The following is a 60,948-nucleotide window of genomic DNA, read 5'->3' as shown; positions in this document are numbered from 1 at the left end:
ATATATGGTAAAGAATTGAAAAAAAATCCATTTGTTTAATGAATGTTATGAAATGCATTCTGCCAATCGTTCTTGCATTTTCGACTCATTTCCATCATTCTCGAAAAAAGACCCGATCGATTTTTATATTGGAAAGAACAATCTCAAACAGTTGCATTATTGGCAACGGCGTCTTTTGCCGCCGCCGCATTGATAGGGCTGGTGCATATTCCTCTGGGACTAATGCTTTTTTGGCGTCTGAAGTTACTAAATCAGTCTCCCGGTGCAGAAGATAATATGACACTTCAAAAACGGATTGACAAACTCAACTGACTGGAAGCAATGGTCGAATCTATACCTCAGATGGCGATTGCAATGTATGTGATATTATTGTGCAAAAAAGAGGAACATCTATATACCTACGTTCAGCTGTGCGTTTCGTTTTTAGTGGCAACTCACGGTGTCACTAAAATGGATGACGTTTTTAATCAGTACAGTCATTTATTAGATTTTTCGAAACTTTTTAAGTGTAAACTCCCAAAATGGGAAAAATTGGTAACATGTAAATTCGATAATACCAAACTCGAGCAAACTTGGATGCATTACATTTTTTTATTCTGTATTAAGGGATTGTCGCTTGCAGCACGGATACTCATTATAGCATTAGGAGTCCTAGTCCTAGGCTGGGAAATCATATTCCTTCCATTACTTCCATCCGTTACTTTGTTATTTTTCGCAATTTTTTACATGGGTTTTGCCTTCTGTGATTGTAAGACAATTATGCGACTGTTTTATTGGGCTGGCATCTCACTCATTGTTTGCGCCCGATATTTGCGTTTATATGGCTTAGCTTTCGACCGCTGTACACTCTTTTATTTTCGATATTGAACGAATTGGTAAATTTAAGTTACGTATCGTTGGTGTTAAATCCTATAATAAAGAACTCCACTTTCTCAATTTAACCTATGACTTCATGAATGCACCTAACGATACACACTTGAATTCTTCCGCTGATGGAGTCAACAACGGAACATATTGTTTCACGAACGATATTATGAGTGCTCAAAAGGATTTGAAAATTGCGTCAATATTGCTAAGTATTGTCTATTTCATAACTTGGAGAATATTACAAAGAAATAGAACCAGCGCAACTCCATCGCCTGCTTAAAGATGGCTAGTTGTATATATCTGTAATGAAAGAAGTTGCAGCAAAAACACCTTGTTTATGATGAATGTTTCGTATTAATCCTTGTATATTTAATATATTTAATGTAATTCATTGTGTATATATAATATATAAATAAAGCATATTGAGAGTGAAATATTTTGTTTTTGTGCGTTGAATGAGACTCCTTTACAATATGAGATAGAGAGAAAAAATGTTTACTCGCTTTTCACTTTCATGAATTCGTAAGCGATATTTTTTGTGCCTGAAACATCATAACCATAAGCCCAATCACAACCTGATCGGTTTGCATACTTGGAATTAGTTTAGGTCATTTGAAGTTGTTATAATGCCTGAATATATTATAATCAAAGTTTAACATAAAAAACGAATAAGCTATATGCCGTCGATTTCATGCCTCTTCCAAGTTTGAATTTTGCAACGAACCCTATTCCAGAAAAAAAAGTCGTAAAAAGTATGCTTTCCTACGCATATATATATACATATATATGCTTGAATATCGGTCATCAAATTAGTACGAAAAAAAACAGATAGACTATCGAAAAGCAGCAGTGAAGAAAAATAGCGCTTTCCAACAAATATTTGGTATATATATATATAACATATTGGAAAGAGTTCATTCCAAAATATATTCTCTCCGTCAGTAAAAGACCATGTCCACCGCACATCACTTAAAATTAACAATTATTTTGTCGTTCAATTATTATCCGCATGATGTTGGTTGTTTCCAGGCACGTTCCTAATATGCGCAAGCCCGCGTCGCTGGCAATTACCAGCGGACTTACATGTAACATAGCCGTTATAGTTGGGACATATCCATCACGTAAAACAAAAAATATGGCTGCATCATAGTATGACGTCACAAAGTTTCTATTTTCAAATGCTCCCGTTCAAGGAAATTGTGCGTGACGCGCCCCGTTTGTTAAACGTTTTGTGTCTCCAGGTACGTACAACTGAATAATAATAATATCTTTGATCTGTTATTCATTACAATATTTATTTTTTGTATAGCCACTATAAATACTTTAAATTGTTTTCATTTAATCAATGTAGGCCACTTTATTTTGACCCCATAATTATTCTTGTTTTTTAACCATTCCTAAACTATTTAATCGTCGCCAGTTCAGCAGGGAGCATTTAAATAATTAACAAAAGTCTCATTCTCTCGGTACAAAATATAATAACAACAATCATTAAGAATTTTTCTTTTAAATATTCACACACCTTCACATCAAATAATTTTATACAGAAGCAGCCATTGATATACTCGAGAGTACTATTTTAATTAAGATAGTCAAAACGATTAATATTTATCCAATTTATTGTACCGTAGGGGGGAGAGCCATAGTCTTACTCAATTTTTCTCCGTCTGTGGGTGGACACGTATATATTGCAACATAACTTTGAGAGCGACGTAATTGCTTTGAATAGTCAATTAAACTCATAAAATAAATGAATAGTATAATATAAATAGCCGAATAGATAACACACTTTTTTCAGAATAGAAATTAAAATCTAGCGACGTCTTGCGGAGAATACAATCTGGTTAACATGCATAATTGCTTTCTGCTTCTTTAAACGAGTCAAAATGTTTTCTTGCGTGGTTGTTATATGATGAACATGTCTGAAATAATAAAACTTCTAATATAAAGTGGATAACTGTTTCTCGGTTGCCAAATCATTATAATATTCATTGAACACACGTAGATTCCCTTAGATGTAATATCGCTTACGTGGACTCGCTCGATGGCGAATGAAGAAAATCATTTGAAAATTGCCAAAATTAAGTGGATCATGTACTACCTTTGCCGAAACATGTTGCAAAAACTAAGTCTTAATTTGAAACGAAAAACTTTTTTGTCTCGGTCACAAAATACTTGAATAGAAAATTTTGTGTTATGAAAGTGAAGCATGGGTGACATAACTTTTTTCTATCAAATCCCAACTGTTGACAAATCGAGCAGATTGTGTTCGATTAAAACCCCAAAGAAATCCATTATCACTTTAACAGGAAACGCCAAATTGAAAATATACCGATGTTGCCAAAATTTATCGAGGCTCTCGTTTTCAAGAAGCGATGATGCTAATTTGTGACAATTTCGAGTTTTGTTTACCAAGTCTAGGGTGGATCGAATAATTGTTGATTCGAACCTATTCCTAACATTATTTTTATTTTGGGTATTTTGATCATCAATGACGCCACAACATGGATTTGGCAATTGTTCAATATGGTTATTGTGCCCATGTATTCGTCAATTAATCTGAAAACATTGCTATATCCAAATTTTCAACACACATTTATTCATTAAGACTGAAAAAGAGGTTTTGATGAAAGAGACTGAGAACAATTTTATTATTGCTCTAGCCAAAACGATTCACGGCGTCGAGTAACAAGGAATCGTTAGTAGAAAGATGGAACAGAGTTAAAAGCAAACGGCAAGGAAGGCAAGCCGAACAAAAGGTTTAGATGTAGACGTTGCAAACTTCCTTGTTTAAATGCCAGTATATAATACACAATTCACAAAAACTTGCAAAGTTTCAGAATCTTATAACATATATACATGAATTTTTATTATGGATTGAATTTTAAATATTGAAAATATTGATTCGCTGGTAATAATAATAAAAACTAAAACTATTCCAGAATGGGAAACCATAATCAAATAGAACAAAATTTAATTTTCAGACATTTTCCATTGATATTAAAATGAATAGAGCATAAAAATACTAAGCAATTTATGTTTCGATACACCGTAAGCCAAATCAAAAGTTATCGTATATCTGCATAGATTTCCCCCTATTTAAATGATTCAAATTGTATGGGTTGCACTTTGAGCATTGAGTTCATGTATAGATTTGTAGTTGAAAACAATGAAACATCTCCAGGAAGAGAAAATGCAATTAAATAGAAGTGAAATTTGCTTTTTTAACTTTATCTATTGATACAAAGAAACAATGAAAAAACTAAGCATACTTATCAGTCACAAACATTTTAATAGAACAAGGATGTCGAATCACTTTTATAGAAATAGGTCAAAAATTATATTTTTATTGTGGGAAAGAAGATTGTGCGTCATAAATTTCCAATCAAAATTTGATTAATTGAGTAACTGCTGCATTTTTCCGCAAGCCTTATATTCGCTGGTTGGTATTGTTCAGATTTCACTTGGATTTCAGGAAACTTATACTGGACTTCAGGAAATTTATTTTTCATTAATTTTGAAAATTTTAAAACAAGCGTATAAACAAAAAAACTTTTAAAGCATTTATTTATACGAAGGAAAATTGATTGAATATGCACACACATAACACAGAACGTGATCGAAAAAAGACACACAAAAACACTTTTTGTCTTTTTACAAAATCCTTATCAGCTTCGACAAGTCTTAAGATTTTGTATTATGAAAGTGAAGCATGAGTGACTTTTTCTTCCACTAAATCACTACTGTAGACAAACTGAGGCAATTGTGCTTGATCAAATCCCAAAGAAAATTATCGATAAGACAACTTTATAATCACTTGCTTTGACCGCAAACACCAAATTGAAAAAATACCAAAGTTTCTAAAATTAGGGAATTAATACCAAGAATAGTTAAAATGAGGTATCACGGATGTTATGATTATCGTAATATTATATATTTTCAACCAAGTCAAACTTAAAATATAAAAATGACTTGCTAAGTTTCTGAATCTTATAACATTCATACCCTTGTATTATTAGTTGAACTTGGAACATTGAAATATTGATTCGTTGGTAAAAACTGTTCCAGGAAGAGAAACTATATGATTAATAAATAGAACGAAAGTTGCTTTTCAGATATTTCTCTAAAATGAATAGGGCATAAAAACACTGAGCCATTTTTGTTTCGATACTACGTAAGTCAAATCAAAAGTTATTGTATGTCTGTATAGATTTCCTCATGGTTAAATACAGCAAATAATATGGATTGTACCTTGAGCATTGAGTTTATGTAGATCTGTAGGTAAAAACAATGAAACATCTTCAGGAAAAGAAACTACGATTGAATAGAACAGAAATTCGCATTCTAAAATAAAGTTGATCCATTGATACAAAGAAACAATGAAAAAACTAAGAATGTTTTTTCAATCACAAACTTTTCAAAAGTGCAAGGATGGTGAAATTATATTCTTCTTGTGGGAAAGAAGTCTGTGCGTCACGGATATTCAATTGAAGTTTGCATTATTGAGCAATTGTTGTATTTTTTCCGCAAGTATTATAATCTTTTCACTGATAAAAAAAAAATGAAGGGTCTGAGCATACTTCTTCAGTCACAAATCTTTTAAAAATTCAGATGTGGTGAACCGTTTCAAGGAATAGGTAAAAAATTATATTTTATTGTGGGGAAGAAAGTTGCGGGTCACGGATATTCACTGAAATTTGTATTATTGAGAAACTGTTGCATTGTTTCGCAAGTCGTATAATCCTTGGTTCGTATTGTGTAGTTGTGAGTTAGGGCGATCAGTACTAGGGCGATTTCTGCTACTCGATTTTGTGAAATTTAATTGAACGTAACGTATCACAGGAAGAAAGCATGAAAAAAAAATATAAAATAAATTTAAAATATTTCAATATAAACGGTACATTCCATTTGCTTCCCGAATACATTAAATTTTTCTTATGATTTATATTGTAGTACACGATTTTGAGCAGAAAAAGGTGTAAAAATTTCCTGTAAATCATCCACAGAAAATGATGAATCCAAGCAGCTTCATTTGAGCAAGCACGTGGTGTAAATAATTTCTTGTAAACTCGATCCACTTTGAATTTTTGTCCTGAATGAATGACTTCATGATTATATTTCAGCTTACCTTTATTACGTTTTCATTTTTGTTGTTGTACCCAGGTACAACTTGTACAAATATGGGACGTTGTTGTAGATCCATTTACAAATTTCTTTGTCGGGTTTCTGATAAAATAAAAAGGTATCTAGTTTTTCTGGCAATAGCGGATATCATAACAGATGGTATAGCTTTGGACTAGTATTGGAAAGAACAATCTGAAGCAGTTGCAATATTGGCAACGGTGTCTTTTGTAGCATCGGCAATTATAGGGCTGGTGCATATTTATCTGGCGTTTAACCTTCTTTGCCGTCTTGAGTTTTTAAAACAGTCTCCCGTTGCAGAAGACAATATAACACTTCAAAAATGGATTGACAAACTCACCTGTCTGGAAGCAATGGTAGAATCTATACCTCAGATGGCGCTAGCACTGTACGTGACATTATTGTGCAATAAAGAAGAACAAACCTTTTATTACATTCAACTGTTGGTTTCCTTTTTAGCGGCAACCCACGGTGTCACTACAATGGATGACGTTTTTAACCATTTGTTTGATTTTCCAACACTTTTTCGATGTGGATGCTTGAAAGACCGCAGTGATAGCGACGACACCAAACTCAAACAGACTCTGGCGCATTACATTTCCGTATTCTTAATTAAAGGATTGGCGCTCGCAGCGCGAATATTACTTTTTGCGTCAGGAGCCCTACAGAAAGGTTGGGAAATCATATTTCTCCCATTATTGCCATGCATCCTATTGTCAATTTGCACAATTTTATATATGTGCTGTAGCATTGATAAAGATGATGAAGATCGTAAGAACGGTCGGAAAATGTGGCGTTGGACTGGCATCTCGTTTGTTTTTTGCGCAATATTTGCATTCATATGGCTTAGCTTTCGACCACAGTACACCCTTTTATTTTCGTTATTATACGGATTGGTAAATTTATTCTACGCCGGGGTCGTGTTAAATGATGACATATGGAAGGAATGGAAGAAGCTGTTTACTGACATTGGGGCCGCTGCTAATAAATTTGTTTCTGACATAAACGAAGTTAAATTTAACAACACGAACTTTTATCCAGGCTATAACTACGAAGATGACCAACTCGACGGCACATTCTTTTATCCTTCTGATGGCTTCGAAGATGACCTATACAGCGGCACGTTCATGAATCCAAACATCGGATTCGGAAATGACCAAGTCAACGACACGTTTTTTCATCCAACGTATGGCTTCAAAGATGACCAAGTCTACAAACCATACTTTAATTTTACTATTGACCCCATCAATATCATCAATTCAATAAGGCGGATGCTGAATGAAGACGGAATAGGCCTGTACATGAACGATCCAGACTTTATTGAAACCTACAATATATCGAACATCACATATTTCAATTCCACACATAATGCAATGAACAGAACATACTTTAATTCCACATACGATCCCGTGAACAACACATACTTCAATTCTACATACGATGCAGTGAACAACACATACTTCAATCCCCCCCGCCATGAAGTCAACAACGGGACATACTGTTTCACGTACGATCTTTTGACTGTCCAAATGGGTTTGAACTTTGCGTCAATAGCACTTAGCATTATCTATTTCATAGCTTGGAAAACCCTTTAAAGAAAAGATCCATCAGAACTCCATCCTCCGCTTAAACACTGTATATATTTGTAATACGAATATATGGATTGAAGCAAGAAACACCATGTTAATAATGAACGATTCGTACGAATCCTTGTATATATATAGTGTTTTAAAATTCATTGATTTTTACAATATGTAAATAAAGCATAGTTATGTGAAATATTTTTCTTTGTTATTTGCATGTAAAAACAGGTTGTGTTCTGACTTTTTTACACTATGACAGCGGTTCCCAAATTATTTGTTCGTGCGGCGCCAAATTACCAGAACAAAAAATTCACGGCTCAGTTACACTAACAAATTGCTGCTTTCGAATAAAACTCAGTTTTGTGATCGTTAATGTGTACCCTAGTCTCAGTAGGTTTGTAAACATCTACGCCTAGGCGATAGAGGCAAAAAGTCGACTCTTCGTCTTCATCTGTGACTGGTTTTCCTTTGAAATAATAAAAAAGTCAGTTCGCTAAACTTCGGTTCACAAAATAAATAAACTGAATGCAGTTCGCAAACTTGCAGCAAGAAGTGGTGAGAACTGCGACTCCGCCGCTGGTAATTACCAGCGGACTCACATGTCATATAGCAGTTTTAGTAGGGGCATGTCGAACATTTCCATCATGTATCGGACATCTTACATCGTTATATGGAACACGCCGCAGTTCAGGTAGAAGCGTGGAAATAATAAGCAAGTCTTATTCTCTCGGTACAAAATATAATAAAAACAATCATCATGTTCTATTTTTATAAATTTTCACACACTTCCAGATCAAACAAGTCTATACACAAGCAGTCATTGATATACGTGAACCTACTATTTTAAGAAGGTCAAAACGATTTATAATTATTACTTATCAATTTTAATCGGTAAGTGTGTTGATAGGTATTTGTCTGTCTGTTTGTTTTGTCTGTCTGTCTGTTAGATGCACGCGATATCTCACGAAAGCGAGTTTGAATCTTCTCCAGATTTTGCATGTGCATTCATCATATGTCGTACCAGAAGCCTATTGATTTTGGATGAATTATGTCGTATAATTAGTGAGGTATTGATTAATTAGTGATGAGACACAAGGTGTCACTATGGAGTAAGAGCGCTGTTTTGGGGGATTTCCTAACTTTCGATCGATAAGTCTTCGGTCTCTGACCGATATTCTCGTCTAATTGTTGGTACTTCACGTAAAAGAGCCATTATCTTACTCAATTTTTTTCTCTACCTGTGCAACATAGATAACGTAATAGACGAGAATATCGGTCGGAGACCGAAGACTTATCGATCCAAACTGCGGTTTCAATTCATGACTCTATAGTGACACCGCGTGTCCCATCAACCGCGCCTTCGTGAGATATCGCGTGCATCTAACAGACAGACAAATACCTATCAACATACTCACCGATCTGAAGATCGATAAGTAATAGCACCCATTATCCAACATAAAAATGAAAATCTAGCGACATCTTGCAACGAATTAAATTTGGCAATGCTCCTTTGAACGAGTCAAAATTCCAATTTGCTTTGCAATTTGTTACGAATAAGTCTTTAATATTAAAACTTATATTTCAATAGTTGATTATTACCGTACAATGTGATTCATTGATTACACGTGAAATCTCTGTTGCATGAGTGACCTTTTTATTATCAAATATCTACTGTTGACAAACCAAGTCGATTGTGTTTGATTAAACACAAAAAGAAATCACCGATAAGGCAATTACTCACCTTGGCAGGAAACATCAAATTCAATATTAAGAAGAATTAAAATGAAATATTCACAGATTTCATGATTTAATCGATCATTGTGATATATTATATATTTTAACCAAGTCAAACGTAAAATATAAAAATGGCCTTAATCAATAAACTGTGAATATTAGAACCGACAAAAATTTTGACGCTCAGCAGAATAGATCGATTTCTAACATTCGTTAGTTTTGGTTAGCCCTCGCAGTAACAAATTTGATCAGCAATGACGTCACAACATGAATTTGGCGAAATCAATTGTTCAATGCATGGTTATTGTGCCCCGGTATTCGTCAATTAATCTGAAAACATAGCTATATCCAAATTTTCAATACACAATTATTTATTAGGACTGACAAAAAAAGTTTTTGATTCAAGAGACATTGCTCTAGCCAAAACGATTCACGGCGTCGAGGAACAAGGAATTCTGGTAGAAAAAGGGAACGAAGTAAAAGGTAAATGGCAAGGAAGGCAACCCGAATAAAATGTTTAAAACTTCCTTGTTCAGATGCCAGTAGATAATACACAATTCACAAAAACTTGCAACGTTTCAGAATCTTATAACATTCATGAATTTTTATTATAGGTTGAATTCTGAGTATTGAAAATTTTGATTCGTTGGTAAAAACAATAAAAACCAAAACTATTCCGGAATGGGAAACTAGGATCGAATAGAACAAGATTTGCTTTTCAGCCATTTTCCATTGAAAATAAAATGAACGGGGCATAAAAATACAGAAAGTATCAGAAGGTATAACACATATAAATGTGTTTATTGATTCTTATACACAGCATTTAAAATAGAAACCAATGAAATATTTGTAATAAATACAGAATATATTTTAAATATTTTTTCACTTATTAGTTATGTTTAACACAATTCTGTTAATTTTTGGGGCTCTGGGATCCGCAGCACTATGAGAAACAGTGAAAAAACTGTTTACTCGATTTTCACTTTTATTCGCAAGTAGTAGGCACTTCGATTCGTAATCAGTATCAGTTTTTGTAGGATTGAAAACTTTGAATAAAATGTTACGGAACTATTTTACCTATTGTTAAAAATACTGATACGCATATATATATATATATATATATATATATATTGTAAGGGCTGCACGAAACTACGCAGCTGAGAAATTATACCACTATATACCCATGTTCTAAAACATTGTGTAGTTCCTTGTGGTATTATATGACTTTTCACATATTATACTACTACATATTCAAAAAGTAAAATGAATCAAAAGTCGGTCAAATGAGAGATAACAATCAATTGTCGGAAATGACAAACACCCAAAAAAAATCTACCTAATAAAGCTTTCCTGCTGTATATCTGACAGTGATTTCCGCCTTTTGTGGATTTTTATAAGCTGTTCCTGATATCGTAGGCTCGGCATATGTAAGCGTAGATTTTTTTTTATTACAATAAGTAATTTCTCCTATATATATATATATATATGTATATGTATATTTATATATATATGGTAAAAAATTAAAAAAAATCCATTTGTTTAATGAATGCTATAAGAATTGCATTCTCCCAATCATCCTTGCATTTTCGACTCATTTCCATCATTCTTGAAAAAAGGCCCGATCGCCAATGCTGACGGAGGATCTCGTTTTCCGAAGTATTCGTCCAATCCAGGGGTGCACAACTTTTTTGCTATTGGCGGCCACATTGCATTTATTTGTATCCGATACAGCCTCCAGGGGGTTAATGAGCGCGCCGAAGTCGCGCGAAAAGTTTTTTTGGCTTAAATGACGTCATAGTCGCGTATTTGACCCATGCGGAGTGCAGTCTGCTCAAATATGAAGTGTTTAGGACTACTTGGAAGGATATTATTCGCATTTTTCTTTTCGGTGGACCTATACTTCAGCAGATATATTGCAGCAAGTTGCATACTGATTGCACAATTTTGAAAAAGAATCGAAAGGGGCGGTCGCCCGGATTGTGACGCATCGTGTTGTCTGATTTTTTTGCAGTGCTTCTGTTTTGCTTCAATATACGCCAACATAGCCGCCAAATCCTATATTTTAAACTTTTTAAATTTTTCATAGGATTTTGTATGTGGACGGCCGCATTAATTTTTCCCGACGGCCGCAGGTTGTGCACCGTTGGTCCAATCCATCGTGGGCTATAGTTTACGTAACCGCCGACCAGTCACAGCTTTCTTCGATATCCAAGTCCATGTTCCTCAAATGGTAAGCTGGTTGACTTTTTCAGATCCAAATAAAACCGCTGACCCGACGTAAGACTTTCTATCCATTAGATGGGAACGTTGTTATATTTGTTTCTCGGCCCGAAGATAACTATAACTAACTCTATTCTGTCATGATTGTGGTGTGATATTTGTGAAATAATATATAATATTTCTTTAGTAAAATGAGGCCCATTACATTTTGCAATAGCATTTCTAGTTGCGCAATAATGGTTTCACCATTAAATGCCTACTTTACTAAGCAAAAAATGAAGCATCGGCAAGAGGTCACGTAACGCATTTAAACTGCGGTTTCGAACCAAAAAAATTCTGGAACTTTTCCATGACGTTATACACGAAATTGACACGCACCTACAGCGTGATAATGTTTTCGCTAATACAATATGGGCTATATTCGGTCAAGCCCGATAAAAGAAATATTCTATTCACTATTTGCATATCTCGAGAGCATGTTGATACCTTATTGCATAATTATATACATCAATGAGCAGAAATTGAAATGTAATTTTTGTGTGCTGCTTTTTATATTGCAAACAATTAAGGATATTGCCATGAAGACAGAATTTCCATTGAACACATGGTATTTAAACTAAATTTCAAAGTGGGGTAGGATGAACTTGGTTAACAGGACAATGGTTTATGTGATCGTAATATCAATTGTTCGCACATTGTTGAGTTTTTCAACGTTGTCGTTGTGATAGGGATTTTCACACTATGCGAATTTCGAGGTTCTAATATATGACTGAAATTAATTGGATGCGAAGTAGACACATAGATTGTTTTGTCAAATTATCATTGTTGTTTTTTCTATTCATGTTGCTGGAGAAATCGTTTTTCTTTGCAACGAATGGAGAAATCGATTTCAAATTTCCAATGCGTATTGCTAAACCGCCTCCGTATTCGTTGTCGGCCATAACGGTACCGATGTGCGGCCTTCGCTTCCATATATTTGAGCATTGTTCTATCGTTTTCTGTCATTCCGAGAATTATGCCCTCTCATATTTGGCAATTTTACCTCTTCGTTTCAGAAAACGAAAAAAATGTTCCTAATAACAGTAAACCTACACGGTGGATTGAACTAACTTCGAAACTGTTGGAATTTACTTCAAAGTTAAAAATCCAATCAATTAAAAAAAATTACCGTGAAATGTGCTTTACAAAATGAATGACGTTCTTCTCAAAAAAGTGTAATGTTTTTTTCAACATTCATACCGGATCGACTCAAACTATGGTCGACGATGTTTGCTTGCTGAATAGCCTACGGACGTATCGCTTCGTCAGATATTTTTTTCATTCAATAGAGTAAAACAAGATTTTTGTTTCATGAATAGGAATGAAGTATGTTCTATACAACTATAATAAGCCCATGTGCCTGACGCGTGGTCTTTGTTCGAAACCGTTGAATATTGTGACGTGCTCCTTCAGTGGAACTTTGATGTTTATTTTAGACGACTAATGTTGCATAATAACGGATACTTAGCACTTATTAAAGAGCGAAAACGCTTAAAAGTATTAGTGTCGCGATTCTCTCGTCACTACTACAGGTCACAGAAAATAAACTGTTACAGAAGCGTGTGGATTATTGTAACAGCATTGTCACAACTTAAATGCTAAATTTATTATCACAACTTTGTCATGAACTTTCGTATTGCGGTCCGTATTTTCAAAAAACTCAAATATAATAGCTGTATTCGGCACTTCGATAGATATTGTAGATTCGATAGATATTGTAGACATACCAATGCTATTGAATTCAGTAGCTTTCTTTGCATTATTTGCCTGTGCAACTAGACTACCGATAATATTTCCGCTTTATTATCTTGTCTTCAAATGATGCTAAACTAATTTAAAAGAAATTGTGATATCGTAAATAAGGATAACATGTTTTAGTTTCAATACAATTTTGCCGTTTGAAAATACTGTTTCCATCTATTTTACCTAATTTAATATTAAAATGAATTAAATTACATGAATAAATTATCAAATGGTTCTTTCATTTAAAACAGTTTTTTTTTATAGCATAATAAGAGAAATGTCGCAGGTAGAAACAAAAGCCTGGGCAAATGTTGGCAAAGCTGCTTATGCCAAATCAAAAGATCAGATCGACGATGTACGTAACGTTACTACTTTTTTGTTTCGTTATAGTTTTGAAAAAAATATGCTCGGTATGATCTTTTTATTGTATCAATTAGTGGCTTTCAACCTTTCATTACAGAAATTTGACAAACTCCGACGATAAATTTTCATTTTATTGTAGCGGGCAATGGGAGTCATTAACCAAACAATTGTCTAATCTGAACAGGTAGCATGACTTTTAGGTGCAAGTTATTGAAAGATAGACTATGTCTTTATTGTGCAATGATATCTGAATGCTTGCGTAAACACCAGAAATAGTGATTTGATTCATTTCGAATTTAAAAATTTGCTTTGTTCAATTCAATCAGGTTTACACAGATTGGGCAAAAGTGTATGACAACGACATAGATACGTTGGGATATCTTACCCCCGAAAATCTGGTCAAAGAAATGTTGGAATACGTCAATAACTCGCCGTCAACTCAGCTTTTAGATATTGGGGCAGGTAATATAAAATAGTCTATTTTGACATGAATTATTATGTCACTGACTTTTTATATCTCAGTTACGATGAGTTTAGAATATATACTACAATTCATTTTTCGTATCCGTGTTTGGTGATGAATTTCTTCTATTATTGTGACTTTTTAATTCTTTTTTCATAGCAAGTACTAAAATGCTTATGTCTTTAAAAGATATAAATGACTCTTCATAACGGTACGTTTATAAAAATGAAGATTTTTCCAAACTGCTCTACCTTGGTGTTGTTGTGCCCTTTAGATAAGTTTTGCCAACTGTAAAACGTCTCTCTTGATTGCTAAACAGATTATATTTGCTTTCCCAAATAAGCTGCCTTATACACAAAGGGCTGAAATATTGATATTAATAGCCCCATGTGTACTACGAACGAATATTAGTTACAATATACCCAAAATGCCCACGTCAAATATTATGTCAGCAGCAGTATAGCGAGTAGCTATAGCTCACTGAATATAGTTTTACATTACAGTACGTATTCCAACAATTTGATGTATTAGGCATATAAATACAAAGCGTTTGAGGAACCTAACACAGAAATAGACAAGTCTCTATGCTCTTATTAAACATCGATCAAGTGTCGTAAAAGTAGCGTGTTGCTAGATTTGATCAAGCAAACGCACACACAGCGTTTATATCATTCGATTTAGGAACTGGAAGATGTGGAGAACTCTTGAAAAAGCATGGATACAAAGGCATCATGGACGCATTGGAAATAAACGGGGCTATGCTAGACGTTGCAAGATCCAAATCCATATATAGGTGAGTGGTATATCTCTCCCTAATGCAAAATTTTCAGATAAGACATGGTTAAATCAAAATATGAGGTAGATAGGCTCCTGAAGTGATTACATTTGACAATTTTTCACTATGTGCTTACTACTATTGGCTGCAAGCAGTGTCCCATATCTGCACCTACCAATGATGCATTTAGGATTTCAAAAAATAATTTAATAGTCATCCAATGGATGTTTTCCCAAAAATCCACTTCTTTATTTACTTTTACAACATTTGCTAATCAGCAAATGGCTTTCTTGTCGAATTCGTGAGTCTTGAGTTATCCTCTCGCTTTTAACAGGGGACATTATGAGATTGGCGTTTTTCCTGACAAACCAATTCCTCTTGAGTACGGCCTGTACGATGGAGTAATTTGTGCGGGAACAATGTTGAGTGGCCACATGGAACCTGAATGTATTGCGGTAACTGGTATATTATTGGATTTGATAAGTCTATGAATGGAAGCGTGTGATTTAGAATCTAAAGCTTGACGTATCAGTATGATCCAAACAGTATTTTTCTCATTAGTCATTATGATGCTGATGTCTATTATATTTATACCCTTTGAATGAGCGTGCCTCATAATGCTACTCGTGTAAATAGGAAAAACATTCGATACTCATGTAGTATGTGTACCAGGTTAGGGTTAGGCCATAATTCCAGGTGCAAATACCACAGGAGTCACTTGGCTACAAACTCTTAATAGAACTAAAATGAAGAAAATTAGGAAAAATTATGTTCTAACCTTAACCTGGTAAACATACTAAGTTCCGGTGTCCGTCATCTTGGTGCACATACTACGGGAGCAAGCATTTTTAATGATTCACATGCACGCTATTATAAATTATTGAAACCAGTGATTCGAAGTCAGAGTTGATATTCGATACAATTTCCCAGACTCCCTAAATTGGGTCCTTGATCAATGGCAAAGTTTTTGTAGTGGCAATTATGAGATCACAGTATCGGCAATAATTAAAATCGGCATTATCAAATTAAAATCGAAGTCGAATTTTTTCCCGAAGAAATTAACAACTGAAACCTAAATTTGAGCTTAGTTGTGATATTTTCTTTGCTTCATAATCTTGTCAATGATAAAATGCGGTGTCAACGAGTGTTTAAAAAGTATCGACGAGTGTTTAAATTTCATTTTTAATGTACTTTGTCAATAGCCTTTAGTTCGCGCGTTGAAACCCGGTGGATATGCTGTGTGGAACACCCGACAAACTGATCATGAAAAAGAATATAGAGATCGATTGGGAAAGACAATAGACGAACTTGTTAAAACGGGGGAAATCGAAAAAATCGAAGAAAAACTGATGCAGCATTATGCAGCGGATTTCCGGGAAGTTGGAGATAAGCTGATGGCAATTGTTTATGTTTATCGCAAATTATGATTCTTTCCCTTTACAATTAGCCTACATTATCCTCTATATGTAAACGCATACATACGTAAATTATTGAAATAAACTATTATTTTATTTTACAAATAAAGTGTTTTATCAGCAATTGGAAAATTGGGTACCCATTAGGGAATTGAAGGATTGCACGAATCAAACACTATGCGCACTAACGTAAACAAAAGATATATCGATATTAATCAAATTTAAATAGCTTTAGTAATTTTAAACATCAATTTTTAATACGCATTTAGTTCTCTACGTGGCGAAGTGTCTTGCAATATGTAAAGGATTTCGTTATAAAAATGGCGAGATAAAAGAGCGTCTTCTTTGAAATAGAAATGCGAAGGTGTCTTGAAATTTGCATGCTGTTTACAACGTGAATTCCGATTACAATAGAATCTTGACTACATTTGAATTTCGAAACAATTCCACGCAGTTTGATCACTATTCGGTCGGTATATGAATTTAAAAAAATAGGTAATAGAAACGATACCACTGCCAAAGTATTTCACAACAATGTTCTTATGAAGCTACAAACTGATTATAAAAAGACAATGCAGTACGAAACGAGGAATGAAGTGAACCATCAATTCTCCGCCCTCCTGAAACAATCTACCGGAACTGTTTACTTTAGATACTGCGTCATTCTGCAGTAGTTCTTTTGTGTGGCTAGCGTAAACAAACTGTAACCTTACGACTCTTGATTATAGCATACTCAATCGATGTAGTATACATTTCCAGACAGATTAATGCCTTAAAATAGGTGACTATACAATTGGGGATGTACGTTCTGGAAAAGACAGGACGCTTCGCGATGTAATACAATATCTAATGTTATTTTATATCATAAAATAATTCAATAGTGTAGGCAGGTGAGGAGTTCAATAACAGTTTAGATTAGAATAATGAATGAATAAATAGAACGCCTGATTTTCTACCTTGGCAGTTGAATGTGACTCAGAGTATGCAAATGTATCCTAATATACCCAACTTAATCATATCACGTGTAATGTTCATTTGTCTGAAGAGAATGATATATTAGCTTGTGATTCACAATCATTTTTGCACTTGGGATTGTTCTTGAGATGTTATTATTGATTTAAAAAAAATATTTTTCGCCCTTGGCGAGGAACTGTGACAGAAGTATTCTCGAAGTCTATTCGCAATATTTCCTGGACGTTCGCATACAAAATGAGAGGTTGTTAAAGCTTACAGTATTTTGTAATACAGTATAGATCTTGAAATCTTAGGTTCAGAATGTCGGACATAGACAAAGCATGGGATTCTGTTTCTAAAGTTGCATATGGAGAAACAAAAAAGGAAGTAAACGATGTAAGGATGTTAGTATTAGATATTCCTATATAATAGAATTTCTCCGAAAACTTTTCGCGTCAAAATATAGTCACACGATGAGACTGTATAAGTGATATATATGGTTAATTCTGGTTTGGTCTGCTATGTGCTGTATGGTCCTATCCGCAGCTGAATAGGTCAAAGTTATTGAATCTTGCATAAGTATTGTAACTTTGATTTTAATTTTCTTTATTTTAGTTCCATTACGAGTTCGGGGACTGGCCAAGTGATTCCTGTAGTAATTGTATCTGAAATTATGGCCTAACCCTAACCCGGCACACATACTACGTTCAGGTGTTCGCCATCTTGGTCCACATACTACGAAGTCTTTTCATCATGGCATATTTTCGATTTTGAGGTGCATTGGAATATTAAATTAAAATATTTTACTTTATTTGGCGCAGAGTTACACGGAATGGGCTAAAAAATATGATGAAGAACTGGATACACTCGGATACCAAACACCAGAAAATCTGGTTAGGGAATTGTTGAAACATTCAAAAAATACAGAAACCACTACAATATTAGACGTCGGTGCCGGTAGGCCTTTGTAAATGTTTCCGCATCTTACTACCTGGCAGTTGCTTTTCATCATTATATGTGATAGTTTACAATTGTTTTAAACAAAAACAAAATAGTAAAAAAAAGTATGTGTTTACGGGCTTGTTAATTTTCCATGATAGGTACTGGAAAATGTGGCAAACTATTGAAAAATGTCGGGTATAAAGGAATCATGGACGCACTAGAAATCAACGGCGCTATGCTAGAAGTTGCCAGATCCAAAAACATATACAGGTAGGTAGAGCAAAATTAAAAATTGTTTGGCAAAACAACGTCATCATTAAATCTTGTTTTAGAAACCATGTAGAAATGGGAGTATTTCCAGACAAAGAAATTCCTCTAGAACACGGACTTTATGATGGCGTCGTATGTGCTGGATCAATGCTTCACGGGCACATGGAGGCTGAATGTGTTGCGGTGAGATTTTATAGTTCAGGGGTTGCCTACCTGCTTTCGACCGCGATCGACTAAACTCTTCAAAATAGCTCGCAATGGACTGATCGGCAATAAGGTCATACACGAAAACTGAATATGCAGATAACTGCACACATGCATACAAAACATTCGGTACTCCTATAGTAAGTGAACCAAGATGGCGGACACCAGAACGTAGTATGTGTACCAGGTAAGGGTTAGGCCATAATTCCAAGTACATATACTACGGGAGTCATTTGGCTAGTCCCCGAACTCGTAATAGAACTAAAATAAGGAAAATTAGAATAAAATTATGTCCTAACTCTAACCTGGTGCACATACTACGTTCCGGTGTCCGCCATCTTGTTGCACATACTACGGGAGCGCCAAAAATTCCCCTTCTGCCAATAAGCTCTTAAAGAATTCTTAAAGACAATTTGTTAATTTGATTATGTAATTGTACTCTGAGTAAATGTTTCATCATTTAATTATTCGAATCATACAATTCAGATCTAAGGCCTGCCTGCCTTATTGTTAATCGTAAGCAGGGTACAGCCAGAATTTTCAGAATGGGGGTTTCAAATTTAGGATTCTGAACGGCTACGGCTTTTGAAACAGTCGCCTCGCGGTCTTACTACTTACTGAATAGAGCGCGAAGAGCGCAGAAAAGCGCGAAACATTTTTCTTTCCTCATTTATTAGCGTCCGTGAAATTTTAAACAATTTGATGGGAAACAGTATATAATAGTAGAGAATGATCACGAGTTTATATCAGTAATCTTCAACATTTATCTTTCACATTTTATATAGGGCAAGGTGTGGTTCGTGATTTTGATTTGTTTGTTCCGGCCGTCTACATCCCAATATCGGTTCTCGTTATCATATGTACCAAATCTTGCGCGCTGGTCGACATCGATGTTTTTTTTTATTTTTCGAAGGACCGAGAGTTTTGCTCAATAAAATCGAAAGCTATTGTGCGGTCATTGGTCGAGGAAAAATATAGGAATAAATTCGCAACCAAAATTTCATTCAATATGATTATTAAAATTAAAAGTGTACAGTACAATATCTTTGCTACTGGCTTTTTAGTATTTTTTGCTCTAAACAAAACTTCTGAAACGTACATATTGAGTTCAGAAATTCGCAATAGCTCCGTGCAATACTGCAATCCAATCGTTTGATTTTAACGTTAATAAGAACTGTTATCTAATATATAATTATATATATATATGTTCGTGGCCCGCAATGAGTTTCCTTATGTGGAAGTGGCCCGCGCACTAAAAAGGTTTGACATGCCGGTTAGTAGTAAGACCCGTCGCCGCGTGCTTGTCTCATCCTTGCGCGGCTTATCACACATTTAAGGCGCGTGTCTCTCTTTTCGAACCTGAAAAAAGAACCGACTTTTTCTTCGTATATTATTCAATTCAATGCATCTACGAGAATTTAAAATGTCCTTCTACATTGATTTAATCCTGTTCAATATAACTCACGATTATTTCTGCTTACGATAGAATAAAAGCATTTATACTCTAAAATACCACGGCAATCTGCGAACATAGAAAAGTGAGAAAAGCTGCGAGATAATATTTAGTTTTGATACCTGTTTTTGGATCTTTCAAAACGTCGTTAAAAACATCTCAAGATTTGCTATAAAATCTACGTGATAAAAATATTCATCGCCTCGAAATCCCTGCGAAACGGCTTCTGAAACAATCGCTCAAATACGCCACTCGTTTGAAGAGCCGACTTTTTCAAAAGATAATGATCTCAAAGTAATCAATCCATCCGGGCATATTTTAAATATCATGCTTTATTAATTACCATCGTCTTCGAGGCACAAGACATATATATATATGCTGAGAAAAACTTGTGAGCCGTGGAGACGTAGCGATCGACAGTCTACAGCCCAAATACACTTGATCAGTTCATAACATCACGGGGTCTTTTTTCATGGTTTGGAATGTGTTGGCGGTAAGAGTTTTTAAAAAGCATGCCCAGGGCATGACGAATGCCTTAGGCTTAGACACACAGAATAAACCTTGAGGAAGAAACGTAGTCTAGTCCAGTACAAATTGTGTAATTGCTTTGCAAAGTTGTATATATATATATATTTAAATTCGTCGAGATTCCTACTATTCTCAATAAAGTTTCCATTCTTTCAGACACTTATTCAAGTTCTGAAGCCTGGAGGCGTTGCCGTTTGGAACACTCGTGATACAGAGAAAGAAAAGGAGTACAGAGAAAAAGTTGCACGTTCCGTCGAACAATTAGTGAAATCGGGAGAAATTGAAAAGATAGATGTTAAAGCAATGCAGCACTATAAAACAAATTGCCGAGAAACTGGAGATAAAATGATGGCGATAGTCTATGTTTACCGTAAATTATGAGAATATTAATTTGTGAAAATCAAAATAAAATAATTAAAATGTATTATACTTGTTTAATTGAGAAAAGGAATGATAATGCTATCCATAAAAATTCCGTTTCGACATTCGTGTAGATTTTAGATTCACATGCGTTTTGCATCGGTATGGAAATTCACTGGGCGATTTTGATTTTCGAGAATCGTCGCGGTACGATTATATGGAAAATAAAAAATGCGATTACGATTACTCCCGTAAACGTAATTTCGCATGAAAAAGTTTTCTTAGAGCAACTTATTGAACGGTTTTGCTATAGCTAATATTGAAAGCTTTAAATCTCGCAACCAACAGTAAGCTGGTCTTGTAATGCCCCTAACTGTTTACGAAATTTAGATGTGATGGATACTCATTTTCGTGATTTGTTCATTGCCCACGTGATAGCCACATAATGTAACGTACAAAGGCGTAGCCAACCCAAAATTTTGGTGGAAGCCAAATATTGTAAATTTAAAGACATGTCATTGGTTTGAGAAAAGCACTTATTTGAGCAGAAGAAGACCACATTTGATCAATAAGCAACCTAATTCAACAACTTAGCTGGCTTTTTGTGGATATAAAATCCACTTTCCCAAATTTACAACGAAATCTGAATCAGTAAAACCATTGCCATGCCGTCGACGTATGGAAGATACTGAATGTCCGAAAGTATTTTCTGCGTCTCGAGTACATTTTGTTTGACACGGAAACACGTAATCCTACATTTTTTTCGTATACACTGTAACACAGATGACGTCATCAAATTAATGTCATCCTATGCCCAAACGTTATCTCTTACAAATAGCTTGGATAAAAACTCTGAAATGAAACACCATGCAAAATACTAGAGATATGGTTCAACACAATTGTGACGTCACAATGCATCGAAAATAATTCTACAAAAAATATCAACAAAATTAGATTTGTTATTGTCAAAACCATACGTTCATGATTTGCTATTGAAAATTCAATGAATATCCGTACTGGACAGACAAGGTCAGAGAAGGTAAGCCTCATACGAATACAGTAGTAAAAGAAGTATCTACGCAACTTTAGCACTTGTACTAATAACATACATCCATTTGTCGCAGATATCTTTCTTCGTGTACCTTTTGAACCTGCTTACATGCGCCATTTTATGGAGCATCTTGCTGGCTTGGGAAATTATTAGCCAGCTGATTGAATATGATGTAATTGGTCGAGATGAATTTGATGGAATATTCAAACGTTCCGATGTCACTTTGAACATATCGTCTATCCGCTTGAACGTCGGCGATGCTTCGTCGATCTTTCTTGTTGTTTTTTCCATTGTGCAAGAGACCATTTTGGTAAGTATATAAACAAATCTCGCCCACACTAACTAAAAATCTAATGATTCTAATACTTATTTACGATCTGATGCCGTGTTTGACATACAGGTCATCGGAATCTGTGGGGCAATACGAGTTCATAGACAGCGAATCCTACTCGATGGTTCTCCAGATACACTGGTGGAACCGAAAACGTCAGTATACTTTGTCATTTTTCTGAGAATTTCCATTGTGATCTGTCTTGTTTTGGGTGGAATGACAGTGTCTGTTAACGGTCCACTGGCAGGTCACATGTCATCCGCGATGTCTTCTGTAATCAATGGAGGCACAGAATCAACAAGTATTTATCCCATGGACATATACCAGGTCAGTCAATAACTGTTGTCTCATTACAATTTCCCATGTGAGCTCCTAGATCACCAAGTAATTGAGATCGAGAATTAGGAACAAATTTATGGAAATCGAGTGAATACATAATACTTGCTCAAATTGTTTATCTTTGCTGTGTCCCTTGAATAGGAATGAACAGTAATGGGAAATACCATATCCTGTTATGATGATACAGTAGAGGTAAATATTTGCCACGTATGGAATAGCAATCAGTTGAACACTACTAAACATACTCGTTGATAGCAAATTTTTCACCTTTTTTCTATTTAGAGTATGTTTCAATGCTGTGGCGCCAATTCTCCAAAAGATTGGATTGAAGTAGATGAGGATAATGGAATCATCTACAACAGAATACCGCAGTCGTGCTGTATAAACTCTTCAGATTGCTCAATATCTCCAATACACGTTTTTGATGATATTCCTTCTACTGCTGCTCCAATATCTACTGCAAATCCTGGTGTGTACACTTCGGTCCCAATCTCATTTGAAAACGATTACACGTTTGATATCATTCAAACTCAAATTTATGACAGAGGATGTGATAGCGTAATTCAGTCATTTCTAATCATCCACAGTATATTGCTTCTCGCATCAGCCACCATACTGATTTTGCTACATGCATCTTGGTTTATTTGGCGTCGCAACGCTGGATTTCCGTACATGTGTTGTGAATCATTCAGTGGAAGAAATCGAGTCCAACCTATTAATCTCAAAGTTAACGATGGTTCGACGAGTTCGAATGAAAGCTTAGTTTTCTTGGAAAATAAGCTTATAAAGAACATCAGAAGCAGTGAAAGCCTACAACTTTTTAATGTCCCAGAGAGTCCCGAGAACAGTCACATAATTTTTAAAAAGCCTGCACCACTGCCACTGACTCGAGTAGCACAAGATATGACATTTCCTCCCATAGAACCTCCCCTTTCTTCGTTCACTAATGAGAATGAAAAGAAATACAGGCCACGCAAATCAAGAGGAAGGCCCAAAACAGGCATCAGTCGATCTACAGGAAGCTTGTCACTTAGAAGCCTAACGAACGATGTTGCAAAGATTCTTGGAGGGACTATATCAGGACATCGACCGCCAACACCTGCTGAAATGCCTTCCCAGACTATGATAGTTCATGGCGATATTGACATTGAAGCGCCCGTCACATTAGAACCTGCTTTGCTGCATTTCTCAGGACCCTCCTCCAGCAAAGATAAATGGGCAACCGCCGTCAATCTTGAAGTTCCCAACACCAAGCGACAAAATGAAGACGACAAACTCTCGATTTATAGCTGTGAGAGCCTTGAGGGGTGGTAATTAATTACCATGCTTCGATGCCTTGAAGGCCTCTGAGCCAGTGTACCAACATGCGATCCACACCCGGTCGTGAAGTGCCCTTGCTCTCATTCATTATTGAAATATTACAAGAATTAAAAAAAATATGTATATTTTATATGCGCAAATAGGGCAGTTCATCAAGCAAAAACATCAATGTTCATGAAAGATGCGTTTAGAACATTTTATCATGAAGACCGAATTACAGATGCGCGAGATCCTTGTATTTTTGTTGACGGGGTTCTATCCAAAAGCCATAGTGCAAACAGGTTGCGTGAAAGTTCTTTATTGTCAAATTGCAAATAAAATCATTTCGGGCGTGTCAACGTTTTTTAATAAAGTTTATGCACTATATATATATGAACAAAAATTTACCGCCCCTACTGTTATTTATTTGGTTGGATAAGCTCCTTCTCGCGTAGCATTTATCAACCCCATATATATTCGCGTAAACTGTCGGTTCAAATTGAGCTTTGGAATTGTTTGTTGACTGAAATATTTTTTTAAAGCCTGTATGTCTTTTACGAGGCCTGTGCCGGCAATTTTTGACTTATAAATAGCATTTGTGTCCCTTACTTCAAACCATGATGCTAGTTTTTCTGGTTACTACACACTATTCACCAGATTAAATACCGATGACATTACAACGCCAGGAAAGGAATCCACAGTTTTAGTCAATATCGATTTTGTTATAAGTTGTACCGTAAATATATACTATTACGGTTGTGCGACAAAGATGTGGGTATTTCTATGAATGAACGATATTGCAGTTTCCGTTGCGTTCCGGAGTGGCAATTTTTTATTATTTCGAGACGCTAAAACTAATGTGTTGTCAGTATAGAGCAGGGGTCCGCAACTACGGGGTCCTCCGCTCTGGGTCGCAAAACAAGTTAAATTTGCCATAAATATGAGCATCGCGTATGTGTAGCGTATTTATGTATAATAACTTTATAAATCTCTGATTATAATTATGGATGTTTCCCCGGGTATGACCCATTCCCCGACCTTTGAACCCCGAAAAATTCTTCCTGTACCTCACCATTGCAAAATTTTCGGGGCTTATTTTAAGAGTGGTTTTGCGAGTTGGCGTCCGTAAAATGGGTTGGGTTGGGTCAAACCATCATTATGATTCATCGCATACAGCAATCTGTTTTTCAAAAAGACCGCTAAAAATTTTTAGCCTAGTCCAGCGTTTCCAACCTTTTTTGGTCGCGGACTATTTTCTCACTGGCGAAAACCTTTGCGGACTCAAGGTGCGTTTATTGCAACCGTACTCTGTGTGAAGAAACAATGAAACCAAACACAACAGATTTTTAAAGAATTTCAACAATGGCCTTTTCTGTCGCACAATATTCAATCCATGACAACGACGAGAATTTGAAATGTCTTTCTATTTTAATTTAATTGTGTTCATGGTAATTCGCGGTTGCGTCGGCTTACGACAAGATGAAGCATTACTTCTTTAATTAAAATGCCACGGCAATCAGCGAACATAATAATGTGAAAATATTTCAAAATATATTGCCCGACTGGACTGGTAACCGGACGAGAGGCCGTGGTTCGCCATATGATTAATCCGTCTTATCGGCTTTCCTCTTCCCCGGGATAAATATGAAAAATCCTATCCTATTATATTTAGTTTTGATACATATTCTATGTGATCTTGCAAATTTGTTATCGCCATTAGAAAAAATCCTACTATCTGCTATAAATTTCCAGAAAGTACAACTTGATTTAGTACTTAAAAGAATATTTAAAGTATATTAGTAAATCAAAAATACATATTCATCGCCTTGCTCTATTATTAATTTAATTGTGATCATTTTAATCTGCGGTTGTGTTGTAGAAATAAAAGCAATACTACTCAGAAAGTATCAATGACAATCCGTGGACACAAAAATGCGTGGTAGAGTGCCCGATTATACTTTGTATTGATTTGTATGTTTGTGAATTCGACAAATCTGAGCTGTTCGTACAACATCCAACGGCAATACTGTACGTACCAATGTGAAGGCGGTAAAGCGAAGAATCCTAAGGGAAATGCCCTGGTACGTACGTATATTATGGTAGCACCCGCAATTTTGCGATTTGCAATGTCTAAAAAAGCGTTTCCAATCAGTCGCGGTCCATCATAAAACAAAACTTATGGTGTTCTCCGTTTTATTTTTAGTATTGTGTATTGCCGCTTTTCAAATTAGAAAATTTGGGTTGCCACCATTGACACCTACCGAAAAAAAAAATTATTAATATTAATATTGCTCGTTGTTCGAACTCGCGAGAAATACCACTTGGGTTATTTATCGACGCGTTTGCAGACTCGTGTTTTCGTCGGAAATCCGCAAGTGAGTTCTGAAATCGCATCGTTTGATTATTCGACGCGCAAGTGACTTGTCGCGTCACCTGTTACCAAGTTTTCGAGTAGTAAATTGCTATTCTAATAGTTGAATATTGGAATATACGCCCAGCTCAGTAACCAGTAATTATTGACTTGATCAATGTTATGTGAATAAATTGCTTTATATGTTTTGTGGCGTACCAAAATTGATATCACCACTCAGGTTCTTTCTGCCAGCTTATCGGACACTGAAGTTGCAATAGATGTCGTTCACAAAACAATCTTCTTGCGGTTCCAATTACAGCAGAGTAACTAAGTTAACTAACTAGAATATTTATACACCTGTAAGAACTTAATACAACCAAATACTCCAATACGAAATACAATAAACAAATAAAAACACAGTACAAATACCGTAGGATACATACGTAATACAAGATACGGAATTGGTCTATGACGTATAGGATAGGATTTACATATTTATCCCGGGGGAGAGGAAAGCCGATAAGACGGCTTATCCATATGGCGAACCACGGCCTCTCGTCCGGTTACCATTCCAAGTCGGGTATGGGATTAGTTTTTACTGTATAGTTTGTTTTTTTCGGAAGCATGGACTTGGTGGTGGAGGAAGCCGTAACCGACCAGCGGTTACGTGAACCACCCAACGACGGCGAGGAGTCCAGCAATCCTCTCGCACATAACCATCCCTGCATGGGATTCGAACCTGCGAACCCACGCAGAGTAATTAGAGGTGCGGTGGCGAGCTTATTCCTAACGCTTAGCCCGTTGAGCCACACCGCCGCGCCCAGTCACAGTCATGAACTATTTACTTATAATGGGATACTAAAAACCGGGTAAAACATACCTAGATATACATAAGAATAACTAGTATGACACTAAAGATACAACACAAATCCTATCTTATCGATAAACACGTAATATACATGGAAATACGCATAGAAATCACACAGGAAATAAACTGCGAAAATAGACTAGTCACGGAAGTGTTAAATACAAGCTAACTAGTGAACAGAGCTATGCCAAACTGGAGAAATAGTAAACCTGTACTACTAATATCATTTCACAACAAGAATTACACAGATTAACGGCACGAAAACACTATAATAATAACCCAAAACACAGAGGAAATTCCACACTGCCGGCAGTCTGACAAACCAGCTAAAAGAGAAAGTTACACAGCTGCTCACTAGTGACTCAAGTGGTAAGAATAAATATGGGCATACAGAATAAAACAGAGTTATAGACGTGGTCGTCTCAGTTTTATGTAAATTCTAGCGTAAATCGTAACTAGGCTGATAGTTGAGTTTCGCAAAAACGTTTGCGAAAAGCGTTGCGGACTCATTCAAACGCTCCGCGGACTCATTTGAGACCGCGGACTCGGGTTGGGAAACAGTGGCCTAGTCTATCACAACTATTTCTACACTAATTTTTTATTACTGCCATTAAATTAAAACTTCTGAGAAGACAGAGTGATCATTGAATTATCTGATACTAAAACTAACGAATGGAGTTCAAAAACGCAAAAACGAGGTAATGTTTACGATCACGCCTGAAAATCTGTCGGAGTGAGAAAAGTGCTGAGCGGATGCGAAAAGGAAGCATTGTTACGTCACATTTGGCATCTTGCTGATTGGCCAATGTCCATTTTCTCGTAAAAGACGATTTCAGTCAAAACGTTGTGAAACAATCCATAATCAGTCATCTTCATGATATTCCGCAGTGTTTTAATAAATATTTTCCCGGAAACACAACACCACAGCAACACGACTGGAAAACTAATAATTCGCATTTGTCATAATAAACGCTATTATTCACAATTTTGTGTGCTAAGTTTCATATAATTTTGTGCAAGAAAATTGCTAGTATCAATAATAGTCTCAAAATCGATAACTAATTATATGTTTACCAAATGCTTGGGTCGCGAGAAATTATAAAAAAAAATGTTGGGCCGCGCTAAAAAGTAGTTGCGGACCCCTGGTATAGAGGACTTATTGGGGTCACGTGACTTTGTTTACTGGACGCCAAAAAAACAAAAACGTCCAGCTAGCTCCTGTCAGTCGCAAGTCGGATTATATGTTTTCGTTTTGCTTGGCTGCTGAAAATGGTTATTTCGTATTGTGCCGTTGACTGTGCGTATAGTATAGAGTCTATACTATAGACAACGAAATGGATCTTAGTAATATTCCACTGTTTTCAAAAGATCCGGAACGTCGCGCAATGTGGATATCATCTATTGGCAGGACTGCTTGGTGTCAAGTCCAGAAGTCATCTCGCTTGTGTTTCACTGTTTGCGGACAGCACTTCGTTGATGGTGAGTGATAATGTGCCGTTATCAATTTCTTCAAATATTCATAAGCTCCCTCATTTTAATGGAAAGCAGATGACAAACTACTGTTATTGGTCGGCCTACCTGCAGACTTGACTTGTGTAAGGAATTTAGGATAGGATAGAATTTGGACCACCCTGGTCTATACCATACGTACAGCCAACGAAACAATACGAAATAACGATGAGAGTTAGGGGATCCCCCATTCATTCACTCTGACTCTATAGTGACACCGCGTGTCCCATCACCAATCAATTATTAACTCGCTAATTATACGACATAATTTATACAAAATCAATAGGCTTTGGTCCGAGCTATGGTGAATGCACATGCAAAATTTGGGGCAGATTCAACCTCGCTTTCGAGAGATATCGCGTGCATCTAACAGACAAAAAGACAAATACTTATCAACATACTTACCGATCTTAAGATCGATAAGTAATAACCAATTTCAACAGCCAAACAAAACGGAAACGTATAATCCGACTTGCAACTGACAGGAGCCAGCTGGACGTTTTTGTTTTTTGCCGTCCAGTAAACAAAGTCACGTGACCCGTGCAAGTCCTCTATAGACAGTATATAGGTGAACGTACTAACGGTCACAAAAATTTATTGAACCTAAACACAGAGGGCATCAGATTAATCAGTCACTGAAGATCACGTATATATTTTCCTCACTTTCCTTACAACCGCTATCCCATTTCCAACTTCATAGCTTAATTTATTTGCTCCATCCAAAAAACTATTGGAGCAACCTCACATCCGAATATTTCTTTAGTTTTTATGCCTGGATGGCGGATGCCCTGGTCTGGAGTTTGGACATAGAAATCATACGAAGTAGTGTCCAGAGTTTACTTGAAAAACTGAAAAAAATGTTCCAATATTTGTGAGAAATAATTTGAATCAGCATTCAGAATTTTTTTTAAATCTTCCCTGAAATCGAAAAAAAAAACGTAATTAGAAAACTCAGAAAAACATACGAACCAAATTGATACCGAAAAAATAAAAATCTCTGGCCACCACATCAATGCTGAATCTTGCGTAATCGATCGTGCCTGTATCTCTCGCGTGGAAATTTCTGGAAGAGTTTTTTCGGGAAGTGTGTTGTTCACGTTTATTCGGGACATTTCTGGTTTTGGGTTTCTTCTTTCTAGAAAAACATTGACTCTGCTCGAGTAAGTACTGAGGGTTCGATTCAATTCGAATTTCATTGTTCCAACTGTGATACGATCCACTAACTGGACAAGGCAACATTTTTGAGATAACTGAATACCAGTACAGGAATATCGGTATTATTTGTCTTGAGATTTGAAGATGTCGGTCGTTGGATTCGACGTTGGAAATCTTTCCTGCTTCATTGCTCTGGCTCGTCAGGGAGGAATTGAGACAGTTGCTAATGAATATAGTGACAGAAATACACCGTGAGTATTTACAAGTTATAACGAAGTTGAATATAATTTTTGTGAAGTGTGATTCATAGACTTTGGCTGTATGGTACCCTACTGCTGTACTGGGATTCATACATTATTGCGTTTAATTTTAATATTCATATAGATATTCTTGGCCTTTTGACAAGTGAAAAGTAAAATCAGTTTTGCGCATAGGATTTTGGCCCTCCAACACCCCACGGGGGCCACAGGCCCCTAGTTGCGAACCTCCATCTTCATATTTTGATCTGACCATGTTTCACTCCACTTTCAGACTTTTATCAGTCTTGTTTTTTTAACACCTATTTCAGTACTTTATGCTTTTATTCATTCCATAATATTAAAATACCAGAATAACAGAATCCTAGGCCTAAGTTATATTTATATTAATTTCAGATGTGTTGTTTCTCTAACCGACAAGGAAAGGGCTATTGGAAGTGCTGCAAAATCACAGGTAATCGAATGAATCTTTATACTGTATCAGATAGCTAGTCTAGCAATCTACTTCTCTTTTTGTCCTGAGTAATTACCAAGACCTTACCAATGATATAGGGGTTAATAATGAATAAATTTACAATAGTAGCATTGGAAGACAGTTCTCCGATTGCATGATATCGCAACATTTGGTTTAATAAAACAAAACTCTATTTGTCCCTGGAACGGGGGTGTTTGGCATGAATGCTTCAGATCGGGCAATGCTTGTTTCAAAAAAATATTTAAACCAATCAATATATAATAAATATATATTATTTCTTTTTGATGCAGATGATCAGCAATTATAAAAATACAATACTTGGATTTAAAAGATTCATGGGCCGTTCATTCGATGATCCCCTGGTACAAAGTGAAAAACAGTGGATGCCATATGAAATAGTTCCTGCAGAAAATAATAGAGTTGGTGTCAAAGTAAGGATTAAATTAGTTATATATATATCTATTGAGTTGTTTTTAACAGGAACGACCAAAATCCAATAATTCACATGCATTTTAGGAATTTTATTAGAATCTGCTATATTCAATATATCATGAATTGAATCCTGTTTATTTAACAGTTCTCGAATAGTGCCTATGCCAGTTATTTTTAAATCCAAACATTCTCTATAATAATATTCATCTTGTTATAAATACTTTGCCAATTTCTTACGTGTTTGGTCTTTGGGCCAAAAAAATGTTACCATTTTTTACATATGTAAGAATGGTAACGTAAAAAATGGTAATGTATATCAAATTATATCAATCAAAAATTTGAAACATGAGTTACTGATTGAAAGTGTAACAATGAACAATTTATTCACAGGTTATGTACATGGGCACAGAAAAAGTTTTCACGGTCGAACAAATCATGTCGATGCTTTTCACCAAATTAAAAACAATCGCTGAAACTAACCTGAAGAAACCTGTTCAAGATTGTGTGATATCGGTTTGTATATTTATTATTAAACTTCATAATCTATTAGTTTTAGAACCTTTCTTTTTCCATTAACTCTATACCACTAATAATCAATGATTTAATTTGAACATGGACTATTTATGGGGTGTACTAGGGTATTGTGTACTGAAATGCCAGTCGTTTCTTCTTGTTTAATTTTTAATTCGAATCCATGTGTGTCAATTGTCGCAAGGATGCTTGAACGAGATAATATATTATGGAGATAAATAAAAATAACATAATCTCTTTCCACAAAATAGCAAGTATATTTGTAAGATAGTTTGCTTAGATCATAGTCTAACGTACCGTAATAATAATTAAACAAGAATATCGGTCGGAGACCGAAGACTTATCGATCGAAAGTTAGGGGATCCCCAGAAACAGAAACTGCAGTTTTCGATTCCTTTGCTCTTACTCCACAGTAACACCACATGTCCCATCACTAATTAATTAATAACTCGCCAATTATTCGACATAATTCATCCAAAACCAATAGGCTTCTGGTCTGAGATATGATGAATGTACATGCTTACCGATCGAGATTGATAGGTAATATTAAGCTATGGCTTAATAAACAGTGAATAATCATTATCCATCATTATCATTAAGCTCACAAATATACTTGCTATTTCGTGGAAAGAGATCATGTTATTCTTATGGACTATTCAGTTTGGAGTTTTAGGAAATGTCCATGAAACATACCCAACTGGGAATGGTTGAATCTCAAATTACCAATATGAATTGAGTCTAGATTTATGCTAATTCTTTTCATCAGCTTTTAAGTATAATATGATTAGTTGAAACTTGAAAACATGATGCGTAATCTTGTGCATATAGCCAGTCGTACTCTTCCTACAAGTAATTCTAAAATATTTAATAATTTGATGTCAAATTCTAAACTCTGCCAGATAAGAATCAATTTTTTATTTTGCAACAGTTAATTTTATCCTGTGGCAATTGGTTCGGGAGCCACCGATTTTTTACTCTCCAATGTATTACACCAATTTTTCATCCTGATTTATCATCGCAGATTTGGCAAACTTCTTTATGATGATTATGCTTTCCAATCTAATCCAGTCAACCTACAGATTTGCATTTGCCAATTGTTAGCAAATTAAGTTTTAAAAATTTTTTTTTTCATTTTGGCAGGTACCAACTTATTACACTGATGCAGAAAGAAGAGCAATACTGAATTCCGCTGCCATATCTGGACTGAATACTCTGAGACTTTTCAATGACACGACTGCATGTAAGAATAGCTCAAATATAACTAGAAAAATATGGCTATCTGATAAGTTATAAATTTATAATAGAATTATATTTTAAGATTATTCATTATCCCACTCGATTGCTGTTTCTACATAGAATATAACTATTTTTTGTTTTGTTCAATTAGGACAATAGATAGACATTGCCACATAAATTGGAATTTTTCTGGTTAGACATTGCTACTTAATTTAATCATCCTTTGTTATGAGGTTTTATTTGAGACTTATTATTTATTACCTGTGAGGCTGTGACAACAACATAGTTGGGTCCAGGGCAATCAACCCCACAACAGCTGCCAATTAGTGTAGAGTGCTCACCTATATAAAAATTTTTTTTTTTTATATGATTAGCGGCATTGGCTTATGGAATATACAAGCAAGATTTGCCGGCACCTGAGGAAAAGCCAAGAAATGTAATTTTTGTCGACATGGGGCATTCTGCTTTACAAACTGCGGCTGTATCTTTCAATAAAGGGAAATTAAAGGTGGGCTTTAATAGTGTTTTCAAATTTTTAAAGTGCAGTTGACTTGAAGGGAATTCTAGGATCTTATTGCTTCTTGGAATTCCCCTGAATAGTAAAATTTTTGAAGTTTTTATAATGTGTGACTGATGTTTTTTTTTATTTTTAAATTTGATAGTCTATGTGTTGTTGATAATAATTATATTTTAATTATTCAGTTTTTGAGCGCTTTTCTGTGTTTTCTTAGGTTCTCGCAACAGCGTTTGACAGCACACTCGGGGGTCAAAATTTTGATAGAATCATTCTTGATCATTTTGCTGCTGAATTCAAGGTAAGAAATATAATTACTCTGCAGCGACATTAGTAATCGTAGCCGTTTTTAATTTCTCATTTTAATACATTAATTAATTCCACTAACATTATAATTTAAAAATAATACCATATGCAGGGTGAGGTTTGGGAAATTTATATCGAAACGATTTTAAAAACTTCGATTCTAACTCTTGAGCTGAGAAAACAATAATTATTGACCACAAAAACTTTGGCATATGAGCGCCTTTTCAGATTATCTGTTAGGAATATTTAGTCAAATTAATGCTTTTTAAGTTTCTATCAGTGTTCACTATTAGCGCACTTTTTTGCGAAAATTGCGAAGCACTTTCGCAACTTTTTTTAGGGACTGCGAAATAGCACTTTTTTACGATTTTGAAGAGAAATAGCACTTTTTTCCGATTTTGAATGGAATAAAAATTCAAAGTTAACAGATATTTTCGAGTATTAACTTGACAAATAAGCAACATACTAGTACTTTTGTAACTCAATTCTGCATATCATAACGATATTTACCGGAATTCTAACCTATGAGATGCAGACATAGGAGATAAAGCTTTTGCATTAACGGCAAAATTCTTGTTTATAATATGATTATTATACAAGCACACCGATTCCGCTTCTCCCGCGAAAAACGCTCTCGGGTGATTGAAACCAGATGTTGGGAATAATACGCAGTGCGTTTCTTTGAAGAGAGTGGTCATGTGACTATCAATGATATCGATGAATTCAAAATGACTATAAAAGTGTTACGTGTTATTTTATAGTCACTTTGGATGAATTGTGACCAAACTGCACGATTTTCAAATCAGACGAAACTTTAAGCAGCATGTCACAGATTTGAAAAATCCCCAAATTCACAAAATACCATTAAGTGCCATTTTATTGTAATCACAATGTTGAAAGGAGTGGCATTTTCCGTAATTTTGCGATATTTACACAACTATTTCTCATTGATATGCGAGGAGGGGTGGGCAAAATTCAATATTTTTTTGAAGGAGTACCGAATAAACGTGGTGGAAACATTAAAAAATCGGCAACAAAGCCTTTTTACTGGTTAATTCCGTTGTAATCGCTAATTGTTCCGATCGTTTTGGCGGCGATATCCAGGTTTTGGGTAATCAATATTCCCGCCCTCTCTTTTTTACAAATATGAATTGTTGTGGGTCGGCGGACATCGAAGTTTTATATTTCGGGTTTACCCGTTCGTTCACATTGGCAACAGCTGTTGAAGACATTGAGGACTCAAATTAACATTTACGTTGGCTTTAATATTACCTATCAAGATTTGTAAATTTACTGTCCAAATTTTATGCGAATGGTAATATTATTGTCCTTACCGTGATGCAGATATTTATTAGGACGATAATTAACTTTCTCATGTATTTCTATGGTGATAAACTTCGCAAATCTGAAATTGTGCCAATCCTGAATGTTGATTTAAAATAGTGATTGAATAATTCGGCAATGAAGGCATTTTTGCTGGTCATAAGACGAGATGACGTTAATGAACAGCACTTCTTTTACAGGATATTTTACGTATGCGACTTAATGCTAAAAAGATTGGGCTCGAGTGCTTTTTTTTCGAGTGCTCGAGTGCCTAATAGAGGTCAGGCGCTAATCATAACTAATTCCCTCAAGTTTCAACATGTTTTCAACAAAACAATACCCCGGCGATAATTATAGCTAAAATGTTACCGAGCAATTCACAATTTTATTTATGGAATTTGCAAATTCACCAGTTTCTTGACGATTTTGATTTTGATATTGTCACGCCCTAATTATTAGTGCAAAAAATACTCCCCTTCTTCTGCGGCGGTTTAACGGGTTCTTTGTTCCATTCTTCAGAAAGTTCTGACAGGGGGATATAGAATACTGAATCCGGAGGGTTGAATCCCTGTCCACTTACTGGTGATTTTCCGTTTTGAAATGCGTGAAACATTCTCTATTTTAAATTAAATGACGTTTCGCGGGCTAGAGTTCTCCCCGAAAATGATGTGTTCCAGACGTTAGTTAGACGATGATAAAACATTAGATTAATAAATTTCGTGACGCCCCGTTTTCGAAAATACAAAGTTATATCGCAAAAAATGCGTTATGATACATTTGGAATGAAACATTATTTACGGTTAATTCAGATCATATTTTACTCTTCACAACACCCGGTATCCGAAAATACAGTTGTATCTCGAAAAATGTGTTTCGTTACATTTAAAATAAAACATTTTTGCGTATAATTTAGATTATATTTTACTTTTCAGGACACCCGTTTTCGAAAATACAAGGTTATATCGCAAAATGTGTTTTGTAACATTTAAAATAAAACATTTTTGCGATTAATTTAGATCAAATTTTACCTTTCACGGCAACCCGTTTCCAAAAATACAAAGTTATATCACAAAAAATGCGTTTTGTTACATTTATTTTGCATTCCCAATAAAATACATATTTTCCCTAATTAAGGTCGTCGATGAATCTGCTCCTGTCGTTCAAGCTCGACACACGTTTGGACGAGTGTGGGGCGGTTTTTTGGTCGACGATAAATTAAAAAGTTGCCACACGTTATTTGTATAACGATAATAACTGAAAATTAAGATTTTATGATAGAAGTGAATTTGTCTCAAGATGGTATTTTACGATTCCTGCCAACAGAAAATAAACACGCTGACAGGCTTGGTTATAACTGATATTCGTTTAATTTATTTTACACTATTAATAAACGCGCCAGACCAATTGCGACCATATAAATTGCAGTCGCATCGGTATGGACTGTATGTTTTTGGCGCTCTCACATTAATAATAATTTTCAACAAAACAATACCCCGACGGTAATTAAAGCTGAATTCGTTACCGAATAATTCACAATTTTATTTACGGAATTTGCAATTTCAAGATCTCACTTGACGATTTTGATGATGTCATGCCCTAATTATTACTGCTTAAATGCCTCAAAATACAACAAATGTAATCATTTTCGACGATAACAGGCGCAACAATTCGTAAACGAGCCGTTATAACGAAATTCGCATTGATTTTACCTCTCTCTTGTTTACAATTTTAACATTCCGCCGGCCACGTATGGTCGAATAAAATGTTCACATATTCGAAACATGACTTGGTCAAGGATGGAAGGGATCACTAAAGAGCTAATAGAAGGTACATACGCGAGGGTATGATATTAATATCGAGAATATTTGTGAGCATATCACAGGACGGAAATATTTTGCACCCGGCTGTTTGTTGGCAGAACAACGATACGCTAAAAGTTAATTGATCGAATACAGGGAAATCTATCATTTCACTTGCGAACATCGAGGTTTTGGCGGAATTGTACGATCATGTTGTCTTTCTTAAATAATAACTTTTTCAATAAATGTTCATTTTACTTTTGCGTCTTTATTATATGTCGGGTTTTCATTTATTTTAAATTCGAAATTGTCCGAAATACTCCAACAGGTGTATAAGTACAATAATAATAGTACTTACCAGGGAAGTTTAATACACACGATGTGTAAAGGGCGTCGTAACTCCCGTTTATTAATTATAAATTTTTTTACATTCTGCCTAAAAAACAACGGCAGTCATCTCACGTAACTCTCGTGACCAAATCTTTTTTGTTTTGTATGGAATCGTCTTGGCGACAAATTTATTGCCGACTAAATTTTAATTGTGTTTTAATAAAAGTTATTTTCTGTTTGTTGGTTTCTAAACTTTACAAACTTGGGTAGCAATTACTATTAATGTGAGATTTGTGCATATGAACGATTGAATATCGCGACTGGATGTCCGATATCTGAGAATGCGTAATTCACTTTCAACATTAATTTTCAGGATATCAGCGTTCATGTGGTCGAATGAAAATTATTTATCAAATAGTTTGGTATTTCGAGACACTCTCAAAATTATTTGGGATCCACTATCATATCATTCGTTTATTTCTTATATTCATGTTTTTCTCAGGAATCACCCTCGTTATATTTAGTGTACCTTCGCAAAAGAAAACTCTTTGGTGTCATCGTTCCTATTAGTGTAATTGAAATGGTTCCATTACATTTGAACCCACGTGCATTTGAACCCATGGCAATTGCACCTGCCTACTATTGCACCTATGGAATTTTTTTTGTTTTACGGATATTTGAACCCATACTAATTCTAACCCATGGGTTTAACACCCGCATATAGATTGAACCCGCGGATATACACATGGGTTCAAATGTACATGGGTTCAAATGTACGGTCACCAATTGAAATATATGGTAACCTTGCAAGTGGCGTTGTGATGCGAATATTTGATACTGTGTCAGCAGCATTACAAAGAGTGCTATTTATGAATGCTGAAAGTACATGACATTACTAAACATTTTTGCCAATATATGAAGTTTTCTGCCCGATTTAAACTAACTCGCACACAAACCAAGGCATGTCGACATTTAAAAATTAATTGTCTTTGGGTAAGCTCTGAAATAGTATAATATAAATGTAAATGAGAAATTAGGTCACGCTAGCTCACGAAACGGGAGGAATTTCAAAGTGATCTTGTGTAATATTTCGGAGAAAAAGGTTTGAAAGGAAAGTAGGTCAACCTATCTCCTAAAACAGGGGAGTATCCTGCGTAATATTTCTGAGGGAACGTAGGTTAACTTATCTTTTAAAACAGCCGGTGGCGACTTTCAAAGTGGTTCAAAATCACAAATTAATAATTATCAGATTAGGTTTAGGGATAAATCGATAAGTTGAATTTCCAGCGCACCTAACCCTAGTTAGATTGCTATTTATATTTGGGGGGGGGGGGGGATTATTTTGCACGGGATTTGTACAAACGATCCACCCTGTAATTAATATGGTTTCCAGCCTGCCTCGTGTCTGTTAGATGGAAGAAGTAACAAATGTGTCTTTGCTGTTTACGCGAGTAAGCAACTGACACCGTGATACATTGCATGAAAGTTTTGTCCCGGCAGGTGTTAGCAGATGTCATTTCGTTGCCGATGAATTCGCTTGTTTTAATTAAACATGAATTCGCTTAAAGGAACTCGGTTAACGAAAAGGCTTCTCTTTAATTCATAATATTAACCGGAGGAGCGCTTTTTTGATCTATGCCGGTTTAAATGGGTTATATGAAAGGCTAGGGCACCTAACTTGTTAAAATCGGCAAAAGCACTTTCGCACTTTTTTTTTCGACTGCGAAGCACTTTCGCACTCATAATTTGCTTAGAGTTAACACTGGTTTCTATTGTAAATTTTGTTTTCGTTCATTCCCTTAAAATCCTGAAATTTTTAGCTTCCAAATCCATTACCAATAAAAAATGCTAATTTTTAGACTCTGCATCTCTTTTTTCCACTATGTTTATGGGTAGTTATTTTTATGGTGCTATTTATATGATATCGCCCTTCATAATTACCCATTCGAAAACGTCAGATTAAAATTAATAAATATATTACATCAGACGACATTAATTGAATTTTTTTACTGTTTGTTATGATTTTAATAATTTATTTCTTATTTATTTCTGTGAAGGAAAAATATAAATTTGATGTGAAGACTAACAAACGAGCAGGAATTCGCTTGTTAACGGAATGCGAAAAACTGAAGAAACAAATGTCAGCAAACTCTAGTGAATTGAGAATTAACATCGAGTGTTTAATGAATGACAAAGATGTTACTGGAAAACTGAAAAGGTAAAAATCCTATACGTTCTGCATTCCTTATTAATGTTGATGTACACTGTATCAGGGATGACTATTGAATTTTAATAAATGGGTTAAAACAGGGATGTGTTAAACGAATCAAATAATTGATTACATTTAAAATTCATAAACCTTTGTATTTACCAAGAATTTAAAACATTTTTATTTAAAAATTAGAAATTTTGAATATTAAATATATCGGAACGTGCATAATCTCAAATGGTAAAAACCAACACAGATGTGATCAACATGAAGATATAGGGATTTATGTAATTTTCCACGTTAACGGGCCCCCAATATTTCATATTCGAAAATATTTTTTAAGAATGTATTCAAAAATAGTAAAAAATTCGGTTTTGGTCATCCCTGGGCCAAAACTTGTATTTTTGGTATTAAAAAGAAGACTGTGGGTCATAGTCATAGGTATTTAGTCAAAGTTTTCATCTCTGAGAAACTTGCTAAGGCATCAAGTCTTACTATAATCCCTGATCTGTATTAGGTAGTTTTGAGATTTACACATGCAGCATTTTCTCAGGACTGCAAGTTACAAGCAACAACATTATTGCCAGTAGTGTCATACTGATATACTATAGTAGTTTACATATTGCTAATTTGAATTGAAGCCAGTTTTATTATCAATTTTTACCACTAAAATGTTAGTATGTTTTTTTTTAATAATTTGTGACTTGGTGGGTAACCGTAAAAAACAGGGGTTTACCATCCCTGCCCTTTATATCAGCGCAATTTTGGAGTTAACTTTAAACGAATATTAAAATTCAAAACGTGGAAATTTCTATCCTAACTGAAATAAACTGTTCCATAATTTTTCGTTTCAATGGAATTATTCAGAAATTTATTTTTGTTAACTGTGGTCCATACAAGAAGCACATCGATGCTTGGCCAGCTATTTTGAAATAAATGTGCCTTGATTCAAAGTTATTAAATTGTCGATATTTGTTTGAATGATTGTGTATCAAAGGCCAAAGCTCATCATTTAATTCCCATTTGAGAGCTAACAAGTCTCAAGAGGTCCTTACATTCATTCTCAATGACAAATACCCCTGAATTATCATTCTGCATTACGAGAGTCCTGTCATTGCCATCCATTGGTTGGGTATGGCAACATGACTATGCACATTTGGTCCTGGCTTAATACGATTATTACTAACAAATATTATTCAATAATACAATATTATGTTTTTCACCATGTTTGTTTTTATATTAAATTACTTCTGATTTATCCATGGTTCATGGATGTAACTCATTTCTTTTAATTCAATAATCATTTTCTGATTTAGAGAACAATTTGAGGAGATGAGTGCTTCTTTGTTAGCGAGAGTTGAACCCACTCTTCAGAAAGTTTTAGTTGACTCTGGTAAGTAATTCTTGTTTTATATTTATTATCTATCTATCATGTCCTTATAGCTTGTAGAACGCTTTTAAAATCTGCCAGGCAATGTAGTCTATATTTTTGTAACTCCAATAGACCAAAACTATTACCGATAGATGAAGATAGATCTTTTTTAGTACATTTTTTTGCATTTGATTCAATTGTATGTGACATAGATGGGAAATAAAATAATTTTTTTTATGAATGTTTTTCCAGGGCTCAAGAAAGATGACATTTACGCCATAGAGGTTGTGGGAGGAAGTACTCGCATTCCAGCTGTGAAATCTGTCATTCAGAAAGTATTCGGACGTGAACCAAGTACAACTCTTAATATTGATGAAGCCGTGTCGAGAGGTTGTGCCCTACAGGTTAACATCTTTATGTTTCATTAAAGGATTTCATTGTATGCTACTTATGTCATTCTTCCATTTTTAAATCTTCCTAACCCTTTTCTATTTTTATCCAGTGTGCAATGTTATCGCCGACATTTAAAGTTCGTGATTTTAATGTCCAAGACTCATGCCCGTATGCAGTTTTACTGCGATGGAGTGCACCGATGGAAGAAGAATCGTAAGTATATTGTTGTTTCTTCTATTTTTCTTACTTCACATTTTGCATAAAATGTTTTTCGTAAATTTAAAGGAATCATTACCCATGTATCAAATAAGGTAGATGTTTCATAAAAATAATATTGTTAAGTTGAGTGTTTGGGTAAATGAGATGCTATTTTAGTTTAATTAGTATTTTTAGGGTGCTTATTAGAATCTTTTTTCTTGTTAAAAAATTTGGTAAATTGAAGAAACCCAAATTTTTTATTCACAATAATTTGTGCATTAATGAAATTGTTATGCATTAATGGTTTATTGCATGACTTGATGGTGTTTTTACAGGTTTAATAAAAAATGGGCATTTATCCAAATTAGTGCTTGAAGAAAGTGATTTCAAATCATTTCTATTATCTGATCAACTGAACTAATTATTATTTTCCTGTTTTATTCCAGAGATACCGAGATATTTCCACTGCATCATGCTGCTCCTTTTTCAAAAATGCTGACATTCTATAGAAAAGAACCGTTTTCCTTAGAAGCAAGATATTCGAATCCAAATCTTATTGGATACCCAGATCCTAAAATAGGTAAGACAAGGGGATACGATTCGAATACTTCGGTAGGTTGTAAATTACACTTCGACAATGTGGTCAATAAAAAAAATTGATAAAAATCAATCAAAACAATGTTCGGTACTCATGTAGTATGTGAACCAAGATGGCAAACACTGGAACGTAGTATGTGTACCAGGTTAGAGTTAGGCAATAATTTCAGGTACAAATACTTTGTGAGTCACTTGGCTAGTCCCCGAACTCGTAATAGAACTAAAATAAGAAAATTTAGAATAAAGTCATGTCCTAACCCTAAATTAGTACACATACGAGGTGCGGCTAAAAAGAAACGGGACTGACGTCACAGATTGCGCAACACGATTAAATATCGGTAATCAACACTTGTGCAGTGTTGCTTAATATGTGTTCTTTGTTTAACAGCTGTTTTGACACAATATCGCAATTATTTTTGCTTTTCAGGATCCATAAGTGAATGTGATAAATTTCTTGTTGAAAAAAAAATGCTGTGCGAGGTCTGATTGAGTTTTTTGGCGATAGGGGGTTCAATTGAAGAATGACGATTGAGTACAGAATTAACATTAAATTTTGTGTCAAACTTGGAAAAATGCATGTCAACTCGGCATGCATTCAATCGTTGAGCTTTCTGCTCCTCAGTCAACTCAAGAGCCTTTGGCATCATTTTGGCACACACCTTTCGCATTCCCAAAGTGTCAACCAAAATGGTGCGGACCGTTTCTTTGTCCATCCCAATTTCGTTGGTAATGACGCGAATTGTTAAGCGACGGTCACTGCGAACCAACTGTCAAACCTTTTCGATGTTGGTATCAGTAGTGGAAGTGCAAGGCCTCCCTGACCTCGGATCATCCTCCACATCCTCCCTGCCTTCCACAAATCGCTTGTGCCATTCAAAAACTCTTGTTCTGGACATGAAAGAATCTCCATAAACATCACGCAACATCTGCAAAGTCTCAGTCGCCGTTTTTTCAAGTTTGACACAAAATTTGATATTAATTCTTTGCTCAGTCGTCATTCTTTAATTGAACCCCCTATCGCCAAAAAACTCCATCAGACCTCGCACAGCATTTTTTTTTCAACAAGAAATTTATCACATTCACTTATGGATCCTGAAAAGCATAAATATTTGCGATATTGTGTCAAAACAGCTGTTAAACATAGAACACATATTACGCCACACTGCAAAAGTGTTGATTACCGATGGTTAATCGTGTTGCGCAATCTGTGACGTTAGTCCCGTTTCTTTTTAGCCTTACCTCGTACTACGTTTCGGTGTCCACCATCTTGGTACCATGTCATTTTTGTACTTTTCATCTATCTCTGAATTCATGTGTATAACTTTGCATTTTTGTTTTTCAGGTGCTTTCAAAATAAAGAATGTTGTGCCAACCCCTGAGGGTGGAAGTGCAAAGGTCAAAGTTAAACTTCGTGTGAATATCCATGGTATCTTTACTGTCACGAATGCATCGCTAGTTGAAAAAGTTGAGGTTCCTGTAAGTATCAGCACAAAATTTACCATATATTTCTAATAGTCTACCTTTTCCTATCAAAGAGTACTAATTAGTTTAAATACTAAATAAAATTCTTCGCCTAATTTATGTTACTCGCGTGGTTTTTACTATGATGTATGTTTTATTCGGTTACTTTCAGGTTGAAGCACCTGTCTCGAAAAAAGAGCAGAAAACTGAAGAAAAACCAAAAGTTAACGGCGAAGAACCAATGGAGACTGATACAGCTAATTCTCAGAATGGTGAAGAAAGTAAATGTGAAGCAGATTCCGAGCCAAAAGTATGTTCATTTTGAAGATGTTTGTGTTTAGCCCATATATTTGAGAATAAAGAAGTTGGGCACAAAGCATGACAACAGAAAATGACCCTATTTGGCTAAAAAATTTTGACTTGTTTCAAATCTCGAATAGTTCCAGTTCCCAGATTTTTCCATCTTTTATTTTTCCAAGATGGAAACCGAGCAGTCTGATGCAAACAAGGAAGACACTCCTATTGTAGAGGAACCTCCAGCACAGGAGCAGAATGGGGCCGAGGAAAAGACTGAAACAAAGAGTAACTGTCATTTTAATATTTTCTCCTGAAATCCTGTTTTGTTTTATAGCATTGGATTTAATATATTACCTATATTTTATGACCAATACAATGAGATATAAAGTTCTTGAGATGGGATGTAGCCTGGCCATATTTTATTGAAACTCTCTATTTTAAGAAATTGAAATTTAAAATTTTGAATCTTATAAGTTAAAGTTGAGTTCGTACGATTGGGTTATGTTTTTTTTTTAATAATAAGTACTATAATTGGTAAATGATGTATAACTTATAACTTTATAGATTGTATTTTGGACATAAGGGACACAAGCTTTGTCTTAAAAATTGAAAATATTGCTCGCGTTCCAAGCTCTGAATAATTAACCTTTTTACCACCCATTCCACAAAATTTTATCGAAGTCGCTGCTAAGAATGGAAATTCCCTACATTTCATTGACTTGTCATCTATGTCCTTGTAACCTTGTGTATCGATGATCGTAGTCTGAGGTATTATTTGTACCAGCGGAATTAATAATAACCAAAATTGCAGATTCGGCTTTTTTAATTTTCCCCTGTGCTTTTATTACAGTGGAAGCAGATGATTCTGCAGAGAAACCCGCAGAAGACAAAGCGAAACCAGTAGAGAAGAAAACCAAAACTAAAGTGAAATTGATCGATTTACCAGTTGAGCAATCGTTAGTTATGCAATACAATGTCAACGAACTTAACCTAATGATGGAGAAAGAGGTGGGTTTGATTGATAGATAACGTAGATGCGTTTATATTGTTTTGTATATGTTTATTCAAATTTTCAGAAATGAAGGTCAGATTACTATCTGACATTTTAATCACTCAAAATGATAATTTTTCAAGTTCAAGTATTTATCTCTAAAGTTATGATTTATCGAATAAAATTAATTACGAATCGATTGGAAACAAAATTACTCTAATTTCGTGGACGTCCATTTTAAGAAAGACTATTTTTTAAAGATTTGGTTTTAGTTCACAAAATATATTCTAAACAAATTGGGTTTATACGGGACTAACTACTTTATTCTATTTATCCTGCTTTTGCGCTGGGCGATCGTAATGCAAGGATGCTGTGGCGAGAGTGAAGATATCTATTCTAAGTGATTCAAAAGTATTTCTGTACATGAACACAATATATTCTTGTATATGCTTGTTTGAGGAAGTCTGACTTTGAAAGTACAAATATATAATTCTGTTGCTGTATAGCAAGACACTTGCACAACAGTTTGAATCTTATTTGTGAAATTTACCTTTTTCTCGTATATATATATGGTTTATGTCAAGTTTAAGTGAGTAATAGCATATTGTTCATGTTATTTAAAGAATGAACTTATCATGAATGACAAGTTGGAACGAGAAAAATCTGACAGCAGAAATGCAGTAGAGGAATACGTCTATGACATGAGATCGAAACTATGTGAAATACTCTCTGACTACGTTTCTGAGGACGTAAGATTAATTTTTATTTTCATCATACATACCCCTTTTTCATAGGGTCATAGCCTTGTTCAGAGCAAACGGCGTTAATTAGCAGCATATAAAAATAAATGAAAATTTATATTCTTAGTACTAGGTGAAATAGGCCTAATTATACATTTTGGAAATACAGGATAGGAATTCATTTACACTGGTGCTGGAGAATACGGAAAACTGGCTTTATGAAGATGGCGAAAATGAAACAAAAAGTGTTTATGTGAAAAAGCTAGAAGATCTTAAGAAGACCGGTGATCCGATTGTACGAAGGTAAATAGGATAGGATTTACTTATTTATCCCGGGGAAAGCGGCTAAGACGGATTGATCATATAGCAAACCACGACCTTTCTTCCAGTTACCAGTCCATGTCGAGTATGGGATTAGTTAAGCAAGCGTTTGTGTCAGATGCATGGACTTGGTGGTTGAGGAAGCCGTAACCGACCACCGGTTACGTAAACCACCCTCACACTAATTAGTTCTCATATCAAGCGTTGAAAGTTTGCTGTCGAGCCTGACTTTCCATTTTTTTCATCATCAAGACACGTGATGTAATATTGTGGATAAGCTTTTACAGCATATTTGAATTATTTCATCATTGGCCGGTAATTAGTATTCACCTATTTATCCACATGCTCTTATTTTTTATCTAGGTGATTTTTCTAGATTTTGTTTTCATTATTTTTTTATTTAAAACTTTTTATTGCATTCAGATATGTTGAAACAACTCATCGACCTGCTGCATTTGATCAACTAGGAAAATCACTCATGCATGTTACTAAGTTTTTGCAACTGTGGAATGAAAAGGTAATTTTTGAAGAATTTAATTTATATATTCACCACTATCGCAATGCTGTTTGTAGTTGAAATATCAATAATGAAATTTTTCATGTTTTTGAACCTCCCTAATTCTATCGTTATTGTTTCAAACTTTTATCACATATATATTGTGATGTTTCTTTTGTCTGAGAGGTTTCAGTATTCAACTATGTGTATTAGAAACAGACCCACAGTGGGGAAAGTCTGAATACAGTAATTCGTAAAGGTTGAGAAAGAATGGCGAAGAATTTGACATCACATTGAACTGCTGAGTTGACTATCTGTTTGTTATATGCTCATTTTGCTATACATCCGTATTCATCTGAACCTTATAGCTGTCTTTTATTCACGAATAGAAATGATAATGATAACCAAGTGAGAGGTGCTCCATTATGCCAGGCGGTCTTATTGTGATAATTTCCGTACTAATTATTGTTCCACTAACCAACGTTCATGTTTAGGATGAAAAATATGACCATATTTCTGAAGAAGATATCACAAAGGTTGGAAAAATTCATCAGGAAACATCAGATTGGTTCAACACCAAAATGCAACAACAATCCCAACTTCCTAAACATCAAGATCCCGCTGTCACATTAGCTGATATTCAGTCTAAGACTAAGGTGGGTCCCGGCATAAATTGCTTTGCCCTTAATGGAGATGAACCATTTCGTCATAATATGATCCCAATATTTTATTAAATTTGATTCAATATAGCTGAGTTTACCCAATCGTATGTTGTAGAATATTATATAAAATGATTTACTCATGTAGTATGGGAACCAAGATGACGGACGCCGGAACATGGTGTGTGTGTCAGGTTGGAGTTAGGCCGTAATTTCAGGTACAAATACTACGGGAGTCACTTGGAAAGGAAAATTAGAATAAAATTATGGCCTAACCCCAACCTGGTACACATACTACGTTCCGGTGTCTGCCATCTTGGTTCACTTACTACGGGTGTAGCGAATGATTTATAGATTATATTTAACTGCCATTCATTTTAAATATCTGTGACTCAGAATAAAGCCACTTATATATTATCTGTCTCGTCGTATGAAACCTTATTAACCTTCAAAAATAGTACTAATATCTTTTTTTGCTGGAATAGAATTAAATATATGTGATTGGTAGATAATTCTTTCTGTCATCCAAACTGGTTTATAAATGACCCAAGTGTTTACAGGTACAGGTATCAATGCTAACAATTGGGATAGAAATCATTCCTGTTTCCAACTAGGGAAAATTGAATTAGTATTTCAATAGTATGTATATGTTTAGTTGTATATGTGAAGTTTAGGCAAAGAATTTGATTAATATCAAGCTGGTTTTGAGAGACACCCCCGAGTTGTACCATTAGATTTTTATTTCCTACGTCATAGTTAGACTTGAATACTATTTACAGGAGCTTAGCAAGGTATGCGACCCGATCATCAATAAGAAGAAGCCCAAACCAAAGGAGGACCCACCTCCGGTACCATCTGAGAAAAACGGCAATGGCAAGGATGCCAATAAAGACTCGCAACCTGATTCAAAAACTCCTGATGCAGCTGCTCAACCTGAAAACAATGACAAACCAGCTGATGAAACAACTGCTGAACAACCTGGGGCTGGTGTAAAGGAAGATATGGATGTAGATCTGGATTAATGAACGTTTTGTAATGATCTACTTAGCTTGTTACCTTGTACATGGCTTGGCTAAGCACTCTTTCACGCTTTCAAAAATAAAATTTTGTCATGCCTCGCCCAAACATCTTTAGTTAATAGTTTATGAATACTCATTGGCCAAGCAAGGTAGTTTGTTAACTTGTGCACCAATTAAATATATAGACAATTCTCCCCAATCAAAAAAATCATTTTTTTTTCTGTGAAACAATCACTTCTACCATTCTCTTATTACTGTGTCGTGCCATCTTGTATCCCTATAATAATATGTGTTTCCAATTCTTGTTATTTTTTATGTAATTAACAAATTTTTCACACATGTCATAATATAGACTGGTATTTGGCAATGATTTTCTCAATTACAACAAGGGTTTGGGCCCTTCCCCCTTAAACTGCATCTCACTTTATAATTTAGTCTTTCAATATGCTTTGAATTAATATTTTCTGAAGTTCAGATATTTCATGGTTTACGATATTGTTGGTTGAATGTTCGTTTAATCTCCACCTTGGCAATTTTTTCAGTTCACTCTCGTTTTGACTTCAAAATTTTGCAAGTTCCCCTATTTATTAGTAGTAATAGGTCTCATCTACCTTATATGTGTATTGTTGTAACATACCAGCACTGTACCCCAGCTAAGATGAATTTCAACTTGGTGCAGTGTCACTTTCCTGTAGTGGTATTTCATGGCATTATTTTTCTACTTGCGATTGGTCTCAGACGATCTTTTGGCTGGATGGTCATTCTTGTCCCGCGCTTTTCTCATTGTTCATTATATTCTAAAATTGTGTCTTGTGCACAGCCAGTTTTTCTTATGGTATGATACAGTGTTGAAGAAACGTTCATGATACCTTAGTATGTCTTAGTTCAGTGGACAAGGTAAAAACTTTCCTCCTTGCTCAAATGCAATTCATTGTTAAAGATGGAGGCAGATCTTCACATCTAGTTTGACTTAATATTTCTATCATCTTTCTAAACCGATAAGCATCGTTCGTTTTTTGTAGTTCTGGTTTTTGTCAATTTTTGAGGTTTACTTAATCTCTCATTGCTAGTAGTGGTCGTCTGGTTTGGCGGGCATAAGGGAATCCACCATAGTTATGGTGTATTTATAAGGATTGCCCACAGGTTAATTTTCAACATGTCTTTCGCCTGACCGAATAAAAATGCCAGAAGTAACAAAAGTAAAGTTTTATAATCTGAAACTAAATACTCTTATATCATCAAATGTTGGACTTGCCAGCATGATCTGACTTGTGATCTGCCAGCGCCTTGCAAAATATACCTTGCTACTGATTATGTGCATCTTATTAGTGATAATTCATATAGAAACTGTTTTCTAATTATTGGCGCGTTGCCGAGCATTGTGGTCAGCCGGTTTTGTTACCGCTCGCTCACTCATCATAATACCTCCTCGTAGTTTACTAGTTTAACAGACATTGGTTTTGCAAAATATCGATCGTATTGCATAATCGTGCACCGCTCATGTTCCAAATGATGGCAAACGATCGATTTTGCGACATCGTGTGTTTGTATTGCGACTTAAAGATATTGTGTTTGCGACTCGCCTTGTCTGGTATGGATTAACATGAATGTAGGCCTACTCTGAATAATTTCTCTTTCCTCAAATTTTGCTGATGCTTTCAGCCCACGTCTTGTCTGGCTGGACATTATTGTCTTCGTTCCAAATACATCTCTCCAGCAAGTTTTACTTACACACTGTTGTGAGCAATTTATGATATATGCGGCTTTACAAGGATGTTACACATGGCTTGTATATAAATTTGTCTGTTGACTTATTTGATTTATTAAAAACAATGGAATATTGATGCATTTTGGGCCTATTTTTTAATTAGTTTCCTAAATCTCGTCAGTTTTTAGAATGGTCGTGTACGCCATGTGCAGAATATTTGTGCTTATCATTGTCGGTTTGCTCTCTACAAAAAATTGATAAGGATAATTAATGTGGTAGAAGCACAAGTCTTGTTTCATGTCGGACTTTGCCACTACAGTACATATTATACAAAAAGCGCTATTCGCTACAGCTGTACCCGTTTGCGATTGTTTACCGCTGACAGTGAACACTTTTCTCAGTGGCGCATTCTAGACATTGATATTGCGCAGTTTAATTAACGTTGATTAGCAGCTTGAGTATAACTAGTTATTTGTCGATATATCGAATTATCTCCCAGAAAAATGTTATTTCCAAGGGCTTGTGCGTGATTTGTATGTTTGGGATATGGGTGTAAATGAGCCAATTACCTAAGGAATAATATATATATACATCGCACTGGAAGTCTGTGTCCGGTACAATTCGCAAAGCCTCGAGTAAATTGAAGTAGCGGGGCCCTACAATCACATTTTAATGTTCCAGTGAATGCGACCCGGAATTGTAGGTACTGCTGTTTTGATCTGTAGTAGATTTAAATTGATTGATAAAATTACGAGGCCCATATGCACTAAACGTAAATAGAATTCCGGGCTACCTTGACGTCAACGCGGCCTATTTCGGGTTATTACTAGCGTTGTTATTTGCTATTCAAAAAAACGCGATAAAAGAGAGTTTATTTTGTCCACCATAAAACATAAACACAACAAAACATAATTAATTAAAAGCCAAAAGTTCTCGGCAAAGGCGGGGAGGCAACGATACTGTCATCGGAGTCGTCTACCACGCAATATTAATATCAATAAACATGAATGAAAAACAAGAGTTTAAAGCTAATAAAATACCAGACAAACTACACACTTGCTCAAGAGTGGTATTAAACGAATTTGACCTGTATATGTATTTTTGAGTAATTGGAGCATCAATCGTGTGGAATCGATTACATCAAGAAATACACAACAACATTATGAGTAAATTGTGAAAGACTCAGAGCAATATATATAAAAGTAACTTGAGTGAAGTCTCTCTCTATATATATATTTATTTGGTATTTTTATTCACCTGAATACGCCCTTTTGGACCCGTTGTCTCTTGTTATGACTTCATCCCTTTTAAGGGGAGTTTTATACAGTACGCGTTTCTTAGACAAAGGAGAAACTCATGCCCTTCCTTTTGACGCGAGTCGAAGCCTTGGAGTATATATTTGTAAAAGAAACTATGGTTAGCCATATATATATATGATTGATTCCCATCGGTATTTCATCTCTTATGTAAATATAAAAGTCCTATCGTTTCTAACACTTTAAAATTCCTAATTGCATAGGCGTATGTATGCGGAAAAATTTGCCTAATTCAATTTTCTTTTTCAATATAGCCAATTAACCGAAATTTTGATTAATTAACTACACAATTTTGTAAATGAATTGGTTGATATATTATTCACTCGGTTATACATGAAGCTGAGTGTAGACGAAGGAAAAATTATATCTTTCGAAACTGGGAATAGCATCATAATAATATCATAAAAATGCAGACTTTTCTTGAATGCTTTTAAAAGTATCAAAAATATAATGATGTTTCAAGTTTGTCGTTATTACAATACAACGAAAGTCGAGACGTCATAGATGACATCGCCATCGGCGGTGTCGTCATTATATGGAATTTCAGAGTTTAGCATAGCCTGGTTCCAATATTTATCCCTCAATAATTCATTCTAAGTAACCTTCAGACCAAATAAACTATTTGCATAGTACCGTAACTATATGAGTTTGCCAATCAATACCTAGTCTGATTGTAGATTAATCGCATACATAGATATTAGCCAATCAGAGGAGAGTAACCGTATAATTTGGAATTTTAGCCAATGGTTTACTAGCTCTCTCTTGGCAACCGGACGCTATTTGCTTTACGATAATATTTGACGACTTTATCAAATCGTATTATAATCCCAACGTATCAGTTTGGTCGTTTCTCGTTTCCTGGTGGGATTATTTCGACTGTGGTATAGCGTCAGGTATCATCTACACGTGGTGTACACTAAACAGAGGTAAGTTTTGAACGTATATAATACTAGTTAAAATCCTTCAGCTATTGATGTGCGGACGGGCATGAATTAATGTTATCTCAACGAATAAGGCCTGATTTTGCTATTTTAACAACCATTTCTTTTCGACTTAAGACGAAGTCAAATCATAATGTACGATATCAAAGTAAAATAAATTCTCGAGTTCTTTTGGTTTAACGTTATTATTCTTAAGCGTTCGAACATAAAGTGTCGCTGTTTTGGTTAACACTAATAAATAATTTAAGTTATTACTTTTCGTAGAACATGTCTGATAGAAAAGCCGTCGTAAAGAATGCCGATATGGCAGAGGACATGCAACAGGATGCGGTAGAATGTGCTACACAGGTAAATAAAGTGTACCATTGACTTCATGTCAACGGACGGTTAAAACAATTTTATAATGTAATGTTGCTTGTTCCAAAGTTTTACAAATTTTCACTTTTTTTGTCAATTTTTTTAGTCTTACCGTTTTGCTTATCCAATTTGGGGCGTTTCCAATATGAGAAAACATCAGCGTGTAATTCTGATAAAGAGTAACGTTAACTGACTCTGGAGATTTTGAAAATGCGTATTATCAGCAGCGTGGCGATACAAATCTTTAGGTGCCTTCCAGATATCGATTTGTGTGTAAATTGTATCATATATCCTTCGTATAATATAACAGAGGTTTTTTACCGTGTTTAGGCTCTCGAGAAATACAACATCGAGAAGGATATAGCTGCTTACATCAAAAAGGAATTTGACAAAAAATATAACCCAACATGGCACTGCATATGTGGACGAAATTTTGGAAGCTACGTCACCCACGAAACGAAGCATTTTATATATTTTTATTTAGGCCAAATCGCCGTTCTTCTTTTCAAGTCAGGATAAAACCCGTAACAAACATTATGATATTTATCATGATTACATATACTGCTCACTGCGTTTTCCCCATAGAGCTCGTTGTGCAATGGAATCAACAATTTTGATGTCTTTAAAAATTCCTATTCTATTTTTCACTTTCTATTCCATTTTGTGCAACTCTGGTAGTAGGCCAATTGGAAATCTGTAATTTTTTGTCGAAGAGATGTAAAACCTTGGCGATTGCACCGGAATGATATTTTAACTCATACAACAACCAGTATCAATAAGCACGCCTGTTTGAAAACACTCATTTGTTGGTAGCTTTACATAATTAGATTCTGATAATCATGGTTTATTTTTTTTAAATGATTTTTTGAACAATGTCGCCTAATCACTGTACTGATATTTATCGACTCGTCTCCCTGGCAGCAGAAGTAGCCTCAAGTCTGTTACAGATTTTATTTTTATGGCTCTTTTCATATCCGCAACTATTAAATTTACCAAGCCTCAAACTTTATTGCTTTTATTTGTTGTACAAAGTATTAAAAAATGTTTGTTGGACATATGCCAGGAATTTAGATTACGGCCGCATGTGACATGAAATATCTTTTATCTTTGACAAATTTATTGTTAATTTAAAATTACATCATTTGTGAACATCTCAAGGTGGGAGATGGTTTTGGAGCGGCTACTCACGAAAATAACGATTTGGGGTCGGGGTATTCGAATAGCTGCGATCGATTTTTGCACTAATTTTTCCACAAAAGAGTTTATTGCGAATTGAGTTACGGCAGCGTTGAAAGAACCACCTTGCTCAAATAGCACCCACCTGCTTATGTCATCCGTATTCCAGCCTCGCAAACCCTGATGAAATAGGTTCATATAATATTCAGAGATTCATGAAATGCGAAGACCAAGTCGTGTATAAAAATATCCGACCGGCAAGCAAGTGGTGTACAACCTTTTTTTTCTCTATAAACGGCCGCAATACGTTTTTGTATGATGTCGATGACTGAGGCGTCCAGTGAGATCGAGGTCTTTTATAAGTTATATCAACTTAAAGGGATGGTTTTATTGATATATATATATTATTTACTAATGTCTTGATATCTTATGACATGCTAAATTTAAACGAATACTCACAGTTGCCATATAATCGGATAGTTTTAATCTACGGCCATAGCACTGAGGTCCGACATTGCATTCGTGTTGGAAGTTACTACAGGGCCAAAAAAGTTGCTAACAGCACGACATATTATAACTTTGATCAATGCGTTATTATGCTGATATATTTTTGCCAGTTTGATTGTTTTTGTGAATTATTTTCCCGTCAATTCTCTCTATCTCGCAAATACTACCGATACAGTCCCTTGCGCCGTTTAGTCAGACAACACACAAAAGTTGTTAAGTGATCTTTGGCAACAGACGATGTTGACCTACTGCTACTTTTATTTGTTTTACCAGAAGGTGCGCAAATTTTTTTAAAGAACAATAACAACAAGAGAGCGATGCTCAAATAAATGGACACGAAATAAAAACATTGACGCCACATTGTTTCCAATAGCAGTTGCAGCACAACAAACCGTTATCTTATCATGGTTCACATTCAGGCGATAGTGGCCGTACCTACATGACGAGTGTCCTTCTTTGCCAACACTATGTTCGGATGTTGTACTGTGGTCTCATCGACATTCCATATCTTAGACAAGCTGTCCAATAATATTCTTACATTGTGTTCATTGAAGGCAGACACTCGTGCTAAAGATGTTGATTCGGCTGTTCTTATCGATATGTTCTTATTTCTCGCCATAAAATCTGAGAACCAATCGCGGCCAGCCTGCTTCTCACTTTTACCGGACTCGGGATATTGTATCCTTCTTCCCTCGTATTTGCTTCTACTGCCCTCGCAAAATCATACTCTACTCTCGAAGGGTGTAAGATCGAAGAACAATTTGGCTGCTCTGATTGCATACTTTGCTTTTTCTTTTTTCCCCTTCTGCGGTGAAGACGGGTCTGCTTTGCTTGTAGCCTACGTGTCCAACATCAGAATTCATCCTGTACTTTATAACATCTAGTGAGGGGCCAAATACGGAATATCAAATTCTTTTCCGCCTTGTCTGATGGTCTTTTGATATTCTAAAACTTCTTCACCGCTTGCAGCATTTTGTTTTTTGAAGTTGGACCTCGCCCGCTCCTGCGTTTGTATTTCTCATTGAATTATTTTCTCTGGGAAAAAATGATAAAACTGTGGATAAGCACTGGGGCAATAATTAATAACGTAATCATCTGTGACTGTCCGAACCGGGCACAGCACTACGACTAATTGCACTCAATAAGCATGGGATAGCGACCTAATCACTGGGCTGAGGCATATGGCGCAAGTTGAGACGTTTCATATTGCCCCCTGCAGTAAAGTTTCAACTGTCTCCGACGTGACCGGGCAAAAGAAAATGACCTCTCTCGCTAGAACAGTTAGTGATATGCAGCCTAAACTCAATATAGCATTTACATTTACAGGATAGGATTTACATATTTATCCAGGGGAAGAGTAAAGCCGATATTACGGATTAATCATATAGTAAACCACGGCCTCTCGTCGTCCGGTTACCAGTCCATGTCGGGTATGGGCTTTGAATTAGTTAGCCAGTTATTTGTTTTCAGATGCATGAACTCGATGGTGGAGGAAGCCGTAACAGGTCACGTAACCATCCTACAGCGGCGAGGAGTTCAGCGATCCTCTCGTACATAATTTACCCCGCATGCGATTCGAGCAGGGTAATCAGGGTGCGGTGGCGAGCGTACTCCTAACGCTTAGCACGATGTGTGAGCCTCTTCTATGCTATACCTGTCTCCAGCGACGCAATATCGATCGGATCGCCTATGGTGCCTCACATTCACGAGCAAACATTTAAAAAAAATTAACTTTCTAGTTTGACAAGAAGTAGCATCCGATTTTGAACGATATTGCTATACAAATTACAATTATTTTGTTGTATATATTAAGTGTCTGTGTGTAGTGTAATCATAGAACGGTCCGACTGTAGCATAGGGACGGTACCTTGCCAGTATAAAATTTGGGATTTAAAGTGAAATGGTGGTGGTATATTTTTGTAAAAAGCGCCGTTGTGATACATATATCATAGTCATGCATTCCATCCTGTCAAAGTGTAGTTATTAAAGTGTATTTATTAATTGAGACCCACCGAGTGTTTATGTTACACAAGTTTGACGCCCGAATGATACCCGTTAGGGTCTTTGTCTTTTTTATTTTAAATATATATATGTTTGTGTGTTGAATGACGGGTAAACTGGCGCATGTATATCTACACGTAATAAACCTTTATGCGCCACAAGGAGTGTAGTTTTTAGGTTTGATGACGTCGTCGAATACAAAAAACGAATCTCATAGAGGCCACAAATATTTTTGAAATAAATAAAATAGCGTTATAACGAAAAATGCAATGTTCAACTGATAAAAATTTCAAAGCGATTGGACCAGTAGTTAATGAGAAATGCAATTTTCCCATTGGTCGTAACGAGAAGAAGAATAAGAATACTAACAACATGATCAACAAAGACATAATAGTAAAACGATCCATATGTTTTTTTCATGTTAAACAAGGAAAAGAAAAATACTAACAACAACGTAATAATAAAACGATCGATAGTCCCACTTCGTATCCAATGCCAAGGGGGCACTGAAAATTTCAAATCAATTAGTCCAGAAGCTAAAAAAAAAGCGACTTTTAACAACAACAACATAATAACAAAACTATCTACAGATCCATTTCATATCCATAAAAGGTTCACAGGTTCATTTCCTATATATATAACAAAAACCTTTTGATCAAAAAAACTGTTTACATAGCAACTCCGTGAGTTTGTCAATCAATACCTAGTCTGATTGTAGACTAATCTCTTATGGAAAATTCAGCCAATCAGTGAGAAGCAGCCGTATTGTTTGGATTATCAGCCAATGGGTAATTGGCATTCCCTTGGCAACGGGACGCTATTTTCTTTTCGATTATACTCGACGACTTTATCAAATCGTACAATAGTCCTAACGTATCAGTTTGGTCGTTACTCGTGTTATAGGATTAGCTCGTATGTTGTAAATCGTCTGCTTTCATCTACACGTGGTTTACACTAAACAGAGGTAAGTTTTTAAATTTTGTATAATACCATTTGGAACCCGTCAATTGATGATGTGCGTGCGACTGCCTCAACTGGCATGAATTATCTAACGTTAGTTTCTAATCAAACGAGGCCTGATGCTGCCATTTCAATCATCAATTCTTTTCGGCCCAAGATGAAGTTGAATTTTATTGTAAAGTTATCGTACCAAAGTAACTCAATTCTCGAATTTTTTGTTTATTGCTTTTAAGCGATCGATCGTTAAATGTCGCTGTTTTGTTTAATTTTAATAATTTATTACTTTTCGTAGAACATGTCTGATAGAAAAGCCGTTATTAAGAATGCCGATATGGCAGAGGACATGCAACAGGATGCAGTAGATTGTGCAACACAGGTAAAAAAAAAAGTTTTCTATTGCGTTTATGTTGAAGATTGGTTAACGTACAATCCAAATAAAACAATTTTTTAATGTATCCATACCAATGTGCCTTGTTTTTACAATTTTTCACGTTAATTGTTAATTTCTTAAGTATTGATTTGTGTGTCCTTATTCTCAGCATGTTTTTAATGCCAGAAGACATTAACGGGTAATCCCGGTAGAGATTTTGGGATAGCGTATATCAACAGAGTGGCGATGTAAATCTTTCCGTGCTTTCCAAATATCGATCTTGTAATATAAAAGGTATATCCTTAGTATAATAAAGATATATTACTATGTTTAGGCTTTGGAAAAATACAACATCGAAAAGGACATAGCTGCTTACATCAAAAAGGAATTTGACAAAAAATATAACCCAACATGGCACTGCATATGTGGACGAAATTTCGGAAGCTACGTCACCCACGAAACGAAGCATTTCATATATTTTTATTTAGGCCAAATCGCCATTCTTCTTTTCAAGTCAGGATAAAACCCGTAACAAACATTATGATACTTATCATAAATACATGTACAATTCACTGTTCACTGAGTGTTTCCTATTGTGCTCACTGTGCAATGTGATCAACAATTTTGCTGTCTTTGATGTAAAAATTTTCTACTTTATTTCTATTCCATTTTGTATAACTCTGTCTAGTTATTTTCGTCTTCAAAGCGACGTGTGATGTAAATCCTAGCGATATCATATTTGACTGAGACAAGTAGTGAGATAGTAGTGAACTGGCGAGTTTGAAAACACCGATTAGTAAGCTTTACATAGTTAGATTCGAATAATTATGGTTTATTTTTATGCCATTTCAAAATATCTGCGCTTTACATCTGGGCTGTTATCAACTTACCGTCTCGCTTTCCTGGCGTAATGAGCGAAAATATTTTTATGACTTGATAAAATTTACGTTTGTCTCCCCAAGAAGTTAGATATTGCTCCACAATTTTCAGATTCGCAATTATTAAATTTACACGACCTCAAGCTACAGGAGTAAAAACATTAGCGCCAGTGTTATGGGGACTACCTTGTGAACTCAAATAGCACCAGCTTAATCATATTACAACTCTGATGAAATGTAGTCTTCAAGACAATTACAGTAGATTCATAGAATACGGACGTCAGGTCGGGTATAAAATTAGCAGACCAGTTAGGTACATACGGACCAGCAAACGTATCAGCCATTACCACTGTATTTGACGCAGAGGTAGTCAGTCACGCGATGGAAATCGTATTTCCTAACGCTCATCACGGTACATCAGAAGATTGCTTTTAAATTCATAGCCTTAATCGTTCGGTTACGTCTGTTTTCAATTTCAAGACAATCCAGACGATAGGCATACTAGGTAATATATATATTAGCACAGATCTTGATGTCGAGGATATTTGCCAATTCTTGTACTGTCACTTGTCCACTCAAGCTGTGCAATTAATTAATATGTAAAAAAAACTTGAAGAGAAGTGTCATTAGAAAATTGAGCCATAAGAATGTAAACATTATCTTTGTGCATAGATGATGCAATAGAAAATATTGCGAAGTACAGAATTTTCTGTGGGACCTTGAGTGTGTTTGGATGTACAATCTCAATTTTTATAAGATAGGCTAATGCGCCATAATTGTTTCAAGAATCAACATTTGCATTTATTTTTGAAGTTTGTTTTTCTAGTTATTTGGGTATCTAAGGATAATTTTGCTGTCATTGCATCGATCTCAGGATCTATATTTAAATTCCGTGTTTCCTAAGAACCACCAACGATTTGTCGTACAAAATCAAGCAGAACGACAAAATATATATCGTCACGCTAATAACCGAATTGCGTAAGTCATTTTTCGCAGTTTTGAGAAAAACGTAAAAAACTTCCTAATGATATTGTTATGCCATTGAGAGTCAATAATTTGCCATGGTTCAATTTTTTTTATCGTAGTCGGATTTAAGTTAATTTGTATGACGCAGTTAAGTGACGTCATAATGGCGCACTGTGACTTAGGCAGAAATGTGTCTATGACTTGGGGACTAACGCAATTTTGCAACTTCACTATATGCACCAGTCTTGAAAACTAAACATTCCAAAAACGAATATAATTCTCAGTATCTACAATGTCTTATCCCCAAAATAGCTAATCAGTTCCAATTAAATTATTTTTTATGTTTAAAAATAAAGCCAACCAAGGTAAATTGGACTCGGGACAGTAAATATCACAAGTGCACGTCTTCCTATACTGTAGTAAAAATTCAAATTAATACGCGCTAAGCTAGAATCCGAGAGGCAAAAACTCAAAAATACGTCGCCGAGGTTATTTTGCTTTTGTGACGTCACAATAGTCCTGCGGTAACACTGATAATTCATTATGACGAAACAATTGCACAAATGTGCATGTCATACTAAATCTCCATGGGTTTCGGAATTCCTAAAATAAAATCTGAGTTAACCGAAAGGTGCGCAGCATTACATAAATACCCATTTTATAAAAAACTCAAAATCGCCAAAAAGGACTCACGCAATTCGGTTATTAGCGTTACGATATTTTCCATGATTTTTTTTTTTGTCTCATATCGCTTAACTACGTATATATATGTCATCAACAGAAACCTCAAATTTTCTCCGATTTGCCTGAACAACAAAATTAATTTTTCCTAAATTTCCAATATGATGTCTAATGTGATGTTGGTAAAAAACAAATCTTACAGTTTAATTGAGCTTTCAGAAACATATTTCGTCCAGTCATTAACAATTTCAAATTTCTTCCTCAGATTATTATACCAAGGATTGAAATAATTAGATGCAAATTCCAATCCGCACGGCGAAGATAATTATCCGTATTAGGTTAATAATAAGAGTTCCTGCATGTGACGTGTCACGCTATTACGTTTGTTATTAATATTGATTCGCTGTTTAATTAAGGTGTATAAACACTGCTTGATATCTTTTCAGTGAGGTTTTAGGATTGTATTCTGTACTATTGTCGAAAACTACAATAAAATCTATAAGTCTGTCTACTCATCAAAGTTGGGGGTAACCCATGCTGTGATCGTTGGTACAGAAACGAATTACGAGTTTGGGACAAAACTTTTGTCAGAAAATTCTGGGTCATCTAATACAATTCTGACCAACAAATCGTATGTTGACACTTGACAGAATTCATCACTAGATATTGCGCTGCTACAGCGTAGATAAAAATGCTATTTTAAGTAATTATCAGAGCCGTGCTGCAACCTTTAGAAGACCATTACATCAATATTCTTCGAATGTTAGACAATTTTCAAGTTGTCCCGAACCGTATTGATCAAGTTTGTTACGAAACATCGAAAAAATCTCAGGTTTGGGCTCATTCATGATCAGGGAATGTTACGAACGATTTGAAATACACTTTTCGTGTTTTAATTCTTTGAAAAATAACAAATTGTCTCGGATCAAATACAATTAGAATTGACTACAAATCAATATAAAATTACTACACATTATGCTAGAAAAATAATTGGCCCAGTGATTTTTTGTCCCTTCCAGCATAAAAATTATTCACGAACAGCTATTGTCGTATGTTCTTTTTTTTGTTTGATTGTAACATCAACAAAACTTGAGCAAATAAAGTATAGGGATAGTTTATTTCAAAGCTCATGTTTTGTGCATTGGTATACAGTAGCCTATATCTAGCACGC

General features: G+C 35.3%; 6 protein-coding genes across 6 annotated transcripts; all 6 read left to right on the top strand.

The window, feature by feature from the left end:
* The first annotated feature begins 13,544 nt into the window (after positions 1–13,544).
* Positions 13,545–16,432, top strand: LOC120341321 (uncharacterized). Its single transcript, XM_039409809.2, has 5 exons — positions 13,545–13,683; positions 14,018–14,153; positions 14,836–14,947; positions 15,264–15,384; positions 16,132–16,432. Exons 1-5 carry the CDS (start codon positions 13,558–13,560, stop codon positions 16,354–16,356), a joined length of 720 nt encoding a protein of 239 aa, XP_039265743.2. The 5' UTR covers positions 13,545–13,557; the 3' UTR covers positions 16,357–16,432.
* Positions 16,433–17,108: 676 nt separating this feature from the next.
* On the top strand, positions 17,109–21,117 carry LOC120340938 (uncharacterized). Its single transcript, XM_039409340.2, has 5 exons — positions 17,109–17,694; positions 18,120–18,255; positions 18,399–18,510; positions 18,573–18,693; positions 20,852–21,117. Exons 1-5 carry the CDS (start codon positions 17,620–17,622, stop codon positions 21,074–21,076), a joined length of 669 nt encoding a protein of 222 aa, XP_039265274.2. The 5' UTR covers positions 17,109–17,619; the 3' UTR covers positions 21,077–21,117.
* An 828-nt stretch (positions 21,118–21,945) lies between these two features.
* On the top strand, positions 21,946–24,164 carry LOC120341203 (uncharacterized). Its single transcript, XM_039409677.2, has 4 exons — positions 21,946–22,094; positions 22,180–22,416; positions 22,507–22,764; positions 23,059–24,164. The coding sequence occupies exons 1-4, from the start codon at positions 22,059–22,061 to the stop codon at positions 24,088–24,090; spliced, it is 1,563 nt and encodes a 520-aa protein (XP_039265611.2). The 5' UTR covers positions 21,946–22,058; the 3' UTR covers positions 24,091–24,164.
* Positions 24,165–29,847: 5,683 nt separating this feature from the next.
* Positions 29,848–49,764, top strand: LOC120340505 (heat shock 70 kDa protein 4-like). Its single transcript, XM_039408781.2, has 21 exons — positions 29,848–30,211; positions 30,614–30,671; positions 30,983–31,123; positions 31,515–31,637; positions 32,796–32,895; positions 33,266–33,399; positions 33,623–33,706; positions 39,221–39,381; positions 40,689–40,765; positions 40,997–41,148; positions 41,247–41,350; positions 41,782–41,915; positions 43,275–43,408; positions 43,566–43,703; positions 43,873–43,975; positions 44,541–44,698; positions 45,305–45,430; positions 45,591–45,724; positions 46,166–46,259; positions 46,733–46,894; positions 47,677–49,764. Exons 1-21 carry the CDS (start codon positions 30,105–30,107, stop codon positions 47,917–47,919), a joined length of 2,667 nt encoding a protein of 888 aa, XP_039264715.1. The 5' UTR covers positions 29,848–30,104; the 3' UTR covers positions 47,920–49,764.
* A 1,942-nt stretch (positions 49,765–51,706) lies between these two features.
* On the top strand, positions 51,707–53,247 carry LOC120341397 (dynein light chain 2, cytoplasmic-like). The gene is made up of 3 exons (XM_039409895.2): positions 51,707–51,866; positions 52,146–52,229; positions 52,569–53,247. Exons 2-3 carry the CDS (start codon positions 52,149–52,151, stop codon positions 52,755–52,757), a joined length of 270 nt encoding a protein of 89 aa, XP_039265829.1. The 5' UTR covers positions 51,707–51,866; positions 52,146–52,148; the 3' UTR covers positions 52,758–53,247.
* Positions 53,248–56,726: 3,479 nt separating this feature from the next.
* LOC120341554 (dynein light chain 2, cytoplasmic) lies at positions 56,727–57,829 on the top strand. Its single transcript, XM_039410086.2, has 3 exons — positions 56,727–56,886; positions 57,175–57,258; positions 57,587–57,829. The coding sequence occupies exons 2-3, from the start codon at positions 57,178–57,180 to the stop codon at positions 57,773–57,775; spliced, it is 270 nt and encodes an 89-aa protein (XP_039266020.1). The 5' UTR covers positions 56,727–56,886; positions 57,175–57,177; the 3' UTR covers positions 57,776–57,829.
* Positions 57,830–60,948: the final 3,119 nt, after the last annotated feature.

This window comes from Styela clava, chromosome 14 (genome assembly GCF_964204865.1).
Source record: "Styela clava chromosome 14, kaStyClav1.hap1.2, whole genome shotgun sequence".
NCBI classification, from domain to species: domain Eukaryota; kingdom Metazoa; phylum Chordata; class Ascidiacea; order Stolidobranchia; family Styelidae; genus Styela; species Styela clava.
This window is presented reverse-complemented; position numbering and strand designations above follow the sequence as displayed.

Coding starts and splice junctions, on each gene's coding strand:
- LOC120341321 (XM_039409809.2), top strand. CDS start 13,558: ATGGTTCTTTCATTTAAAACAGTTTTTTTTTATAGCATAATAAGAGAA. Junction 13,684..14,017: donor CAAAAGATCAGATCGACGAT/GTACGTAACGTT, acceptor CAATTCAATCAG/GTTTACACAGATTGGGCAAA. Junction 15,385..16,131: donor TGGAACCTGAATGTATTGCG/GTAACTGGTATA, acceptor CTTTGTCAATAG/CCTTTAGTTCGCGCGTTGAA.
- LOC120340938 (XM_039409340.2), top strand. CDS start 17,620: ATGTCGGACATAGACAAAGCATGGGATTCTGTTTCTAAAGTTGCATAT. Junction 18,256..18,398: donor AATATTAGACGTCGGTGCCG/GTAGGCCTTTGT, acceptor TTTCCATGATAG/GTACTGGAAAATGTGGCAAA. Junction 18,694..20,851: donor TGGAGGCTGAATGTGTTGCG/GTGAGATTTTAT, acceptor CCATTCTTTCAG/ACACTTATTCAAGTTCTGAA.
- LOC120341203 (XM_039409677.2), top strand. CDS start 22,059: ATGAATATCCGTACTGGACAGACAAGGTCAGAGAAG. Junction 22,095..22,179: donor GACAGACAAGGTCAGAGAAG/GTAAGCCTCATA, acceptor CATTTGTCGCAG/ATATCTTTCTTCGTGTACCT. Junction 22,417..22,506: donor TTGTGCAAGAGACCATTTTG/GTAAGTATATAA, acceptor TTTGACATACAG/GTCATCGGAATCTGTGGGGC.
- LOC120340505 (XM_039408781.2), top strand. CDS start 30,105: ATGTCGGTCGTTGGATTCGACGTTGGAAATCTTTCCTGCTTCATTGCT. Junction 39,382..40,688: donor GTTACTGGAAAACTGAAAAG/GTAAAAATCCTA, acceptor TTTCTGATTTAG/AGAACAATTTGAGGAGATGA. Junction 43,409..43,565: donor TTGAAAAAGTTGAGGTTCCT/GTAAGTATCAGC, acceptor GGTTACTTTCAG/GTTGAAGCACCTGTCTCGAA.
- LOC120341397 (XM_039409895.2), top strand. CDS start 52,149: ATGTCTGATAGAAAAGCCGTCGTAAAGAATGCCGATATGGCAGAGGAC. Junction 52,230..52,568: donor CGGTAGAATGTGCTACACAG/GTAAATAAAGTG, acceptor TACCGTGTTTAG/GCTCTCGAGAAATACAACAT.
- LOC120341554 (XM_039410086.2), top strand. CDS start 57,178: ATGTCTGATAGAAAAGCCGTTATTAAGAATGCCGATATGGCAGAGGAC. Junction 57,259..57,586: donor CAGTAGATTGTGCAACACAG/GTAAAAAAAAAA, acceptor TACTATGTTTAG/GCTTTGGAAAAATACAACAT.